The sequence below is a fragment of the Hippichthys cyanospilos genome, chromosome 10 (assembly GCF_059441005.1).
Source record: "Hippichthys cyanospilos isolate Australia breed blue-spotted pipefish chromosome 10, RoL_Hcya_1.0, whole genome shotgun sequence".
Classification (NCBI taxonomy): Eukaryota; Metazoa; Chordata; class Actinopteri; order Syngnathiformes; family Syngnathidae; genus Hippichthys; species Hippichthys cyanospilos.
The window spans coordinates 9,766,792-9,838,497 of record NC_142378.1 but is presented as its reverse complement, the minus strand read 5'-3'; the positions used below and the strand labels follow the sequence as shown (position 1 = coordinate 9,838,497).

Genomic DNA, 71,706 nt, shown 5'->3' with positions numbered 1-71,706 from the left:
CCCTTTTCCAAAGCCATTACTCAAACACTGTGCTTATTATTAGGCATTCTTCTAAGTGCTGTGGGAGAAAATCATTCCTGAAAGTTATTAATATCCACCCAGGCAAGGCTCCATACATCCTTGTTAGAAAAGTCACAAGACCTTTCAGTGCGCCGTGTGCTGCATGCACGTGACATTTCTGAATGACATAGTTAAATGCTGAAAAGGCCAACATGTCCTTTGGGCCCACAGACACATATATGCACACGCATGCTTGCACATATTGTTTACAGTCTACGTGATTGCAAGGCCTGTTTCGTCACACTGCAAGTGTGAATGGAATGATGGCTGCACGTGTAGTAATATTCAGCAAGGACAGATACAAATTTAATCCGTTCCAGAGTGCATTTTGTATCCTGAATCATTCTTATAATGAATCACATTTTACATGTAATTTGCCGAATTTGCTCCAAGCTCGGAATAAACGCCATATTAAATTTTATAGAATTGTACCTTAGCTTTCGATAAATGTCAGGCAAATTACAGAAAAAAATGTCTGTAAGCAATAATTTTAACTCCACTTAAACTTTATTTGATAAAAATGAGACAGAAAATATCGAAACTATTTTTTCTTTGAAAAAATTACTGTAAACAGTAGCATTAATTCCACTTGAAGTTTAATCAAACAAATTGACAATATGGTTTTCCCTGTTAGTCCAACCTAAGTGGTTTGTCACGCAAGCTTTCATCTCCTAAAAAAGCTTGGAAATGGACAAACCATGAATATGAATTTGGAAAATCACTTTTTTTTGTTTGTTTGTGTATCTGCTTTAGTTGGACAATGTGTTGATTGCCACTTCCTCTACGTGCCGAAAAACGACCACACTTGTTGGAAATATAATTAGTATTAGTAATTATCTCATTTAAACCAGTTTAAATGGGGTGTGAGCAGTCCAGGCCTTGTTTGTTTTCAACTACTCTTTATAGCTAATATAACTGTGAGGGGGAGACCTTAGGGTGCACACTTGAGAACAACAACAACAGAGAGAGGAAACATCTGTGGAGTTGCTCACTGCACACATTGGAATGTAAGCATATGAAACATGACTCACTGATGTTTATTTTGTAGATTTAGTGACTCTCATACTAAGAGCTGTCTAATGTTTTGACACTCTCATGTGGGTAAATAATTTATCCCACGCAGCACTGCAATAAACAAACTCAATAGTAAACAAGAGCAGTGGTTGTCAACCTTTCATCCATGATTTACCCCCCAGTAAAATATTTTTTTCAGTAAGTCAAAAATGAATTTTGTGGCCCTTATGTCTTTTTATTTGTCTGTATGTGGCCATCAGAGGAAAAAGTTTGGGCATCATGCTGTAGATCATGATAAAAAAAATAAATAAAAAAAATCATCATTTTCCCCTTTAGTATTTGCAATACATTTGCAAGAATATAAAAAGTTCCAATTCAGACATAACCCTATTGAGGACAAGTTTCTAGAAATTGGATGGGTGAGAAAGAAGAAGAACATGTAATGGGCAATGTTCACTGCTGTTCCCATCACAGCATCTTAACCTAATTTTCTAGACAGCATTATAGGTAAGAATGTCCCCTCCAAAAGTCAGAACAACAAATTTTCATGTCAGCGCCTCAGCTTTATCGTTTTTACCACTACATTTATTTTATGAGTCAGCTGCCCATCACACTAGCGAGTTTACACTAGGTGAATGCTAACATCACCACAGGACCGTGAGGACAACGAGTGACCGTACCGCCGCCTCACGTGTCCTGGTCAGACACACCTGAGCCTCACTGGTGCACGTGCCTCAAGATGGCTCATTTCAGTCATATTTTTCCATCATCTAGATGAATGTCACATTATAATGTAGGTCAACACAAGCATACACAAACGCTCACACACCTAATGCCTTTCAAAAGAGCCTGTTTTCTGAGTTGCAAATAATAGGCTGGAAATTTCTCAGGGGAAAGGACATCTCATATAACCCTGCTGCAATTAACTTATTTTACACAATTTGAGAGACTCCTCTATCAAATAACACTCTTAACATCTTTTTTCACCTCCTCACAATAATCACTGTTGTAGACTGTTGACCCTAAGGGCCCTATTTTGGTAGACATACTGTGCTTGTGGCCATCTCTTAGATCAGGGGTGCCCATTGCGTCAATCACAGTTCAATGGTGGTTCACCTAGCTATTTTTAGTTGCCAGCATAACATTGCATTACATTGGGAAAAAAAAAAAAAAAAAAAATCAGCGAAAAAAACAAACATGAAGTTTGTCAATAGTTAAACGCTCTATATTGATTTAAAAAAAAAGTACTATATAATGCAAAGTTCCTAGTCTTTGCGCTTTTTCAGTAATCAAACATGACTAAGCTTTAGAAACATCTCTGTATTCGCTTAATAGGTGGTTTGTTATGCTAATGCTAGCTTTAAATTGTCAGCACACTTGTTTGTAAACAAAAAAACATGAAAATATAAAGAGTGAAATGTGGTTTAACATTCTCTTGATTAAAAAAAAAAAAAAATATATATATATATATATATATATATATATATATATATATACACACACACACACACAAATTGCACAGTTTTTAGTCTTTGCACATTTTCAGTAATAAAACATGTATAAGCACTAGAAACATCTCTGTATTCACCTTACCTGGCTGGTTTACAATACAAATCCTAGCTTAACAATAACAGCGTTCTTGTTTGTGGAAAATTAACGGACACTGTGATGGTAAATAATTGTCTCAGTAACATCTCTATGTGCTCTACGGGGTCTTTTACATTAAACCGCTGATGAAGAAATTGGATCATGTAACAAAGCAGAACATTATAAACAATGTCTCATTTTTGTTTTGCAAAAGTGGCCATGAAAAAAAAATGCACTTCATCCCAAACATCCACTCACTGACTGCTAAAATTTCTACATCAACTTAATGCTAGCCCACTTTTGCAATCCTTCATCCTTACTTGTTATGGCCTAAATAACCACCACCAACCGGCTGCTGAGAATCACACGTGAGCTGCGAGTCACACTGTCCTGTCTCTTTTATTTTTTTTCCAAATGTCACTGCGAAGGAAGAAAACCTCTTTGGAAAGGGTGAAAAGTATTTCAGCCTTCACAAATGACTTTGCATTGTCGTCAATGCTGTGTCAGTCAAGTAACTGGTGAATGGCAAATCTCTTTAAGAAGGCTGGTGGAGAAACAATCAAAAATATGTAATGATTTGTCACATTGAATGTTTGTTGTGATAAAGGACTCTGATATCTTCTTTTGCAGAATATTTAATACATGCAAATCCCTGTAAATCACACAAAACATGTCCACGTCCATAAAATATGAGCGCAATTTTACGCCCATCAATTGAGATCTTCATAATTCAAGCCTAAAGTCTTAAGAAGTTACCAATACCACCACAATAGATTTCTTGATTTGATGCTCAGCTCTCTTTTTTATGGAATGAGGGTCATGAGAGGGTGTTTTTAAAAACTACAATTTTAGAACAATATCACTTTATGACTCTCAAGGTCTCTGTGACCCTTGAGCATGAAATAGACACCCAAGTCCTATCAGGCACGACCAGACCACCTGACTGTGATAACCACAGAAAGAATTTCAGATTAAAAGAAATCAAGCTGAAGGGGTTTTTACATTGGTCAGCTTCAATTTGCATGACTTAAATGATGAAAGTGGCCCAGGATGAAGTAAAAATGGGAGACGTTTTTTTTTTTTCGCTCACACAGCACAAAAGTCATGTAGAGGGAGCACAAATTACCTTTCATTTGAACTTAATATGATTAACTTTTCAATCGCAAAGTATTTTTTACATTTTTTTGTTATGAGTTCAGACATATGGCATATTAATTTTTGAATGCTGTGCATCATTTATTATTCCCTTATTTGCATTCACCTTAATTACAATTTGAACGTTTTGACTGCTGGAAAATTAAAGTTGAAACCTTGAGGAGTACGCCTGGTTTTATTGAATACACATCACACATGTATATAGATATAGCTATACATACATGCAGTTGTTGTTTTTTGTGTTTGTTTATGTGTTTGGAGGATTTAAAAATAGCTGATGAATTAAGTAATACATGACTTGAGGACTAAAGTAATACATTACTTGAGGTACTAAAAGTAATAAATTAATTGATTACCCTAGGTACTGAAGTAATCAAGTAATTTGGGTAATTAACCACTAAATCAAGTAATGCAATTATTTAAGTAGTATTGTTTTTAATTATTTAGGTATGAAAGTACTTTAATAAATTAGTCAAATATATAGGCCTACAGTTTTTGATTACTTTGGTACTTTTCTAAAGTAACCAATGATGTACTTATTAAACTTACTAAAGTACATAAAGTAACGGGTTCATTTAATATCTAATGTGATACTTTGTATACTTATTTTAGAATGAATTTTTACAGACACAAATTGGTTCCCCCATTTCATTCTCTGTGTTGAGTAACAAATAGTGAACATATCACAAGAATGATTTCTCGGTAATTGCTCTAAAAATTTCAATCTTATGACATACTGGTCATGTTTTGCTTCTGAATATAAAGATGAGATATGCCTGATGTTCAGTGCAGGTGCAAATTTTTTCTAGGATCTCTGGTGGAAGGAATTCAGATCTCTGAGAAAGGGCACACAAGCACTGGGAAATTATGTAAACTCTGCCCAGGAAGTTGAGATTTTAACCCCAAAACTCAAAATTGTAATGCAGATATACTGCGCCACAAGCACCGGCTCAAATACTTTACAGTTTTCATACAAGCGCAATTCTATCACTGCTAGTCTCTTTGTTTTCAAACAGATAGCTCCAGGCCCTTGGAAATGCCCTGCTTATAACAAGTGTCATTGACACTTTGATTATTGTTTCAAAATGGATCTCTAGGGACCTTTCATTCTTTTCTCATTGGGTAATATTTGAAAAGCATGTGAGAAAAAGACAGTTGACGTGGAAAACACATAGTATTCTGCTCTGACCCCACCAATGAGGTGACATCCTCTGAGAGCGGTTTTATTGGCTCCTCACAGTGAGTCGTGCTAAATGGCGAGCGCATTAGACATTTCACAGTTCTCCCCTTGTACAAAACACCTTCAATTGTGCCCTAAACATCCATTCATTTGTACACATCGGAGTACCGATAAATAGATCTGTTTGGTGATGTAACTTTGAGAACAAGGTGTACAAAACTGGCTCATCTTGCATGTCCTATTCACAGACAAGCATGTACCAAATCTACTTTTTACCTTTCTCTACTTTGCTGAAGCCAGTATTATTGAATTGATGAGAGTTGTCCATTTGTATGCACTTAGCTGCGCTCACCTTTATATGGAAAAAAAGCGGTGTATTTACTCTAAGTTGCCGTCTTGTAGAAAACAAGTTTGTTATATCACAACCGTGTTGAATTTGAGTTTATGTAACCTCAATCCTGCACTTGTAGTCCATGTCCAAATGCTCCTTTCATTGCAAATGAGCCGATTAGAAATGCTGCTTATGTGATTTTGTCTGCTGAAAGGCTCATGTATTTGCATCCTCAAAAGGCCGGCTTTGTTATTGTGGTAAAAACTAGCTAGTGGCTTACACCTGTGGAGATCAATGGCCATTTAGACACAATGCAATAAAATGCAATAAAATAGTCATTTCCCTTTTTTTTTTTTTCCAGAATTTTTTTTTCAGTTTTATACTGAGGTGTAACCCGTATAAATGCTGTAAAAAGTAATATACAGTTGTTGAAATATACGTATTTTCTTTTGTTAATTTCAAAAAGGTTATATTTTTAGGTATACAGTTTTTATAGATAATAATCTTATTTATAGTTAGCGCGCCGAGTTGGGGGCGCAAAAAGGTATCTCTTTCCTAGAGGGGCTTGGCAAAATATAACTGAAAAGCAGTGGTGTAAGCCAACCAATAAAGACTAGAAAAAAAAAGCAGACAAAGTGTGTATCACCTCTTCAAATAAATAATCTTCAAATCTCAACAAAACGTCAAACCAATACCATATTGGTCTCTATTTTTGTGAGTGGCCTAAATATTTTGCAGCAAGCAAAGTAACCCTGGGCAGGTTAGACCCAGTGATTCTTCAGAGAACTGCAGGCCGGACGATCTGTAAAAGACCCACCAATGTGGGAGTGGTCACAACTGACTTCAACCAAGCCCATCAAAGCAGCTCATTTTGTTCCCTCTAAATGTATTGCAAATCACACACTGTATTGTGAAGTGGGTACCTGCAGACTGCCCCGCACCTTAATTGCTCACCCACTTCCCCAAAGCTGTATCACCCAGAAGGGTTTGGTGCATGGAAATCAGTTACTGAACATCGCCCTGTTCTGAGGAAACATTCATTTACAGGATGCGCAACAAAGCCTGCTGTTCACATATTTATTAATGAAATATGTTGTGTTAGTCTAGTTGCTAACCCTGTGCTGGTGTTTCTGCCACCAAATTGTCACTCTGCCAGGCATATCTCCAAGTGCATTGCCCTTTATTATGAATTGCCTATTCAAAATGAGTTCCCAGTGAATGTTTATGCATTTGTAAAGCAATTCTCTGACCTCTTGTCCTCCCCTAGTGCATTCTTCCCCACTTCAAATATGATTGCCTTTCTGTGTACTGCATCTCTCCCATTACACCATTGCTTTTGTAAAATTTTTGCCCCCTCCTGGGATTGAGGAAGAAAAAGTATTTTCTGCAGAGAAAATATGAAATACTGTATGTTCAATACAAGTTTCGTTTGACATAACAGAAATCCCTCTGTGGCCTTGGTTGTGGGGATTGCAGTTTGCTGTAAGTCTGGTTTTTGATGCCAAGACTTCTCTTTCAGTAAATATAAGGCTGGGCAATCCCATCAGCAGTAGTTGCCTCGCTGTCCAAAACTGTTTGCATCATTGGCTGCTCAAGTCGAGTCGAGACTAATTATACAGTCTGGGCTGAGCTGATCAGACCTATACAGGGATTCAAACCAACAAAGGTGAAAGTACTTCTATTGTCACAAAAGCAATGTGATTGGAGGAGGGCCCATGTCGCTCTGCGTATAAAGATGACTCAAGAGAAATAAAAATCTAACATAATACAGCAGTTTTAAGCGTTTTGTGAAACTGCTGACCGATGAATACTAATGTGTAGCATTCAATCCAAAATCAAATACTTCGAACTTTTTACATAAACATAGGCAGTCATACAAAAATGTTTGCAGTCTGGGTTTTATTTTTCCACTGCAACAGCTTCTTTATGAGCTACGCCATCATTGAGCATTTGCCACTTAAAACATACATACAAACAAGTGTATGTATGTTTACATTTCTGCAAGTCATACGCTTTCAAAGTAAAATTGTTTGTGGATCTACACTGAAAGCATGTAAGTATTCAGTAGAGTCCATTAGAAAAGATAATAAATATCTCTATTCCTGTGTGTGTTGTTCTTTATCTCAACTTGGCTGTACTCCAAGACCTTGAGAAGCAATTCCCCAGCAGACAGGGCTCATAAGGAGGAAAAAAATACAATCATTTTTCTTTGTCAAGACATACCCAGAATGCCCTTCCTGGCATTAAATCGTCTTGTGCTTGTTTGTTTTTTTTTCCCCACTCTCATTGTTTTATGTGCGCCAGGTTATTTTTAAGCGCCCAGGCTAAATTTATCCCCCTAATCTTATTTTTCTAAACCAGGCGAGAGAGTGACAAAGCCATTAGTTCCATAGATCTCCGCCTTGGAGCACCACACCGTTCCAGTAGTTATTCCACGCTTTAAGCACTACCTCTGGCGATTTGGAAGGGTGAAATAGAACAATACTGGGACAATAAAGTTTGTTTTGCTATTTTTGTTGTGTTTGTTGTAGTTAAAATGGTGTAGTATTCTTCCTTGATTATTTTGACAATATCTGCTTCAAATTATAGATCTACTCCAGTCTGCTTTGCAAGACAGAATTTACAAATGGATATATTGGTCTTTTGATTTTGTTTTTTTACATTTATTAGGTTTTCACAAAAAAGTGTGTTGTGGTCCCAACTGCAACTCTATACTTTATTTTGGTTCACTGATGTATCAGCCGCAAGAATGGAAGATGGAAGCCTAGTTCTTTGAGTGGGTATAGTAAACATAGGGACCAGCAGGACTAGCAAAATTTACTGTAATTAAGTAAAATATAAAATGAATTTCACCCCATCACTTTTTTATATGTCAACTTTTATAGATCGAAAGAAAGTCCACCTTATTTGTATATTTGCAGTTAAAGATTTAATACATAGGACATTTTTTCCTGTACGATTTGGAAATGTCTGATTGCATTTGATTGCACAATGGAATTAGCGTTACCACCAGAGACTTGCGCTCTAAAGTACAATGACAGCGTAATTGACTTGCTGTTTCTTAGCACCTTAATCAGCAAGTGAATTTGATTTATAATGGCGGTGTTTTGATTTTGGTAGACGTGATTGCAATTGAAAACAGAGTTGCAAGGAGGAGTACAGCTAGCTGCTAGCAACCAACACTATGAACGCCAATTTTGAAATAGAAGCTATTAGGGCCCATGCAATTACATTAATGCATTATTTGGTGTGTTTCTTTTAAAGGTGGCAAAGTTACACAAAAGACAGCGAGAGTGGACATGTTTTAGGTTTTTTTTTTTTTTTAATCAAGTCAATAATCAAATTGGTAATTAATGATGTCCCAGCCATCCCTCTCCCACGCAACGTCTATCTCTGCCAGGGAGTTCCTAAGGTGTTCCCAGGCCAGCCAGGAGACTAGTTTTGTAACGCTTGGGGCTTCCTGCTTTTTGTGGGGCCTTTATGCCTGGAAAACTTCACTAGGGACACGACCAGGTGGCATTCTAACAAAATACCTGAGCCACTTCACCTGGCTTCTCAAGATAGAGGAGCAGTAACTCCAGTTTATCTGGGATAACCAAGCTTCTCTAAAGGAGACTCCAGACACCCAAGGGAGGACACTCATTTCAACCAATTTTATTGGGGATCGTATTGTTTCTGTTACGATTAACAGCTTGTGAACATAGATGTGGCACAGGAATGTAGATCGAAGGGCCAAACTGAGAGCTTCGCATTTTGGCTCAGCTCCTTCATCGTGGACAAAAAGCAGCCTAGGAGGAGTGCAATCCAACTAATTGCCGCCAAGTCAGACCATCTCTGTCACCAGTTGTATGAAAGCTGAACAGCTTGCATTACAAACTTTAGGGCATTTGGTACCATATATTCCCTAAGCATCCCTCAAAAGATCTCCAGGTGTGTGAGGGACATAAACCAAATAGTATAAGCCTTTCTCAAGGAGGAGCTCCTAATATTTATGTTTCAATTATTGTATTTTGTTTGTAGCCACACTAAAGGACCACATTTCTAATTCTGGGCTGATTATTCTGGGCAAACTCGAAAAAAAATACCCTTTTTGAACTTCCAGCAGCATCTTATCAGTAAATAAACACGCAGCGCAGGCATTAAAAAGGTCTTATAACATTTGGACGGAATTAGAAAAAGTTATGCAACTACTCTCAAATGAGGCTTTGTTAGGGACTTTGTAGAGCATGACCAATGTCTTTATGTGTGTGAGGTTAAGCTCTATTTAGAAACACTGCTACATGTGCAGTATAAATACAAACAAGCCTTGTCAGGGCAAAATAAAATGTATGGAAACTTCTAAACAAGATAAGTAGAAGAGATGAGGCTGAAAGGAAGCTACAGGCCAGACAGCAAGGCTAAAAGCATTCCCCATCGTTCCCTCACCGTCATATTACGAAGAAGCGGCAGTTTCATGAAATAGCAGGTCAGGGTGCCGCTAGCCCTTCACAATGAGGTCAAGCTGCACTCACAAAAATAGGATGAAGACTCATAAGACGTAGATGTCGGCTTTTTCAATATTTCTGCCTCAACCAATATTGATCCTAACAGTCTCAACTCAAAATGGTTCTCCCTTCGCATTTTATCCATGCTGGGGGGGGGGGGGGGGTTCACAGCTTCATCATTCCCCAGCATTATTGAGAGCAATCTCAATATCAAAGATGATGGTGAACCCGCTGGTTTGACCCACTGCCGATCCCCAACGGGTGTCCTCTATATACAGTATCAGGAAATGGAACCTGTGAGAACTTCATCAAAACTGCAGAAAGAGATACAACATCTGGTCCAAGCAAAACTCACCAAATTTGGATGTGATAAATGAGACAATTATACTCTGAGCTTGAAAAAAAAAGCTGTAATAGCAAAAGCACAACAAGAAATTCAAAATTACAAAGATGAGACATTCAAAATTCTTGGTCAAATTCCAACTTGAGTGCTATACTACGATGCAGCCCGAGGAACACTGTGTACCTATCACGTCTTTGTGGTTGTGATCTCATTAAGCTGTCACTGGCAAACTGTTAACATGCAATGTTGCCAGGTCACATGACTGTCTGAGAGTAGGCTGTTCCTCTTACACCCCATTGTGGTGAGGATCTATTATGACAATAGTACATAATAATACATTTCAAAAATAATAATTAGACATTCAAGGAAGAGTGCCTCCATGAGTTAACAAGATTTCAACTTTTTTAGTAATAAAACTGACTGTAGCCTCCAAGGCGATAATAAGAGGTCAGTCAGGGAGGAAAAGAATCATAACACATCGCAAAACATTCTTTGCGAGTTTTAAACACGTGACTTCAAAGGTCAGTTTTAAAATCACCCTCTCCTGAGACATGACGCAAAAAAGAAAAACTGAAGCAGAGTTTGAAAAAAAGATATATCTTTTGACACAAAAGCTCCCATCTCCTTCCTTTGACCGGACTTTTCAATACAATCTTGCAGCTCACGTGCTGGGAAGCATTTGCCGGCGAAATCGAAATTGCTTGAAAATATACTGACCCATTTTCAAGCCTCTTATTTCCTGACCTTGAAGAGAGGAAACATTGAACAATCAGTTATGACGAGGCGGACATCTAAAGTTGAATCTCTTATCTGTCAATAACGGCCCGTAATATTTGTCTTTGGAAACCACATGAAAACAATGAGACTACCGATTCCGGACTTCAGGAGCAGATAAAGTTGATTTTGTCTGGACTGGCTTTTCAGGCGACCCCATAGTCGCATCCTGAGCCTGTGTTCCTCTGGGATATTTCTTTCTCCCTTGCTTCAGTCTCCTTGACACGTGCCACTTCATCGTTCATCGTCTGACCACATTACTGAAGAAAAATGTTGCAGAATTATATTTAAAGCCTCTCATTCAAAGAACACTAAATATATATTTTTTTTGCTGCATGGGAACAAAATAACCTTAGAATGCAAGTCAAAGTAATAAAGTCCAGCTAAAGATAACAGAATGTAAATTGAATTGATATTTCCAGCCTAACGGTGATATTCAATCTCATCACAAATCCCACACAATGACAAAATTCATGAAAAGCTTTCATTTGAAGAAAATTATCAAATATAAGTGGAGCCGTGACCCCATTCGAATTTAAAAGTATGACTGACATGACAACCATTCATCTAAATCTAAGGTTGTTTAAAAAGTGGTGTTGGTACTTGTTATCTTTATTGGTGACTGCTCAACAGGTGAGTACTCATTGTGGTATTTGAGAAAACAAAAACAAAAAAAGTGGTAGCAAACATACCGTATATGTATAAACATTGTAGCCTAGGTGTTATTTCCTTTAAGCTCGGGTTTTCTACCAGAGACTTGGGAGCTTGAGGGTTCTGCGTAGCAGCTTAGCTGTTCCCAGTATTACATTCTTCTGCACGGAGATGTCAGATGTTGTTCCTGGTATCTGCTGGAGCCAACGCCCCCACTGCCCCAATCACTACCGGTACCACTGTTGTCTTTACCCTCCTCAATTTTCTTAGCTCTTCCTTCAACATTTGGTATTTCACAGCTTTTTGCCTTCTTTTTATGGAGGTTGCTATCACTCAGGATTGCTATATTTATCAATTTTTTTTTCATATATGTGTGGCATTTAAAAAGTAAATGATAATCGAGCTGCCATTTTCCTATCGCAGATGTATGGAGTGACCAGAAATTTCATTCAATCAGGAAGAGTACAGCGGTAAATCACAAACGCATCTTTGTTTATTTATAGCATTTTTATTTAGTATTTCTACTGACTCACACACCTGTGGCATTTATGTTAAACCTATCAAAAATCTAGTTGCTGATAGTCCCTGGGAACAGAGCACAAAACTAAAATTGGGCTATGTTTTATCCATCTCTCCACACATTCTTTTATGTTTATTGTTTTATAGAAACATGAAGATATGGCCTATAGCAGGAGCGTCCAACTCATTTTTATCAGGGGCCACATTAGTCATAGTTTTTGTCACAGGGCCAGTATGGCAGTGAAGTAAAATTGTAAACGTGTTCGTCACACACCTAGGTTTGAAATCAGAGGTCGGCAAAAACCGTTCAAAAGAGGGATTGGAAATTAAAAAAAAAATTAATTTCGGCCCAAATTTTTAAACGAAGACTTACAAGTTTGTTATTTTAGCCACAAAGTCAAATCAGCACTCCACGGGCCACATTAAATGATGTGGCGGGCCGGATCTGGCCCCCGGGCCTTGAGTTTGACTCCTGCGGCCTATATGATGGCGATGTGACATCAAACTCGACCTTTGAATCTTTTCGTCATAGTATAATTCATTGAAAGGTCTTTGGAACAAGCTAACATTTAAGTAGCAGGTGGAACCTGACTCAAGCTATCAGTGCAATGCCACGTGCATGTCAGACTAAATTAATGATAGAAACAATCACACACATTCTCAGGAGGCTTTTCAGGGGGCACGCGCGGACCTCCAGTGTCCACCTTTAAATGTGAGCAACTTGTGTTCCAAATAGCGCACGTGTGCGAGCAAAGCCACACAAAAGGCTCCCACTGGGTACTGCGGCCCAACCTTTCAGGGGCGCCAGCTCATTTCAGTTGAAGATGGAAGATGGCGGGGACAAATGGTTTTTCACTCCATCACCACTCTTGTTTTCCTTTTTAAAAATATATATTTCGACAAACTTTTGAGTATCTGTGATGCCCTTCACAAAGGATTCCCATCCTGTGTGAGATGAGATATGAATGCATGGTTTCATTCAAGATGCCTGTGTATTATAAGAGAAAAAGTTGGGTCAAATAAAAAAATTCCTTGCGATACTCATCTGTTTATTTCTTCTTGGTGTAATACACAAAATCGTGTCGTGCCCGATTTTGACCGGAAAAGGCATAAAAGGCGAACTACAATGTTTGTGTCCTCTTTAACATGGCACACATATTTGAACTATAGAGGTTTAAAAGATTTCATTTAAAAAAATGGAGATTGTCAAGAGATTTTACAAAAATGAGAGGATTAAGAACTGCAATTCATTGATCTAATTTATCTCTTTTACCTCTCACCCCCCAAAAATCTGAGAAAAACCTCAGGCAGCATTTTTTTTGTATTTTACGGATATTGTGTTTTTGGGGTAGATCAAAAGATATACAAGAAAAAATGTGGCTTCAGTCACTTATTTTCATTCATAGATGCAGTTACATTTACCTTCTGCCTTCATATTTGAGACTCATCCCGAGTGCTGGATGCAGCCTTTGGTTTTGACCAATGGGAGGAATGTTGCAGTTAACTTTAATCAATTGCCAAATAATTTGAAATTGACATTAAAATAAAACATCAGTCATCTCGTCCATCACTGATTCGGTCCAACTCAGGTATTCTCGAGTTTAGTTTGACAAAGAGTTTTGGTTTGCTGCGTTTGTGTCTGTTGCGTTCATGATCCATAGCTACAGTTGACCCTGGGTGCTTTACATTTATGTGCTACGCTAAACTTGAGCTGTTTGTGGTAATCAAACTCCATCTTAAAAAGAATGTATATCACTTATACCTTTATCAATGGTGCTGTTGGGGGCTTTTTTAGGTTATGCCAAACACAATAACCACCAATCAGTGCCCAGTTAATGGTGTGATTCACGGAAAATCAAAAATGTAATCAGCATACCGACAGCAGGGTTAAAATAAACATTTGAGTTATAAAAAAAAATAAATCACCCTCACCCACCACGACTCTAATGGATTGCAATTAATATTCACTTACTGTCACGGGGGCAGGATGGACGACCCAAGAGCACGCGCAGACAGGTATATTCAATGACTGAAAGTTTATTGACCGGAGGATACTTACTGGCGGGGAAGCTGCTGGGATGGGGACTTGGACGGGCTTGCGAGGACGATGGCAGGGTAGCAGGTAGCTGGATGCGGGCTAAGTCGAAGCACCAGTCGTTAAGGGAATCGGCAGGCAATCGGGGGCAGGCAGAGTCAATACATTGGCAAACAGACGGGATGAAATGCTGGAAAGCACAGCATGGCGCATGGAGACAATATGGCAAGGGCGGCGAGGAAAAGACCGGGTTATATACTGAGGTGATTAGCAGCAGCTGTTGGTGTACAGGGCTGATTGGCAAAAGGGTTGAGCAGGTGTGGTGAGGCCATAAATGAGGTGGCAGGACTGGAGGACTGTGACAATTACAGTATAGGCTTTCTAGAATTGTGTTTCTCCTTCAATAACAGATGGAGAATCTACAAATTGCATGTTGGTGTACTCAATTAACCAAAAAAAAAATACACCTTATGTCACACACACAAACACACACACACTTAAAAAAGTAATTTGATTGGGTAGAATTTTTTGCAGTCCTGAAAACAAAAAAAAAACACGTGTCATTAAAAGAAGCACTTACATACAAGTGGATTGCTCATGTTTGAGCAACCTCCCCGCCACACCCATCCCTTCTCTTGCCATGTACACATCAAATTAAGCACACGGGCATCAGGCAAAGCTCAACAAGTGCCCTCCTTAATTAAAAAGTCTGCACTCGTCAGTATAATTATTTTGAGGACAGCATGTGCGCTTCAGTTGTAACTGTGACTTGTGGGCCTCAAGTCAAGTGCCAAGAATTCATTAGCGCTATTGTAGAGTAGACTCAGTGAGGAAATCAGCCATCTGGGCCAAGGAATGAGGACACACACAACTGTGCGCCCATGCACACAAAGGGAGGTATTTATCCATGAAGCTGAAAATAGAAACAGCCCATGTGAAGGCATTAGGTTGGATGTCCAAACCGTGTCTTTATTTGTGAAATAAAAAAAGGCACTCTAGCAATGTTAAAATATTTATCATTCATCTCTTTCTTGATCACTTCATAACTGAAAACCTCAGGTTACTTTTGAAAGAGTCAGGGAATAAAATCACTTCTAATTAAAAAAAATCTAACTTCTAAATTGATATTTCACTTAGCTCGGTTGACAGTCATGTCTTCAATTTTTTTTTCCAGATTCTGACTTTCGCGATCAATACATCTTGTCTCAATAAACGTTTTCTGAACGCCAATGATGGCTCTATCCCTCAACGACGACACAGACTAATAGCTACAATGACTACAACAACATTTGTAAATTATTTAGGAGAAAGGAGAAAACATTGGTTCTGTTACATCCCAGAGAATAAGTGGAAGTTGTCAGCGAAGTTGTCAACAACCTCAACACTATTTCACTTTCAGTGAGAACGTAGCACTGTGTAAGACAGGGAAGGTTCAATCAGAAATTGATAATTCAACAAACCTCAAACAAGTAAACAAAATATCAGTTCAGAGGAAATTAGAACATATACTGTTTACAAAGATACAGTACATGATAGTCAAGTTGATCATTTAGGAATATCGTTACGATTGCAGTTAAACTGTAGTTTGACATGTAGAACTACATACTGCATGTTGTTTGCAATATTTATGTTGAAGAATAGATTTTGTTCCTACGTTTGATTGCAATTTTCTTCCACAAAAGGTTTTGGGATAGAATGAACCCCATTCTCCTGACGTATTTCTTTTATATTGATTTTCAATGGCCCAAATACTGTAGTATTGTCCTGCAAAGTGCAATGGATGTGATGAAATTAGGTCACCTTGTAATCATGCAAGGTGAAGTCGGCCTAGGGTTGACTGATCGTCTGCATTTGCATTTCACAAATACTTCTTTTCCATTCCAACTCAAACTCTCAGAAAGACCTTAAATTGGTCTGATCTGGTGAATCTCCGCAGAAGACCATCTCTAATTGTGACGTCAACACATCCTGTTCTAATGCTTTTAACCCTTCCTAATGGATGCATTGACACAGCCTGGATGGTTCTTAATCACGGCTGGAGATACTGTGTAGCTGCCCTGTTGCATGCACTCTAGCACACTGACCTACTTCTGCTGCTGATGCTATTTGACCTCACACAACTGCAAACATAATGAGTAGATATGATTGGACAGACATGTCAAGAAGGCTCTTTCCTCTATTCCAAATGCCTTGCTCAATAAAGAAGCAATGAACGTCATGAGTGAGAATGCGTGTTTATATAAATACTAGGTTAATATAAGGATCTACACCAGTGGCCTTTTTTCAGTGATGAGCCCCTGTGAAATGTTTTCAGCCAAGTACTCCTTTAACTAGTGCAAAGCGTTTTTGGGTCCAAAAAAACAAACCAAAAAAAACTTAAAACATGCCATCAGTGTGATTTATTAAAAATTACACCCATTCAAATTTCATTTGTATTGGTCCACAAGAAAAAAAAAAAAACATCCTTGGATCACAGACGAAATCTGATATCTAAAAGAAATATCTAATAAATATTTTTCCACAAAACAAAAACAAAATCAATATAAGGTGTCTGACCTGTTCTCAAAAATAATTATATTTGTCCACAGAAAAATATGAAACATAAAGCATCCTCTTTTGGGGTTAGGGAGGAAATCTGTTCACAAAAATATTAACTTAATGATATATATTTGTTCAACAAAGTGTCAAATCTGTTCTAAAACTCAAATATATATGAATAAGTATTTGTCCACAGAGAAATATTAAACATAAAGAGTCCTGTTTTAGGATTACAGTAAAGATATCTTCACAAAAATGAATCATGAACTTAATCAATATTTGACCTATTTTCAAAAATAATTTTAAATATTTGATCATAGAAAAATATCCAGCTAAAACTCTCCTCTTGTGGTATCATAGTAGAGATCTGTTCACAAAAAAATTAACTTGACAGGTAACGAGAGGTGGAACATGACAAGTTGGGTCCAATCATTCTAGCATGGGGGAGAATTTGGGTTTTCACAACAATGAAATTTAATAACCTACCGAACATAAATTTTGTTTGATGAACTTTTTTTTTTTCCTGAAACAATTTAGTGCTTTCACCCTTTCAGTCCTGATTTTTTTTCCTCCAAAAACAAAAAAACAAAAACAAACTAAACCTATGAGATATACCAGCGAAAGAAATTGAGACGGGGAGAAAACACGGACGCTTTTTTGATAGGGAGGCTGAAAGTCCTGCCCGTGGCCCAAAAAACAAAGTAAAAATCGTAGCGGGAGGTTGAAATTCCCACCCGTGGCCCAAAAGACAAAATAAAAGGATAGGGGACGTTGAAATTCCCGCCTGTGTAAGTAAAAATTCGAACGGGAGGTTGCGATTCCTTCCCATGGCCCAAAAAAACAAAAAAGACAGGGAGGTTAAAAATACTGCTCATGGCCCAAAAAAACTTGGTCAGTTTGGTCAGTTTCGCCGGCACTGAGTCAGATTCGATTCTGGATTTAGACTGCCCAGGCCTGCTTTTGTCGACGTTTCTATTCATAACTTTAGTCACTGAAGAAGTAGGCAATTGGGTGAGACCATGCAACTCTTTCAAAATCAAAAACAACTTGGTCAGTCCTCAGCTGGCGTAGTTGTGTAACATTTCAGAGTCAAATGTGTGAAATAAAACAATAACTGGCGTAAAATCATAATTAGCTAAAGATTACCTAGTAGAGAGAAAACCCATCAATGATGCTAGAATATAGCCATGAACCACAGTAAACCTATAACTCGAGCGTAAATGTAAATGATCCCTGTGGCTTTAAAAGTAGGGCAACTTAAGATATTGAATTCCATTTTGATGGGAGTCTTATCTTATGTGGGTCAGTGTCCCTGGCCAGTGCTCACGCTTTGAATTTTCCAAGAAGGCATTTTGAGTCTACTTTTTGTCAATACAAGGCTGTAATGTCTAGAATGAGCACTCCTGACAACTCGTGTATCCTTTTCTTATTTGTGTTGAGAAACAAGCTTTGTGATGGGTTTGAGCTTGCCTATCAAGGTCATCTGTTACACACTGTATGGTGCACCGTACTGTGTGTCATCTGTGTATTTTGAAGCAAAACCCCAACATGTTTGACATTCAAGTTTAAATATTACAACATATTAGAACACAGCTTCTGAAATACAAATTGGAGATTTTTTTTTTTTGAAAGCCCTGTAAGCTGTCATGAGACAATTTTCACACAATGGCTAAACTGTGCTTCTTCTGCAGTAAACAATCTGATGAACTCAGGGATATTCACAATTTCCTGTCATTGTCGCCAAGAAACTAAAGTTTATATTTCATTGTAAATCTAAGCACACAGAAGATCCAAGATCCTGCTGACTTTTCTAAGTGAATGAGGCTTTTTTATTCATATACATACACACACACACTATATACTGTATATATACATATATACACATATATACCCCACACACACACACACACACACACACACACAAGAAAGGTTTCCACAGCTTGAGGTTTCATGTCCCTAATTGATAGCCTTTTTTTCAGCATCATCAGGTATGTTGGAATTACAGTTAAAATGGTCGATGTAGATGGGGCCATCACATTTCTGATACAAGTCAAAAATAGCATCCCCCGCAATTTCCTTCCAAACTTTACACAGTTGTCGGTTCCAACCACAGTCCAGGGGGTAAAACAGTTCTGGGTACTCCATGCCTATCATTGTGAGGAAGTCCTGGCCCCCGAGGTGGGCCTTTGTGATTTTGTACTTATGAAACAGCTTATTCACTCTTCTTAACTCCAACAGCTGGTTGTAGAGAAAGGAGGCCCTCATAGCAGCGAGGTCCAGTAAAATCAAACCAGCGTTAAAACCGGGGAGACCCTTGGGCAGAGGGTCACCCACTCTGGTTCGGGGGTTTTCCTTCCGGTACTGCTCATATTGGAATCTGTGTGTGAAGAGGAGAGGTCAGCTGCAGTGCAGATGTTACGTTTTATTTCATTTAGGACTCTTCTATCGAAAGTAGGAATGGGAGAACTACTACATACCACAATCTACCTGTGAAGGGCCATTTAAAAACTCAGCACAAATACAACATCATATGCGATAATAAATAAGTCCGCTTTTGCGGTAAACACGATACGAATGAAAATGCGCATCTGGGCTGTGTCAGTCGCGTCAGTATTATTTTTCTAACTTACAGTGATAAACACTCGTTACCTCCAATCTTGGTCCACGGTTGCTGGGTTACATTCTTAGCTTCATATAAGTGTGCATCTTGACAATTGGAGAGTTCTGCTTGACAATATATTTCCACTGATTTTGAAAGTGCCCAAAAATGTGTCAAGTGCTTCCATTAAATCTTTTTTTTTTTTCCTTTGACTTCTTGTTCCTTGCTTCCCCTTGTGAAGAATGTTGCAAGTTTTTTTTTTCAACGAGGAAACACAGAAAATTTAAAATTATGCAGTACAGTAACTTGCTTATTGCCTACACTGTAAAAAAAAAAAAAAAGGTAAAGCAAAAAAGTTTAGCATATTTTACGGGTTTTTTCTCTTTCTAAAATATCATTTAGGTAATTTACAAGAAACTACTTTTAGATTTAATATGAGAAAAAAAGAAAATCGCTAACTGTAAAAATGGACAGATTATTACGATAGAAATACATTAATTTATTGTTCCAATACATTTACATGTGTAATGTTTTTTTCACAAATCTTTGTCTAAGGGTAAGAACTGTAAAATACATTTCAAAACAATACATTTTTTTAAGTTACCCAGAAATTACAGCAGGCTGCACTGTATATGCAAACAACATATTAGTCAGTAGGTTAATTGCTCCTATCAGTATATCAACATACAAACAAGTAAATGGCTACTGAAAGCCATTGCTGGCTATTTTTAGGAACAGTATGTTCCTTTAACAAAGCGTCATCTCTCAAAGCTGGCGTGTTGTGCGCCCTGTTGTGATACCTGTACACTGGTTGCATATCCCTGGCTATGCCCATTACCGCTCCTGGTGGAAAGTTGTCAAATTCCTGGAAGAGGTTCTTGAGGTTTGTTCTGAACTTCACATCAGTGTCAATTTGCAAAATGCGTGACAAATCTGAAAAAAAAAGAAGGTAATCATAACATGAATAATTTCTGAGCAGCTATGCAAACACAATCATCGCGGAATGTAAGTCCCAAAGTGAGTGTTAATGCGTGTGCATAAAGGGCCATCAAACTGAATTGATGACCCTATAAAGGAAATTCCACAAAATGGCACTAATACATAAAAGCTCTGAAAAGCATAGAAAAAATAGGTTTTGAAGGATATTTACATTTCTTTTGGTTAATTTTTCAACTTCCGTTGTGTTTTTTGGAGTTGAGTGGGAATTAGCAATGATGCCATGGAATGATAAACTGTACTTTACTTGATACAAAAACTAATTAGGGCTTAAAGTTTGAGTGCAATAAATATTCACTGTCTAGTGTGTGTAAAATGGAAAAAAAGTATCTACAACTGATCAGATAATGTGCCTGTAGCTTCATGGCTTATATAAACACAAGTAAGAAATGAATTTTACTTCCCAGACAAGATGCATACAATGGGGAGCACTTTATTAAATAAAGGCTGTGTAGTTAAAACAACTGAACACTTTTCCTTTAAGAGAGCCACTGTAAGTGCAATGCTAACATGTAAAGTAAACCCTTGGGGACAGGCTAACTATTAGTGTTATAATGCTAACAGATATTTGAACACAAATGCTAGAGCAACAATAGACAAACAATAAGACTCACTTCCGTTTTCAGTTTTTTATCCTCTGAGAAAAAAAAAAGTGTGATGACTGTTATTAATTTGAGTCGTACTGCAGAATTTGGATTATTTTTGTGGGAGATATTTGTTGGTGGAGTAAATTAACTTCTCACCTAGCTTCGTGTTCCTCCAAACAAGGAAGCCAGCTGCACATTACAATGCCATTGTTTTAACAATGGGGGCTCTAGAGATTAGAGATTAGCTATGTTGGTTTGCACTAACAGTGTAATTACAGTGGGCCCACGTGTTACGATATTAATCCACTCCGCGGTTGGGTTCATAAGTCAAATTGGTCGTATGACGGGCAATCCAAACCTATGTTAAATAGCTAATGCGTTTAGAACCCCAGGTAAAAACATTAGAATTGTACATACATATTAAAACTTGGTACCAAAATAGTATAGTAAGTGCTACGTGTATATTATATACATGTATACAATCAGAAAACATCATAAATAAAACGTATGAAAAGAATTTATTTACTTTTGAGTGCTGCTTGTTATGCCCATATTCCCTAATAAGGGTTATCTCCAGCATCGTTTCCATATAAATCATCATCTTCTCTCTTTTAACATCAGTAGCAATCTTGGGAACCATGGCTAACCCTTTCAACTTTGAATCGAGCAGTAAAAATGCACTATAAATACGGTTTTGTAACCACTCACAATCGAACAAAGCTTTACCGTTCCGCCATTTTGAAACGAGTGAAGCAGACCAATAGCAGACAACCATCTCCATGAGGAGACGCTGAACCATCGCAGAATTGTAGTGACGCGTTGCGGGGACGGCAACTGAAAAAAGTGTAATTACCTAAAACGCCTGCAGATGGAGACGTAACACAAATACAGCCAAGCCCCTAGAGTCATGGCAGTTGTTTTGATCGCATAACCGGGAAAACGCCATGAAGAGGGGATGAAAAAACTCAGTATTCCACATCGCAACAAGAAAATAACGTAAATCAGGGATGTTGTAACCTAGGGGTCCACTGTAGTACAAATGAGAGAGGGAGCAGGTATAGAATTGTTACAAGACAGTGATGAGGTAGCTTTGATGGTGGATGTTGGACTTAGTATGCCAGTTGGGGTGAAAGTAGGGCAAAAATGCTACACCCACCACCACACACACACATGCGCACACAGGATTTGTCGTATAACTCTTACGGTGCGCAATTACAGTAAAAATGTACCGTCCACATTCATGCGAATCTGCAAATAACTACTTGTTGACCCTGAATCCACCCAGGTGCTTTATCTGCGGGTCTTATCCATTCCTGCTATCAGGCATAACACAGCTTTTACAGTTGGAAACAAGTCATAAATCCAAGTTCTAAATTCTACTGCATCTTTAACTTTTTTAAGTTACACTTACAACACAGACTAAACAGCTACCCAATCCAATCCATTTTATTTATATAGCACAATTTTAACTAACACAAGGTTTCCAAAGTGATGTATATGAAAACTAAAACATGATAAATAGATAACACAATAAAAGCATACTAAAACTGTGAAATAAAAATAAATAAAATAAGATCAGATAAAATCGGCCAACACTCAGATACACAGCTTAACAAATATCAGTCTCCGTTTCCCTTTGTCTATCTGATAACGGTATTTGAGAATACTATGGCACAAAATAGAAAAAAGACAAATGACTAAAGATTGTTTTTCTTGTGTTGTTCTGATTGCTGTTAGAACGTTGATGGACAAAAAAATTGCATTAGGGAAGTGTAGAAAGGGGTAAACGCTCTGCCGAGTGGCGATAGCACTATGCAGCAACAACTAAATTGGCCACAAAACAAAAGGCACATTGTTACCTAAGCACAATGTTTTTTTTTTTTCAGAAAGAATGTGGGTCAATCTCATTAGGCCCTAATATCTCCTCTGATGTGAGCACTTAAAACCTATTTACTGAGGCTCATTGTATGCTGTTGCTACCAATACTGAATAGACACAATTTCCCACAACCACAACATTTTCATACTTATATACTTATTTTTTTCACATTTTATGGTGAATTAATGATACATTCGTTTAAATACAAACATTCGCTTTATCAACTAGTCATCCTAAAACAATCAAATTTTCTTGTTTCCATGAGCTTCAACGACGACATATTGGTGGAGGACCAACTCGACAGGACTTGCATCTCACTTGGTTCATAACATTGATTGGTTCACACTTTTAACTCACTCCCAAAAACGTTTTTTTCTTTTTTCCCCTCCTCTCAGTCGTCCAAAAATTGGATACCAGGTATGTATTTGTATATACCGTGGCTTCTATACATAAAAGTCATTTTATGGGTAAAAATTAAGCCAGATTTTTGCCTCTTCTTATGAGAAAGAAATATGAGCGATAAATCACGTGATCCAAGGGAAAACTTGCATTTCCCACATGCCTTACTGCACCAGTATCCTGCTCTCCCATTGGTCAGAATCCCTCACCTTCTTTGTTCTGCTCTCCTATTGGCTGTGCTGTACATTACGAGTGCACAACATTATTCGCGATTTTGTGAGTGCACAATTCGAAGACAACGCAGTCAAAGTAATATTGCAGCAAGTAGGGCTACCTATAGATTTCAAGGCTTCACCTCGGCACTTCGATAAATTTAAAAGGAGGGCTTGCATTTTTTCCGTGGTAGCATATGGGGAAGCTGCCACTGCTAATGTGTGCGCTGCTCAACATTTCACATAAAGCGCTAAGAGCTTTCCGGCAATGTGGATGCGAACGCCTGGGTAACGAGGCCCTTTTTTTTGGCGCAGGTTAACCACCCTTTGCAGTTGCATTAGTCAAATCTGATGAACCTAAGAATTTTTTAATTAAATTTCAAGTGGAATTAAACATACTGTTTACAGCCATTTTTTCAGTGTTTTCCATTTTCTCCAAGTGGAATTAAAATGTTAACTTCATAGGAATTTTTTCTGACATCCGACAACATCCACTTACTCTCTGGCATGATCCTGTGCATGACAGCACATAGGAAGAAGACAGGTCGATTGAAGGGCTTTCGGCCGAAGCGCTTCTGCAGGAAGTGCACCATTGGTATTAGCCTACGAGAAAGAGCTTCCATAGAATGGAACACCACCTGCGTTGACAGTAACAGTGCAATGGCTTTAAAAATCAAAACTAGAAACAGATGTTATGTGTTTTACTGATGAGATTCGAGAAAATAAACTGAGGGCAGATGACAGTCAAAGATGTCAAAACTATTACTCCATTCATATCTTCCTTGCCAGTATCCATCCTATGAAGTGCATGTCACCAAACAAACAGGAAAAAACACGTATGCTCTTTTAAGGAGGCTGCGATTTTTAGGCTTTGTATCTGTTGCAAGAGTGCCAATTCACACATGGTGACGTTTGCCAATTTGAGTAGAGTTGTTCATGAGTGAAACAAGACTCAAGCGTTTGATAGCTTGGTCAAGCATCTGCGGCGATGTCGACTAAGGCTGTCGTAGTAAAAGATGGAATATTGGAGAAAAACAAAATAAACGCAAAGATAAACAAATGCAAGTGAATAAGTGGGCGTCTGCATAGCTGCGGGTTTCATTTCATGTTTGATTTTATTGCATGTTGTAAATGTTGATTTTGGACATGAAACTCAGTAATTATCAAAGGGACGGTGTGTAAGATTTAGAAAGTTTTTCATTAAAAAGGAATAAATGATTGCAAATTCCCAAAACTTGCAAATGAATGTGTAGTTTATGACCAACAATATGTTGTAAATATAATCATAGGTCCAATTATCATTTAATTACATTACATTACATTGGGGGTGGCAACTTTTCAAGTGGCGGCCTTATTTGTTATAGCTACAGACAATGGTAAATGCAGCACCTCCTGCTGTCCGTCATGAAAAATGATCGAAATCTTACTGTCCCTATAAGTACCGCTATAGAGAACCCAGGAACCAGTTGTGCTAAACACACCACACTGATGTGTGGTCATAAAGGGGATAGGCAGTAACAAGTCATCTACCGTGTGAAAATTGGGTTTTGCTTGGACTAACAATTGGCAAAAAAAATAAAATAAAACACGAACATTTCACAACCAAAATAATTGTGTTGTGGATATTAAGCAACATGCAGGCAGAGAAGAAGAAAAAAACGCCTTTAGTTGCATATGGTATCGGTTTGGAACTCTGTTCCAGCAGGTGAATGGCGTTATCTAGCCAACAACGCTCCCTAGTGCACACCACGGAGAAAAGACTGCCACCAAAGACAAAATATTTTAAATACTATAACGTTGTGACAAAATACAACTGCAAAAATCTAAATATACCACTTTTTTTTTTTTACTTACCGTGACAGCCAACTCTGATAATGTCATGCTTACCTCGTACTTGAATGTTGCATTCATGAGAGAATCCTGAATTATCTTCTGTACCGTTTTTTTACTGCCTGCATCCCTCACAATTTGAAACACTACTATCTCTTCTTCCAAAAACTCTGCATACTTGACCAGAGACAACATGAATACCCTCAAATCTATCTGACTACTTTGTTTACCCTGAAAGTAAAGCATGAGGACATTGTATCGTTGGTTTTGACTCTTTGTCTCCTCTTTGGATCCGTGAATCTGGGACAAGGGGGAAGTGTGATTCTCTGGGAAAAAGTAGAAAAATGCTGCCAAACCTAGAACGGAAACTAGGATGAGCAAAAACGTTCGGGGTCTGTAAATAACGGCTCTGGTCATGATTAGGTACGCAGGTCTGCAGAGGAGCAGGTGTTTAATCTCAAGTTTAAAAAAAAAATGGGAGGCGAAATTGTATCACGACTTGGTCCCTCCAGTTCAAGAGAATTTTAGCAGTTCTGGAAAAACAATCAAGAACACTTAAGTTCAAGTGTCAAGACAGCACTGATGACAAAAAAAGAAAGAAAGAATGAAATTCACTCACTGTAATACAAATTGGGCATTTCATACGACACACTCCTCTGAGAAAATGATCTACTACTACTACTACTACTACTACTACTACTACTAAATGAACTACTTATTTCTCACTACTGTGGCAAAGCAAAGAAACACAACTTGCAGTTCAAGTTCACGTCTTCATTGGCATGTTAAAAGTCATCAAATGCAACGTGTCAACATGAAAGTCATTGTGTCAACATTAAAGTCATTGTGTCACAAAAGGTTCACTCAAACCTAATACTAATGTTTCGAATGACAGCGTAAACAATAACGCTGGATTTGTTTCATGGGAAGTGAAAGTACACAAATGACTTAATTACGATTTTATTCACTGTACCCAAACGCACCATAAAGCGCTGTTTGAATCCATGCTCTCTGCGCATCGTCATTGTCTCTCTCGGTCGTGACATAACGGCATATTCTACCGCTTCTAGTCGAATTATGTTACTGGTCATCTCGGTTTATTGCTTTTCTAATCCGTAAACGCTACCTCGCTTTATTGTTCCTTAAATTTAGCCCGACAGGCTAGCTAGCTCGATCGAGACCGCGGAGATGAATTCCAGTACGCACGTCGTCCAGGTGACAAATGTCTCCCCGAGCACAACCTCGGAACAAATGAGGACGCTCTTCGGCTTTCTGGGAAACATAGAGGAGCTCAAACTTTTTCCACCTGAGTGAGTATCGCTGGAGAAGCTTTTCTTTCGCTCCGGGTTTCTTCTGAGGAAGAGCTAGCAGGCCTCGAATGTTGCAAGCTATCATGCTAAACATACAAAACGCACGCACAGCTGCTCATCGGTTCATTGATTGGAAACTGTGTGTTTGCAGGATGGAACGATCTATTTTTTAAGTCCAATTTAAGTTTATTTGCATCTCCTTTTTTTTTTATTCTGTGGATAATGTATTTCATATTGCATGCTTTGTGTAATCGGTAGTAATAATACCGTCAATTTTTCTAATTCGTTTACCCGTCGAGGATGTCTATACGCGAGACGATGAACGTGCACTTGTGTCAAAAATAATGTTTTAAAAACAGCAAATGCTCATTACAGTTGCTATTGTCGTAAATATTGTGATATAGTCGTATTAAAATGTTATAATTCGTCAGTGTAATCCATCTTGTTTGTTTTTGAGTCATTGTTATGTTGTAAAATTACACTTAGTTCATTCTCTTCTCACTAGTTCTTCTTTTCCTTGCTTCTCTTCATTTCCCATTGGAAGACATTGTTTCTCGGATCACCTTTAGTTCTTGGAGGTGCATGCCTTCACTTAGTGATAGTCCATTTTTTTGCCATAAGAAGTTACTATTTTGTCTTTATTTTTCTAAGTCATTTACATTCTACCTTTAACATTTTGACATATGATGTCATTTTCAATCGACATCTAACGACAAAATGTGTTTTGACTGTGTAAAATGGCTAAATAAATGGACTATGCCTTTAAGAGGTCCTTATCGGGTTGTCCCAGTTTGTATTCTTTGCACAACATATGTGTGTTTTCTTCCAGTGACTCTCCCTTGCCTGTGACTTCACGTGTGTGTTTTGTAAAGTTCCTTGAGCCTGAATCGGTGGGAGTCTCCCAGCACTTGACCAACACCGTCTTCGTGGACCGGGCCTTAATCGTGGTGCCATTTGCAGAAGGTTGGTGTGCACTTCCTGTCTACGAGCCCTGAATGTGCATCATACAATATGTACTGGACGATTTTCAAACACAGTGGCAGTGAGCATTGTGTTTTGTTTCCTCTGTGACAAATCAATCTCACTTTTGAGCAGTCTGGGGTGTTACCGTGGAGTTATTTGGCAAAGGTGAATTTGTGTTTATTTGTGTCTTGTAATTTAGCTGTAAATTTCTCTCTCTGTTATTTGTGTTGTGGTTTTCATAGTGGACAAGTTGATTGCAGAGCCCCTTCCTTGCTGACTGAAAGCGGTCCTCTGCTGCCATCAGGAGAATAGAAAAAATGGCACCAGGCTTGCAAGCCCCTTTTGTGTCTCTAACTTTTTTTTTTTGGTTCCTCTATTCGAGGAATATTCTCTGATATTCATGCAAATTGATCAACTATTTAGAAGTTGCATTTGACTTAGCAAGATACCTATAACCACCTAAGCGATTCTGTCAGGGCATCCCGACCACTATATCTTCACGTGCATGTGCAGAATTTCAGTAAGTGTAATATTCACCTGAAAAATACAGCACTTTTAATCCGAAACCTGCACCGATCATCTCACAGATGAAGTAATCTCTATACCTGAGCGTCACCACACGTAACTGAAAGGGTTGAGTGCCTCTCCCGTTTTAACAGTGGTGTTTCTTTTGTTATTGTGTTTTACAGTTCTTTTTCCTGGTTCAGCCAGCCCTATATACCAGGCCCTGCTGCAAATGCCACCAACCGTTTTGTCCTCCGCAGCCTTATCCTGTTTCTCAAGTGTCTGTTTTGTTGTTGCTGTGCACGTATGTGTGTGTGTGTGTGTGTGTGTGTGAGAGAGATGCGTATATGCGGCTCTCCCTTTAAAAGTCTTAAAATGTCAAATGGAAAAAACAAAACATGTATTGTTTTCAGATTGCACAACCATGGATGATATTCTCCATGAGCCTCCCATTTTGAATGGACTTTTTTTCCCAGCTATGGGCACTTGCTAATGTTTTTTTTTTTCTTAAATAGTGGATTTTTCTGGTAATACCCTTATAGGAATTTTTGGTGTATTTTTTGGTGTATGTATATTATTTGAAGTTGACACAACCGATATGTGTTGCATCTTGTTGCCAAGTAGGTTACTGTTACATTTCTATAGTACCCCGTTTCCTCAAATAGTGTCCATCACCTCAATATATTGGATATGTGTCATCCAATTTAATATTACGTTCTGATGTTTTAGAGTTCTATTCAGCTGAGGTTTCATAATACAAGGTAGCTCAAAAGATACACAATTATCGTTGGCATCATGCATAAACCTTGTTGAAACCTTCAAAATAGTCTCATCAGGAGACCCCAAAAATGGCACTGCTAGTCTATAGTTGACCAGAATTCAACTATTAATAGTGCATCATCAGTGAGCAAGTCATTGTGGACAATTTAGGTTGGTCATTGATTTGTAAAAATGACACCCGCACGTAAGTGTACTTTTTACTAAGAAATTTAACACATTTTAACTTGGCAAGATGCATTCTTTATCACTAAGCTATAAAAAAAATAAAAATAAATTTGATATTGTTCTGAACATTGACAACCTATATGACTGTTATGCACATACACTGTGTACACGAGTTGAGGAAATGGGGTATTAGTGTACTTTTTTTTTTTTTTAATGCAAGTAACCAGCTGCAAAAGCCCAGAAAAGGTAATGTGATTGACCCTGTCCTGTAAGCGCTGTTGAAATGTTCCCCTGTTTCCGCCCAAATCACAAACTTTGTTTTCTGTATCTCAATGTTTCTGTGTGCTTTATAGCGAAGCAGCCGGCGCGAGTCGCTTGTTCATAAAACATCTAATGAAAGTTGAGAGCACATCCCACGGGACAACCGGCTGTGCTTGCTTACGTTTGGTTCATGACTTAGAAAACAAGTACAGGTGATAAAATCTTGGCAGTGTTGAACACAGTGTGTAATTGTGACTATTCAGCTACAGTCATACTGACAAAAGAGCAACAAGTCAGGGATTAAGATTTACAGACAAGGCAACATGAGCATTTGTATTGGTTTTAGCTACAGAGCACTTAAACTGTGGTGGCTTGTCTGCAAGTCTTGTCTTGTGGAATTTGTGCACCCTTTAACGTATTGCTAGTGCTGAAATGGCATCCTCCTTCTCCAGGAGTCATTCCCGATGAATCGAAAGCTATGTCGCTGCTGGCTCCGGCCAACGCCGTGGCGGGAATGATGCCCGGGGCCGGCCTTCTTCCGACACCCAACCCCCTGGCCCCGGTGAGTTCCCGCAATTGCAACCAGACAGCGGACTCTAAACGTTTGAAATGATGAAATGCCTTTCGCCTTTCAGATGGGAGGAACGCCATTTGGTGGTCTAGGAGCTCCCAACTTGGAGCAGATGGCTGCAATGGGAATGGGAGGACCAAACATGAACCCACAGGTCAACTAACAGCTGCCGTTCAAGCGCGAGCAAACAAATAGGTCGTCTTATCAAGTTTTTGTCCATTTCAGGCCCTTTCGGCAGATCTCCTGAAGCTCATGCAGTCCATGGATCCAAAGTAAGAACTTGCACCTTTCGGCGGGGCGTGTTTTTTTTAATTTTTCTATTTAATCTGATTTTGGGCATTGCAGGTTGAATCCACTTGCTGCCGGCCTCAGCCTTAATCCTGGTTTGAAGAACGATGGCTCCAACAAGGAAATTGAAGAGGCCATGAAGCGAGTTCGAGAGGCCCAATCCCTCATTTCTGCTGCCATTGAACCAGGAAGTGAGTTGCTTAATAGTGTGACTTTTCTAACTATTGATTAAAAGTCATTTGTTGTCTCTGACTATTCTGTTCCTAATGAATTGGATCTTTATTAACTGGACATTATTAATTTTTCTTTTTTGTCAGGTAAGAAAGATGACAAACGCAAACGTTCTCGCTCTCGCTCGCGGTCACGGCGCAGACGCTCCAGGTCTCGCTCTAGACACAGGTAAAAACACTTTGTCATTGTTGTACCCTTGAGTTTCTGCAAACGTGTGAACAATTGTAAAGATATTCTTTTTTGGCAGGCGCTCACAGAGCAGGTCTCGGAGGAGATCCCACTCAAGAAACAGGAGGAGGTCGAAGAGCCCACGCCGGAGGAGGTCCCACTCCCGAGACAGAGGACGCCGCCGCAGCAGATCCAGGTTGAGGTCAAAACAAGGGCCTGGCTGATTTTAACTTTTTTAAAATAGCTTTTTTTAATGTTTTGTTTTTTAGCAAATTGACCTTCTTACATAGAACATGATTTTTTTTTTTAGTTGATTGTATGTATTAGTCAATCACTTTAAGGTTTGTTTTTTTTTTTTTTTTAATTGTCATCACACTATTCTCCCCAAAAAACATACAATGACCAACAAAAGGAGACAAGACTACGGTACTCTCTAAGAAGTGTCTCAAGATCTTATGAGAGAAGTAAAAACATGAGGGATAGGAAGGAGTTAAAAAAAAAAAAAAAAGCAGGACTTAAGCCATGTCCCCAACAGGGGCCATAGTAGAAGCCTGGCCAAAAAATACTTGCCAAATGCCAAATAGATATCCCCACAAATCTCATAATGCCAAAACTACATCTAGCTAGCAGAATTCCTCCTTCATAGGAAAAGTCCAAATAACTTATGGAGACATTTTTCTATCTAATAGCAGAATTGTCTTAAAAGAAAAAAAAAAAATCCATGTTGGGCCCGACTCACAATTTAAGCGAGAGCTGAGATTGATTAGTAGCCCAAACCTTAGAACATTGATTCACACATGCTAACTACTGGGCACCCTGCCGCCCATGGCTACTACCTTTCCACGATTTGTGTTTAGGTTTATGGCCTAGTGTACTTTACATGATCATAATGTTGACTTTTGTGCATACAGGGACAGGAAGGAGGAAAAATCAAAGAAAAGGTCAAAGACGCCACCCAAGAGTTACAGCAGTGCGAGGAGGTCTCGCAGTGTTAATCGGTAAGAACTGCTATGCATCGTGGGATGACAATACCCTGTTAAGCTTACAGGACAGGAAACAACAGAGGGGATGGTTATCAGTTGAAAAAAAAATGTAATCTATTGATCTTGTTTTCGGTCAGTTTTTCACACTGCCTGATCTCGCGTTTCAGGAGGCACAGGCGAAGCCGCAGTGCATCGAGGTCCCCCAAAAAACACTTGACCAGGTCTCCATCGCCCAGGCGGTGAGCATGCATGTTATTTATTTTATTGTTTGTAATGTTTTTGCCTGCAACGGCTAAATGAAAACACCGCGGGTGGGCACGTGAAGGCACAAGAAAGAGAAGAAGAAGGACAAGGATCGCGAGAAGGAGCGAGATAGAGAAAGGAGGGAGCACAGGGACCAAAGCAGAGAGCAGCGAGAACGCTCGTCCAGTAAGAAGAAGAGCAAAGACAAAGAGCGAGACCGCGACCGCAAGTCCGACAGCGACAAAGGCGACGTGAAGGTTTGTCTGGTCCGTTTCGTTTGAAATAGTGCGCCCGGCAGAACCGTGTGACTCTGAACGCTTCGCTTTCAGGTGACGCGCGATTATGATGAAGAGGAGCAAGGCTACAGCAGTGAAAAGATAATGGAAGAAGAGGAGGAGGACGACGACGAGAGGAAGAGCGACTCAGACTCCGCCTCGTCGCCCATACGGCACGAGGAAATGGAGAGAGGCCAGGGGCACGCCTCCAAAAAGTCCAAAGTCAATGGAGATGATCACCATCAAGAAGACATGGAAATGAGCGACTGAGGTCCCCATGTATAGGATGTTTTTAATGTGGGCAACATATTACTGTATCTGTGCCTGATGGTTTGAAGTACAACGTGAGGCTAACTGTCTAAACAAAAGAGGCGTAGAATTAAGGACTCTTAATATGTATAATTGCCATTTAAAATATCCTCATGTACTTTTTGTGCTTGTCAGTTTTCAGCGATATTCTCGTGTCAGCATTTGTCATGACATCTGTATCTCCTTTTTCCTCACCATTAAGCAATTCCCACCACACATCTAGTTCCATTTAAATTTTCAGTCCTTTAAATGTACATTGAAGTGTAATGTTTTCCAAAGAATAAAAAAAACTGGTATAAACTGTCAGCATCTTGTGTGTGTTTAGCTGGGCGTCCTTTTAGAAAGAACAAAGCTGAGAAATATGAGACACGTTTTCTTTAAAAACAGAACTATATACAAAAATAGCAACTTCCACCATATTACAATCCAATATATTGTTGGACCAAGTCATGTGACAACATGGAAAACCGCGGCAGAACTCCTGTGGAGTTGAACACGAGAGCACGTACCGAACTGACGTTTTAAATTCAGATTGTGCAGAACAAAGGCTTGTCTTAGTGTAAAGTTAAAAAAAAAAAAAACATTCGTTACAACAGCTACACATACAATCCCAGTTTGAGCATACAAGCGAACATAAGACAGACAAACTATATGGTACCATTAAAAAAAAGAAAAATAGCACTGCCTCAGTTAGAAAATATTTAGTAAATTCTATGCAAACAGAATGAATTTAAAAACCAAACCAAATTTTATGTACAGGGTGTTTCCCAGAAAAATGTCACATTGTTTCCTTTTTGAATATGAGTGACAATCACACAGGCAAGCAAAATGACATGGCTGTAATCATCGACCAGTCATAATTCCAACATGTAATGACAAAACGAAGCTTTGCAAATGTTCAAACAGTAACTTTTGACACAAAATGCCTTTTGGCGACTGCATTTTTCACCCTAGCACTAAACAGAAACTCAAACTTTAATCATAAACTTGGATATGTTTTTTCGCATCTCATAAAAAAATATATATATAGAGTGGGAATTGACTGTCAACTATCATCACATTTTTAAGACACACCCTGTACAGTAACTTATTTTGAATGCATGTAAGTGCCTCAGGAGAACGGCTTAAATGTTAACACGTAAAAAAGGAGGACAACTTCTGACAAAGCTAAGAGGTGTATCCACTTATATACAACTCCGCTTCATATAATTTCTGTGCGCGAGCAGGCTTGACCCACACACACGCTTCCAAACATTAACAAAACCACGCACGCAATAGTACACCTGTTTCCACCAAGCAGTACTGTTTGCCTTGCGTTTTTGTTGTGTACTACAAAGAGTGACTGACGTTTGTTTGGCAAAGTGTGCCACAGTGGTACGGTACCCAAAAGGAGGAGCTTGAATGCAATGTGCTTTGTTAAAGAACACAAATTGTGCTTTTTTTTCCCCCTCAAACAATGCTTCTGATCTGTTTGCCAAAAAGAAGATACAGTACAGCTGTGAATAGTTACTTTGTGTCATAATGCAATAGTACCTAACTATCATCAACCCCTCCAGCCACTTGGTGGAAACAGGGCTTCAAATACTGTACTCACCACCATCCCAGCTACGTTTTTTTGTTCAGCGGGCTATAGAGATGTCCATTTATTGTCGGTAAGGGACCTAGATAGAGATTGTAAGGTTGTCAGGGAAAAGTTGATGTTTTTGTAGTCTATTGTTGCCCACCAGGGTGGGTTAAAGGTCCGGGAAGCGGCCGGGATCTTCTTTGTACTCGACAGGGATGGTAAAAAGGGTTTCGTCAAAGCTGTCGTAGCGAAACTCCTGAAAGGTCACAGTGGCTGTGATGGTAGGAAAGACTGGGATGTCTGCGAGACGAGAACATTTTGACAGTTTTGTTGAGATAATATTATCAAACATATGATGTCCAATGACTCTTTAATTGCATTTACATTTAACAGGGGTTAATTGCATTAAAATCCTTAGGAGCAACAGCCATATGTTTTAGTGGGCTAGTCCAGTGCTCTCAATCTTTTTTCAGTGATGTACCCCCCTGTGAAATATGTTTTCCAGTACCTCTTAACTGGTGCAAAGCATTTTTAGGTATATAAAAAAAAAGATGTAATAAGTGTCTGATTTATTCAAACTTCATTTGTGTTGGTCCACAAAAAAATCATCTACATAAAGCGTCCTCTTTTGGATCATATAAGAGATCTAGTATTAAAAAGAAATGACTTAATTATTATTATAAATTTGTCCATAAAAAATAATCAACACAAAGTGACAGACCTGTTCTCCTAAGGAAATAATTATAAATATTTGTCCAGAGAAAAATATTAATCATAAAGTGTCCTCTTGGGATCATAGTAGAGATGTGTTCACAAAAATATTTCTCGACAGGTAACGAGAGGTGGCATATGACAAGTTGGGACGAACCACTCTAGTATAGGGGAGAATCTGGCTCTCAACAATAATGACCTTGAATAACCTACTTTGTTTTATGAATTTATTTTCCTGAAATAATTCATCCAACAATTATTTTGAAAGAATTTTTGCATGTTTGTTTATTTCAAATCTCAAGTACCCCCTAAAGTTCTTTCAGATACCCCCAGGGGTGCCCGTACTCTCATTTGAGAACCACCGCTCTAAATTGACCTTAGTGATGTAATGGTGTAACCCAATGTGCCCTAAATATAAATATTTCCCAAAATAGATCTGTTCATTGAGACTGCGCCTTTTACTTTAGTGTGCCTTAGGGTCCTAAAAAATACGGTATATATGTAGTCAGCTGAGTTTGCGAGGCGGTTTTCTTACCGAGTTTAACAGGAAAGCCGGGAGGGAGCTTCATCTGCACAAACTCCCTGAGTTTATTAAAGTGCTTGAAGGGTGCGATCACCTCCAGGACATTCAACAACCTGACGGCGAAACCAACACTCAAAACTGTGCATACATATATACTTTATCGGTCATATTTACAACATGTATTTCATTAAAATCGAGTTCATGAGTTCGATTTGCCAAAAATGTATTTGTTTACTTTTCATTCTGATTGACAGCAGAGTGGAAAAGACGCAACAGCAATAAAAATGGGACTCGGCCATATCGGGGGTCTCATCTCAGGGGTGGGGGGACTTACGAGTCAATGCTCAGGGGGAAGTCTTGACTCATGGCGATGGTGGCCTTGAAGTTCTTCTTGCTCTCTTTGCAGAGCAACTCTCTGCCCAGATGAGGAGCTCTGAGCCGAGAAGAACCCGCAAGTTAGCGCAACGTCTCGTGTTGATGACGTAAAACATTTCGTAAAATCACGACAAATGATTTCTTCGCTGTTTTCATTCATACCTCCACACAATCAAAGGAACTTTTCAAACGACCCTCACCAAGTTTCCCTGGACGTTCAAAGGTGTCAAAGGTGAAAGCACCAGGATTTTAATCAATCCACCAGTTTTTCATACCATGTATAGAATGTATAGATAAACTGGAGCCTATCCCAACTGACTGTGGCCCAATAAGCCATAAAGTGGTCCCCCGTGTCCGCAGAGGCACCTACTTTCCATTGTCAGCAGTGATGTACTCTTCCCAGGATGTGGTGTTGGCTGAAGGGGGGGTAAGAGATTGTCTCCTCGCAGGCTGATGAGTGTACATACGGAGAAAGACGACAAAAGCCACATTGAAGTCAGACAACTGCTCTCTATTACGGTGATGTGATTTCACCTGATGTATTGAGGAAACATGAATTTGCTTTTACGCGATAATCATGTCATAACTTGTTTACAAATCATTTTATTAGTTTTCTTCTGACTGTCACACAACAGTAAGGCCAGTTCTCGAGTTTTGTCTGCCCATGACATGGTCAGTTCGAAAGGCTGAAGATCAAGCGCCACTTGATTGGCGGTGGTAGGACTTCGACAGTGTCTTGAACACAATTTATTTCTGTTTTGCAAGCTAAGCAGAACTGCATTGAGTTTGGTTCAGTGAACCTGCTAGCGCAGTGGTGCTGGACGCTTTTTCGGTTTGGCGACGTGCCAATGTGCTATATGAATTCGCGCCTCCACAAGAATAAAGGTTTTCATTCTTTTACAAGCCATCACTTTTCGTTCTTGCACTCCGGGCTCTTATGCCACAAGTGGAAGCCACTGTAGCAGGGATCAGGCCCTGACTTTGGTTGCAGGTGCAGGATGAGCTTCTCTTTTAGTTAAATGGCCTTTTACCACTAGATGGTAGCGTAGAGTATGGAAGGCCTCGCAGGAGGAAAAAAGCCAATATTGACTTAGTATAGCAGGAGCACCACTGCGGGTACTTCGTTTGAGACTCAGACTTAACGAGCACAGATGCTCAAACTCAAAGGTCACTTCATGCCTGGGCCGATTAAGACCATAGTAATAAGGTATATTACATGTTTACGCTTAGCTTTACGGACACGTATTCCTTCTGTAACACGTCTGTTTCTACTTTTATTTGAAACTTTTAAATTGTGCATTCAAGCAAGTTGTGTCACGACACTATTCCATGTTTTGCTAATAATGATGAGCCCCCCCTTTCCTCCGCCCGAGTGAATAAAGATGACTCACCTCAAAGTTCTGATCAATGAGGTTGCCTCCTTTGCTCAGACTCTCCATGATGGCTTTGTTCCTCAAGATGTCCTCCTCACTCAGATGCTCCCGCCGTTTCCTGGACTCCAGCACTAGGCCGTTCACAGAGTAGAAGTCGGCCAGAAAGGTTCCAACACGTTCCTAGAGAGAGACAGATGAACCCATCAATAGCAAGGCAGTAATAGTTTTTTTTTTTTCCTCCCACAATTTGATGAGATTGCCTTTGTGGCAGTTTGAAATATTCCAAATCTAATGGCCACATCGCCAGCAATAATATTGACTGCTGTTACCGTCTTATCTTCTCTGAAAAGCCAGCCGGTTTGTGCTCTGGAAAAGGTGATGGACTTGGTGGAGAGCGTGGCCGAGTACACGTCGCTGCTCATCAAAATGTCCACTTCTTCCTCAGTCTCTGTCTCGGAGTCCTGTGGATGTGAATCACAAATGTCAACACAATTATGAATTCTAGTTCTCAATATAAAGTCCAATTGTGCATGTGTATTTACTAAAATTCGAAAGGTTTTCAGGACGGAGTTATTTTAAGTTAATTTCACTGCCGCACAATACCTCATGGTGTATCCGCTGGTAGACTTTCTGCTCGTTGTCAAGCACCACAAAGGACTCCGAAGGGATGGCGTTGCCATTGAAGATGAAACTAAGGTCACCACGTTGACACTTCATATCCGTAAAGTCTATCAAAGTGGTGTCCAACCTACAGAAGTGTATAGAACCAAAGTGAGTGCCCTGTGGTTCTAAATAAACTTTTTTTTTTAAACGAGATCCAGATTAAAAGCTAACTGATGTTATTTGGACACATTCAATGACAACAAAGACTTCCATTTCTCTCATAAAAGGCGTTGTCAAATAAAAAAATATGTCTTTCAATCCTATGTGCCTCAACTTGTCTAAACATGAAATTTGGATTAATATTGTGTTTTTTAAATAAAAATTAAGCACCAAAATCTAACAGTTTTAATACATATCAGGGGCTAACCAGTTTTTATTTATTTCTGTGTTTGGTGCAGTGACATGCAATGGTATTTACAGTCCCAGTGACAAAATGGCCACCTTCTAAGATGAATGAAAATAGGTGGATTTTGATGCTTAATTCTTATTTTACAACTACAACAATAATCTGAATACCATGTTTAAATTATATCACTAAAAAATAAAACCTTTAGACTAGAATTCACCATTAAATTGATTTTTAACTGTATGATGACATGACTGACCTGATGTTGAGTCCCTGTTTGTAGATCTTACATGAATCTGAAGGTAGAATTCTAGAGAGTAGAGGCACTGCAACATTGAAAAATGAAAGGAGTGTAAAACAATAAATTGGGAGGGTGGATACATTTAATATTGGAGGCAAACCCAACAATGAGAACAATTGCCCTCTTTAATGTTTCAGTCACAAACACACCAACAATTGCATGTAGCTGAAAAGCTAAATATTTTATGACCAATGTCATTTGCAATAAACGCAACTGAAATTGGTTATTTTATTGAATGTATGATTCCCTCAGACAGCCAAAATGTGTTTTAAATGTTATTAACCTCCTTAAAAAAACTGCATTCATTTACAAATACTCTGTGCTGGTAACTGACTTTCAGTGTCCTGGATAAGAGGAAATACAGTTGGAATAATCGAGCAGTAATGAACAACACTGAAAAAAATACCCCATTATCCTCTAATAATGCATTTTATTATTTGGGGAGTTTTGTATTCTTGCATTGTTGGTTCTATCCACGTTCTAGAATATTTATTCTGTGCAATAAAAAGACTAACAACGGAGACAAATCCCAATTAAATTTGACTCACCCCAACTTTGGAAATCCCAGTGAAGCTCAAGGTAAAAGTCTCCAAGCTGCAAAAAAAACAAAACAAAATTAAAAAAGCAAATAAACAAACAAATAACTAACAAAACTAACAAATCCAATCTCATATCAAACTATATTCTTTGAAAACAAGGTGAAATATATAATGATTTGCAGTTAGAATAATGAGCAATAGTAATGGAGAATACAAAACCTGAGTGCAACTGTAACTGTCTTATATGTGTCCTATATATAGAGATGGGAGTGTGGAATTTCTGCAGATGCAAATTATGGGGCGGTAGGGGAACAAAATTTAAAAAAGCAAAAATGATGATGTGCAAGGTGGTTCAGATGACTATCACTTTACATAAACTCATATCTTAGGAACTGGCAAGAAAGATGAAACACATGTTCATTTGAGCAAAAAACAAAAAACAAAAAAAAAACAAAAAAAACAAGGGGCCTGAAAGTTCACAATGGACCCTCAAGGAGACCTGTTTATGGGAGATTGATTAGGCTCAGTCCTGGGTTTCTTGGTTCTCCTCATTTAAAAAATATTATATAGAATTACAGACAGGTCGGGTGCCAGGTGAAGCAACGTTCACAGGAATTTGACATTGGCAAGTAAGCCTGAGGATATTCAAGGTTGAGTCCATGCTTCAGTTAAGCACATGGGATTGAGGTCTCATATTTGGCCATCTGCGCCATGTCCCGCTAAGGGGGTGCAGTATTACATATCTGACCTGGAAACTGAAATTACGGCATGATTACACTTATCATATATCCACCATAACGTCATGCTACAAAGGTACAAAGTGTAACGAGGTCTTTCCTTAAGCAGATTATTTGGCCTGCGTGTATTATGAATAAATCACAATTGGTGCTTACAACGACAACAAACTGATTTTGGTAATTCTGTCAGACTGCATCAAAAACAAGTGGAGAAGCAAAGTATTACAAACCTCTTTCAGTGCATTTAACAATTTTGGCCTCTTTTCCTCAACACTCTCCCTGGACTGTTGCTTCAGCTTTCTCAGCAGTGCCGTTACTGAACAACAGAGCAACAAAGAAGACCAAATTAATTCATGCATACATAAACCACATACTATACATTACAACCCTTGCAAAAACAAATGCAAACATTTTCCTGTGTCAGGAGTGCTTCAAATACGTGAATCCTACAGTTACAAAGCAGCAAGTAGTTAATTCATCACATTCACCAGTGAGAAAAGGGAAAATAAAATGCTGGAGGTGCATACAGAATAAACCAGATTTCGTGGAGTAAAAAACAAAAAAATAATCAATACATTTATTTCCAACATTGGAACGAGCAACAAATACTTTTCGTTTTGGGATGGACAATTTGAAAATTAGCTATACAATATAGTGAAATGGAAGTTTAGGTACAAGAGGCAGAATGCTGGATGGGTAGTTTATGAGGCAAGTAGTTATTAATAATTACTAATCTGTGGCATTTAAGTACAGTATATAAGTTATATAAATTAATACAAGCCACAGACAGCCTTTTTTAAAAAAGCTATTAGCGTAACTTTTACATGAAAACAATTAACATGAGTATAAATAAATACCGTCTTGAACATTTTGCACAGAATTTATGTCGTAATCTATAAAATCTTTCAATACAAGGCTGTAGTGTTTATTGTTTCGATTAAAATGTACTCAAACTGTAATCATCCAGCATGCCATGAAAAAAATGAAATATTTCATTTTTTGCAACATACTTCCAGGTCCGAATACAGAAGCATATTGATTTCTCTTGGAAGAAAAAAAAATCTAAAGGAAAAAATATCAGAGAAAAAAAACTAAATTAAAAAAAAGAAAAAAATTAAACAACATATTTAAAAAGATTTTTTTTAAGTGAATAAGCTTACTTATACTAGAATCATGGATTGTTAAGTGTGCATGCTTGGTTGACCCGATTCCTGTGCTTCTCCATCAGACAACACAAAATGGGAGCAGGCTTCAGTGTGAGCATGCTGGCAAGTAACTCGCATTAACACAGAGAGCAACAAGATGGAGGTGCCTTTACGGCCCATATGCCTAATGAGCATGGACAAGTCCAGTTGGGCTCCCTCTTATGTTCTCACTCCCACTCAGTGGAGCAAGTTGACAGGCATCTTTTCACGGGCCACCCAGGTGCCACACACAACCGAGGCAATAGTAAACCGCATCAACATTCAGCTAGATTCACTCTTTTGACACTAATTCACTGTTATATCAATTGGGACACTTTCTTGGCATTAATTAGGAGACATTTCGCCTACAAGGGCTTATGAAAAGGGCATTTAGACCGCTGTGGGTGAGCTTTTCGCCACTTGTTTAGGCCTCCTTGGCAGCAATCCCAGAACCTGAGAACAGTCAATATTGACACAGGTATCAGGTGTACTCGCTCATCTGGGAGACTGGATGCAACTGACAAATGAAAAAACTTGAATGTTTCAAACACTAAAAGATGCAATTGTCCCTCCAGGGCAATATAATGCAGCAATGTTAATCTTGAATTGAGAGCTTTTACGGAAAACTCATGTTTCCTTTTAAGGAATTATCTGATTAAAAGTGTCCGTTTGTGTAGAAAATATGCCCCCACCCTAAACTGGCCCAAAATTATGTTGTCTCGAGTACCGTTTCACATAAAACCAAAATGTGTCTTCAAAGTGTCCCCTGTCTCTCTTCTCTCTATCCCTCTGAAGCATTTTTGGAAGGCTTTTCGCCTTGACTAAAGAAATTCAATCTATCAAACTAGCATGGAAGTTATAAAACATATTTTTTTTTATTTTTATCAAGCTGCAGGGCCTCCTCTGAATTCTCCTGGCAGGGAAAAAAACGAAAGTACAGCAGGTGGCCTGAGGCAGAATCAATGAAGTGTCAAGTACCGCCACTAATTAGTGTCTGTCACCGACAAGCACAAGCATCTTCTCTAATAAGTAAACGGCAACCTGTCTGTCTGACTTTAAAGAGCCCGAACTGACAGCAGAATAGTGTGACGAGAAGGCAAATCAGGGCACAAACTGACAAACTTTGAAAACTAAAACCCATGACATTTATTTGTGAGATGATGCTTTTTTTTCCATTTTCTGGAGGAATGCAAACAAGAAAAAGTCAGATGACACACGGGTGAGAAAAAGTAGGTCACAAACATTGGTTAAAAATACTTTCAGACAATAAGAGCTTTTATAAACGTCTTATGCTAAGAATAGCTTGAGATTACAGTTCGAAAGCAGCCTTCTATTAACAGTTAGGTGTAACATGGCGTTTACAAAGTGTGGCAAGCCTAGACAAATATTTTTATTCCTGTTCCAGCTTGCCAAGCAGAATGCGGTCTCAATAAAGCTATGGGGGGAAAGCCATTTTTCCGTGCATTTTCCCTATTTGATGTCAATAGTGGCAGAGGAGTGGAGTGCATAGCCGTGAACCAAGTGTGGCCTGAGCCATGGCGATTGTTCCACGGATTAAGTCTAACGAAACCTGGCATTCTTGAACACAAATGAACTGTTGTTGGGACCGTTGGCAGGTGCTTGACTTTCAGTTTAGCGATTCCATGTTTAGATGAGGCTCAGTCCAAAATTTCAAGAGTTCAGTGTGATGCGAAACCATGAATTTCAAACCTTGCATTGCTGAACAATTTCAGTTTCAATGTGTTAAACCTTTTTATTTAAATGACTCACTACTAATATTGACACCATTCAAGAATCTCACTGAGTGGTGGGTGAGGTATAGGGGTGGAATGGGGGACAGGATTAATCAGCCAATGAGGAGAGAGGAAAAACAACTAACGACTTTCTTTTCATCCACACACCAAAGGCTGGAGGGCCTTGAGGAATGTCATGCTCAAAGCGTCATGGCCCTATTGGCAGGCAGAAGCAAAATGTGTAGGAGTACTTTTTTTTTTTTTTTTTTTTTTTGATTTGCGTTTGTTGAGCTCAACTTTTTGAGCGCCGAAAAACTCAACTTGAATGAGTGATTACAATCTTCAGAAAATATTCTCACCTTACAGAACAGTGTGAAGAGATAATTTGATACTTACTCATCTGTCTATCTCCGTAACTAATAGCCTCTGCAAGGGGACTCCATCCCTGAGCATTCTTCACTTTCACTGGTGCATTGTGGGCTAGCAACAGATGGGCACATTCTGAAGGAGGAAAAATAATCAGTACATGAATACATCATTATGAGTGCAACATACTCCACAGCATAACACTCATTAATGTGCAGGCTGAATAAGAACGCATAATTATTTTTTTTATAGGTTGAGTTAGGGTTGTCATTGGCCACACGGGACCGATACAATTTCTTGTTTTGTTTACAGCAATCCTCCGCTCTCCAAAAGAGAAAGAGACTGGGCCAAATGTTTATAACTGCCTGAATCAAGTTTCAATTGTAATTAAACAACACATTCTGATTCACAAATTATCTGAATATCATACCAAACCCATTTCACAAAAGGGTGCTCAGATTTTAATGTATAAAATAATTTACCTGAAGTGTAAATGTGACAGAAGACTCTCCTTACTTCAAAACACAACCCAATCTAATCTTAATTCCTTGTAAAAAAAAAAGTTTCTCAGTCGAGACGCATCACTTTAACATACTTCCTTGAGATTAATTTCTGTTTGGGGCCTCATGTGTGACATTATGAGACATCTTACAAAATGCACAAAAACTGCAATTGAGTTTTTTAGCATAATTAAATCAGGAAGGAAATGTAAAGAAACCAATACCATATCTCTTTGAATATACCGGTACATGGTTTTGTTTTTCTTTTCTTAGCTATTGTGTTATTTGATACAGATTTTGTTTGACTTCATCTATCTGGATTTAGATGTTGGATTGGTTTCCTGTGATAAATGCATTTCCTTTGTAATGGCCAACAAAATAGGGGGAATGTCACATAGAACCCATGTCCATGAATGACTGTACAAACCAAAAACATTACAAAGAGAAAAGCAGAATTATATCCCCTTGTACAAAGAAAATAACAACACCCATTCAAATAGCAGTCCTGTTTTTCCGGCTCAGCTGACAGTTGTCATGATGACGCCGCTCATTAAAAGGTTGGTGGCGTCTAGACAGCTCATTGGCGCAACGCTAAGCAACAAAAGTGCAGTCATCTGCTAAACGCATAATAGTGTTCACTTGATGAGGCAGAACTGGCAGAATCTTAAAAGCTATTCTACCACCTTTTTAAATGAGCAATGAAGCAGCTACACTGAGACAGATTAAATACAGCGACTCACTACAAGAGGTTGCACTTAGAGTGCCTCTACATTAGTATTAGTACAACTGCTGTTAAAAGCCATTGTCCAAAATCGGATTTGTCAATCCCAACAATGACACCCAAACAGAGTACCACATGATAAGAGCCCCATCAACTGTCTGGTTTATAGATGAGTGTAAGGGTCATGGGGCTCATATATTCTTTATGGCGGAATGGGTTACATTTTGAAGTCTTTGATTTGAAATATAACGAAACTAGTACATGTAAGACAGCAACCATACATCCATTTTCTATGGCCACTTATCATCACTAGGGTCGCTGGTTTGCTGGTGCTTTTCCCTGCCGTCAGTAGGCGGGGCACACCATGGACTGGTTGCTAGCCAATCGCAACAAGCACGGGGAGAACACAGGGAACGGGGCGGATACAGGTCGCATAGCGGCAAAAAAATCTGAAAATAGGGAACTTCAGGTTGCAGTCTGAAGCTAGTCCATGAGTCTTACTCTGCCCATTGATCCATAAGGTGGTCTCCAGTTAATGCAATTTGGAAGCACTGCAGTATCTCCAGTAGATCAGACTGCAGCTGCCGTGTGGGGCTTTATATCAGAAGAAAATCATGAAACATCTGTGCTCCAAGCTGCGGTACACAACTGTATTTTAGCTGAGGGATGACGCAGCTGATAACAGTGGTTACAGCTCTGAGAACACACGTGCACTCTGATGTAATTCTCATGTTCCCTGAAGCTTTTCATTTACATATGCTGTCCAATGATTGTGTAATGACACTTAGCAGATACATATTGCGTAATACCTGGAAGCCATTTCTCATTGCCCTAAACAGCAAAACTGATAGTTTACATTGATGCAGTATTGACATGCAGGATTCGCATTGAATCTGTATTAATACCTAATATCTGGGCAAGCAAAAACATAACAGCATTTCAGCATGCTTCTTTGCTCCCAATTTAATAGTGCAACTGAAATCACTTCACCCTCACTTGATGGAATTGTGCTGCTGGTACAGCATCAGCAGCACACATCTGTATTCAGTTTGGAATGCTAGTGCTAATTGGCAACAAAGCATGAAGGCACTCTAACCTAAAATGCCCCGCATGATTTCCTCAGAGCCAAGGCCACAGATGTATTACAAGTTCCATCTGTAGAAAATAAATGCTTGGAAATGAAATTAGCTACATTATGAGAGCCCCTGGAGCTGCAGTTTGTTCTCATTTAGCCATCCACAAAACAGCGATCTCACATTTTGCAAACTGCACAATTTCCATAAATATTGTTTTCCAGGCTCAAAAACACCTTTGTTTCCTGTTTGACATATTTGTGCAAAGTTATATCTGACCCTTAAATCTACATATTGCATAGATAGAAAGTAAGGATGTTCAAACCACTTTTTTTTTCCCAGACTGATGCAAATACAGTATTAGCATTTACTCTTTGCTAATACCAGTTCAGGGTGTCCCCCGCCTACTGCCTGAAGCCAGCTGGCATAGCCACCAGCAAGCCTGCGACCCTTGTGAGGATAAGCGGCTCAAGAAAATGGATGGATGGATATTTAATGTGTGTTCGTAGATGTCAACTATGTGTGGCTTCTGGAAAAGAATAAATAGAATTTGTCTGTTATAATAATTTCCTTTTGTTTTTTTCAGTCATTGTTAATATATACGCCACAGATTTTTTATTTTTATTTTACAAACATTGCTCAATACATTGCAATACGTATCGCAATACTGTACACCTTTGCTGTATCGCAATATATCGCAATGCACTTCTAAGACACAATACCCAGCTCTAGAAATCTCTATTCACACAGCTTTTGTGACGTCACGGCCCAGAAATACCGGAAGATGCTGGGGTGCTTGATTCAAACCGCAGTGGTTCAGAATTGCATTTGCTGATTAAACTGCTGTATACCTACTATTGAATTACTTTGAGATGACAGTGATGCCAAGCAAAAGGGTTCTGGAGGTCTCACCAAAGTTTCCAATCTTCACCGCCTGAACTTTTGGCATCAGTGGCTTGTATTGGTCACTCATGCGAGAGTCCAATCCCTTTAAAAAAAAGGCTGGTTAGCCCAATACCTAAATCTGATGTTGGTACAGGTACTGGTCCATCCCCAGTATAAAGTATATCATTTCTTGCGCATAAGTAGTGCCTATGATTATATTTTCTTCCTTTTAACTATTAAGGTCATAGAATGTTGCCATACAGCGGATGATTTCAAATGGGACATCCTTAAACCTTTGTGGACGTGTGCACTTACTGAGTGCTCTTGTTCATTCATTTTTAATATACCTTTACATCTCAGGGGTTTTGAGTGGCATCGCTAATAAAGATAGACAGAGGCCTGCACAGACAACGTCTCTCCATCACCAACAAGGCAGCCACACCCCGATTACTGTATGATGTCATGCTGTAGCCCTCCATCTGTCTAATCTGAGCATCCCTAGAGGACATGGAAGCAGCTCAGGCAAGAGAATGACAACCTCATTAGCACAATCAATTCCACTGAGTCCAATTCAATTCTGCTCTTTGAATTCTGTTCAGGCAGTGGTGGAAAAAGCGGAATCAATTGCAAGCTATGCTCCACTGGAGGAACAAGTGTGAAGTCCAAACATGGAACCATGCTTAATATGACTCCCTGCTGTAAAAGGGAGGATGCATTTTTCAACAGTGCATTCCACGGCCTACTTGCACAATCAAAGGGGCAGTGAATTAATATTTTAGGCTCAGGCCTTCAGTCCGGCTTCTGCCTTGTCAACTGAATACAAAAATCATTTGATACTGGTTGACTGGTGCTTGACACACCATAAAATATAATATATTTATCGTGAACATTAATCTAAATGTTATTCTAGTGGGCGGGAGTGACATAAATTTACAATTGATTTGTAGATGTGTTTCATAGCTTGAGAAAATTAATATACAGAAACGTTACACTGATGAACATCTGACAAAAAATAAAAAATAAAAATAGACTCCTTGACATGAGTGTAAATAAAACCGACTCACCTTTGTGCCCCATCATGACAGCCAGATGTAATGGTGTATTTCCTGGAGAAGACAGAATTCATTGCATTTCATAAAAACAGATTATAATAATGTTACGTTACTTGATTGAAGTAGAAAAATCAATGTGTCGTCCATTCCGATACTTAGTGGAAGTACAGCTGTGAAAGTACTGCATAGTGCATCTACCATAAAGGAAATGGGAGTATTAAGAGGGATTAGTATCTAAACACTGAAGTGCAAGGGGTTCATGCTAGAAATGTATTCTTGGAAAAAAAAAAGCATTGGCGCATCCCTCAAGGGAAAACCAAGCAGCACTCTCAGAGCTTTTCTTTTAGGATTAGCAAGAAAACACATTCCAGTGTAAGTAGGTTCCCTTTTGAAGAAAACCTTAGCGGGGGTGACAATCCAAGCAGAACTTTTACCAATATGATGGCGAAAGTCCAAAAGTAATTTACTAAACTATTTTTGGTTGTGAGATTCTGTTCCAACTCATCCCAAAGATGTTCATTTAGGAGTTCTTCACACGAAATTCTTTATGGACTGTGTTATTAGAATGAAGACAGTCAGAAAAAAAAATGGCCTTCCCGATAGAAATCCCACAAAGCAGGAAGCAATTATCGTTACAATTATCCAAAATGTCTTAGTAAGACAAAAAAATAACATAAAAAAGAAACTAATGGGAGGGAATTCATCATCTCCTTCAAAAAAATATAGTGATTGCTCTGAGAAGATGTTTAGTAAATGTAAAGGCCCTGTACATGTGACATGAGGTTTCATCCGGACTGCAGTGGAATCTGAGCCACGGACTGACTCAAACAGAGGCTAGACAAGTGAAGAAAACAAGTCGGCTCTCCAACGCAACAGAGATTCACATGGCTGACCCCTGCTTGTGCTGTAGTCTGAGCAATGATATGAGGACGGGCCGCATTCCAGCACAGACAAGAGTAACAAGGGTGTGTTTGGTCGGAAATCCTGTTTTTATCTCAGCAGACTTTGCCCTGCCAAATGGGTGCTGTCATGTGGAATTTCCACAACTCGGCAAGGCCATCACAAATTTAAGACTCAAGCACGAAACAAATGAGGAGATATATATATATATATATATATATATATATATATATATATATATAACAATAAATCTAAACAATACAATACTGTCTGATTCTTATCTTGAACAATCCAGGTTCAACCTGTTGTTTTTGAATAACCTGTTACCAAGGCGAAAACTAGGTTCTAAAAGGTTACTGGCCACATTAATACGTATGGCTTGATCGGTAGCAATTAGCTTAGCAGAAAGTATGCCTCTTGTGTAGATTTTTGACTATTTTGGCCAATCTTTTTGATCGGATGGGGGCATCTGTGTTGGCCACTAATCACATCTGAAGGATTTGGTCATGTTGCTGCCAAATGATGCAACATAATTCTTTAAGCACCAACGGCTTTAATAGCAACGTGACAAGTTGAAGCCATTTTTGTAGATTTTTTTTTTTAACATGGAACGGGAGCTTCCAGTGCTTACATAACACCCAATACTGTAATTAATTTGACCCCAAAAAAGACTGTTTTCATACATGACCAGCTCTGATTGATAATCCTAGTTGTGCTTTTTTGGGGAAGTGTCAGCATTTTAATCACTGTGGATATTGAACTGAAATTCATCATCCAAGTAAGAGTTTTTGAACCAGATTTTCAGGATGCTATTTGATGTAAAAACGTTACCCAAAAATGCTCTTATTGCTTCAGAAAAAGCTCAATCCCTCAGAATACATCACTTGATTTACAAAATGCCTTTGTGTGTGTTGTACTCAGGTTGCAGTGACCTTCCCAAACACACTTTGCATTTTGATAGATACTTTTAGAAATGTACTGTCATGTTGCTATTAAGAAGCAGTTGCATTGGCCATGATTGAGTCAACACCTACACCAGCGCAACTGTGATATCATTCAGTCAACAGTAAGTAGCAAAGTGGCAAAATTGTTTTTTTTTTTTTTTTTAAAAAAGAGAGGATTTTCTTGCTTAATTCACATTTTAAAAAAAGCAATTTTGACCAAAATAAAGTGCTTAGACTCATGGGGCTTAGGGTTAGGGTATTCTGAATAAAAATTTGAAGTGAGTTTTCCATTAAGTAACAGGCTAAGTTGTCTTGTCATCTGTAGTAATGGTAAAACATTTAAATATGTAAACATTTTATACTAGGACAAATGAAAGGGGAATAACAGCCCATCTGCAAGCTTTACAACTCTGTACATATTTAAGATCCATAACTTCCCATGAACATATTTGTTTCCAAACGACACCGTTCAGGGTTTCAAATTTGGGTGGGTCAATGTATATTGACATGCATTCATCTATTTTCTTTTGTGCTTGTCTTCAGTAGAGTCTCAGGTGATCTGGATTCTATCCCACGTGACTTTGGGCAACATGTAGGGCAGGGTTCACCCATGACTGGACATACACTGTAGCCAAATCACCATTCATAATTTTAAAACGACCAATTTCAGTGTTCCCTTAAAAGGATATTTTACTAGTTATTTTCAGCAGTAAAAAAGTTAATATGTTGTTTTAACTAATTTCATAATGATTCCTTTATGTACACGTCATACTTTTAAAACACATTGTATCGCTTGTTGACTGAAAATGACATCACATGTACTTAGGGGTCAGGTAACACCCAATCACAGCCCAGATTGCGAATGTCACATGATCAAATCCAGAAACCAGGTAAGACTGATCACTGCCTGAGCACACGATGCCTTGCTAAAAGATGTGTCTTCAAATGTATTCACTGCACGCAAAAAGTAGTTTAGTTGTCAATGTAATAATTCACAAAATATTAACTTTTTACAGACGAAAAATACATAGTCTAGTCAAGTATCGTTTTAGGATAAAGCATGAATTGGAAACGTGGGATCCTGAAAGGACAAAATCCATGCAAGCATAAAATGGAGAGTTAACTCCGTCCGTTTTTTATTTATATATTTTTTTTTATGGGAATGTTGATTGGGTCTTAATGGGCTTCAATTAATGGCCAATGAAAGGCATACTGAAAGCAAACCATTACATCCGAAAGGAAGCGAATGCGACTTTGAGTTGGTGTGAATTCCGCCTATGCAAATGATAGCCATTTTTTATCGGAGGGACTACTCTGGGGAGTTTTTGTATTATTTCGACTTTGTGTGTTTATGAATTTCCATCGTATAACAAAAGCAAGCTTGCGCAGATTTGAAGAGCTGAACATGATGTTTGAGGGGATGCTCCCATCACCTTGGTTTTACTACACAGCTATACTTACCGTGAATGTCCTTCTGGGATATGTTTTGAGTCCGTATAAGCGACGAAAGGCGTCGCACGTCTCCCTGGAACACACATTCGTGAACCGGATAATCTTGTCCACTTCGGATAATGGGGTTTTTGTTGTTGTCGTCAACGACATCGGTTGAAGGCAGCGTGTTGGCGTTGACGTGCTGATTCTGTTTCTGCTGTTGCTGCTGCGTGGACGCGGACTTGACCAACTTGTGGTTGCTGAAGATTCGACTCGCCCTACTCTTGTTATTCGTCTTGGGAGCGGTAAACGTCCCGGTGGCTGCTTCTTCGTCGGGTTCCAACAAGTCGTAGTCCTGACTGGTTGTCTGATCCTTCCGCAGGGATCGGATCTTCTCTCCGGTCATTTTCCTAAAGAGCTGACGTGAAGGGAGCAGAGGGTGACGAGGACCCTCCGGGCCAACTGATGCGATTCGCCAGCTGGAAGTCTTCAAGGGACCGATATGAAGAAAAGAACATGAACAACACTTTAAAATGGTAGCTTCCTTACGAGAACAAAACGCGACAAACTCCTTTGTAGTGGTTAGTGTGTAAAATTAAACAAACTAAACAAACGCTCGTTATCCTCCCATCGCTACTGTCAGCACAACACGAGCGCCGCTCGTTGACTTCGCCTGGTGTCTTCCGCCTAAAGTTATCGCGAGATTTGACCGTAAAGGTTACTAACGGTTACAGGTCACAAAAAATAGCAAACTGCATTTAATATTTAAAATGAATAATGATTCCAAAAAGTATTTTCTCTTTTTAAGACACAAATTTATCTAGATGTAAAAAAAATTACCAAAGTTTGAAATCATTAACGCGCACCAATGCTATTGACGTTCAGAAGCAAAACGCAGAAAATGCCGCTAATAAAAATACGGAGACAAAATGAATTGACATTTAGTCACATTAACAGAAAACGGTGAAAATATTTAAAAGCAAAGAAATACGTCAAAATGCACTAAAAGGCCACCCTTTGAAATCGATTTAAAAATGTATTTTTTAAAAAGCCAAGGGGCAAAACAGTTTTAACCTGGATTTTAAATCATTTACACACCGACTTTAACTTCATTTGGCATTTTATTCCATTTGTTTTAACCAGAACAGCTCACTGCTGCTTCACCGTGTTAGCTTTTGGGATGTATTAAAATATACTTTGTGTAATGCTACTCGAACGAAATATTAAATTCAGAGACAAAGCCAACAACTGCGAAGAAAAATGTTAAATAGCACAAGTACAAAAATGATTACTCCCATGTGACATTGTTTTCATTTAATGTTACTTTTGATGAAAAGTGCGAAACGGTTCCTCCCTCTTCGGTACACAGAAGGAATCGCAGCCACGTTCATTGAAAAACTGCAAGCCGCCCACGTTTTGGATGGTTTTTAGTACACATTACAAGAGCCGTTCAAGCGCAATAGTTTTGAGTTTCGTCGCGGCTTGCTTGAAGCAATCCGCGTTTTCGTTTTATGTTTAGCTTTACTGCAGTTGTTTAAAAAAATCCTATTTCTTTTTTGCCTCTTCAAATGAATAGGAATGCATTTCATGTTAATATATCACGCCACCTAGCGTAATTTAATGATAAATTCAAAGAAAAATAGTGGTGTCTAAAGACATGAAACGTTACATCAGCACTATGCCCTCCCGCTGCGACAACGTGCAAGTCACGTGGTCAAGACGCCCTATCCCTCCACCAATAGACCCTGCGTGTTCCATGCTGCCGGATGTTGATTGGCTGAAATAGACAGGCACAACCGGTGTACATAAATGAAGGCTTCTTCTTGTGTTCAGACACGATTGTGCTGTCATTTCCAGTTCAGCGGTTTCTGTGCGCGTTAAGTTCACCGCATAGCTATGGAGAACCACAACGAGGGCGACCGGAGCGGCGGGTTTGCCACGGCTTTCAAGTCGTTCGCCACCGACGCCATCCACGTCGGCCAGGAGCCGGAGCAGTGGAACTCCAGGGCCGTTGTTCCACCAATATCGCTGTCAACCACGTTCAAACAGAGCGAACCCGGAAAGCACTCAGTAAGTACAGCCATACCTATACTGTTGTCAATTCCGTGAATGAGTAAAAACAATGACCCTTCTAATACGGTATTTTGTCCAATTCGTTGATCTTTACATCAGTCATTCAAATCAAACGGAAAGCAGTGAAAGAAGACACTAGATCTGATTTCACCTCGTTGGTGACAATGTATCAAATTTCTGACAGTTATGATGAATTGTTATTTGCCTTTCTTTGATGCTCGCGGCTATACTTGCGAGGACATCCATTGACACAATGCATTACCTAGCCCCTAACCCAGGAGTAGGCATCTCCGGTCTAGAGTGCTGCTAGCTATCATTCGATGTCTCCCTTCTATAACACACTTGATTCAAATGATCAGGATCGTTATCCGGTGATTGCTGATTATTTGAATCAGGTGTGATGTAGGAGTGAGATGGAAAACATGCATTAATGAGGCTCTCTATGAAAGGGTTTGCCTACCCCTACCTTAACCTTAAACATCAGAATTATCCCCTACCCTTACATTAACTTCAACCTTAACCCAATTTCAACCTATGGCCTTAAAGCAAGTCTTCAGAGAGTGTTCAAAGAGGTCTGAACAAGTGAAGACTGGCCTAAATGTCCTCAATATGTCAGGTGAAAACTCAAACCAGTTCTCACAGGTACAACCCTACAGGAGAACACACACACATTTATTTATTTATTCATTCGTGCATATGGAAATACAGCAGCGCACACATAAACACACAGAACTTCAAGTTCCAAATTCTCAAATGCACTTTTGCTAGCTTAGTATGACCTCTGACATTGTTTTGTCAACTCTGGTATGCTTGACCCCACAAGCGTGCCCCTATTTTACATGGGGCACACATTCTGTAGACGTAGTCAGAAAGCCTATTATAAGGCTTGTGGGATGAAGGCTGAAGTCAGTGGACAGTTGAGTGTATTTGAAATACTGAACTCGTTTATCTGCTTTGCTTCTGCACACATGGCAATGTTCACAAGGATAGTAAGCATTGCTGTAACATAATCGAGCTTTTTTTTTTTTTTGCCAACAGTGATCCATATGTTGTGAATCCACATTTGTAATATGAATAGTAGGTCTTTGGTTCATGCTAACTTCAGTTTGCGATGAAGTGAGGGTGCGCTGTGATTCACACATTTTCAAACTTGGTTCTTTAGAAACCTTAGGTGTCCTTGAGCCATAACCTGGGGGTCTGCAAAAAGACAGTAATTGCAGACAGTAAAATAAACCAAATACTCTCACCTTCCTTAGCTTTGGACCACTTATATGATTTACGTATTTAATGTAGCTACTGCATTTGTAACATTTTTGACTTGTGATTAAAAATATTGAATTAAAACCATTAAATTCCCTTCTATTAAGAATGTCAAGAATATTTAATTCAAAACATAAAAAAGCCCCTAGGCGTTTAGGGGTACATGTAGTAGTTATGTTTTCTCGAATTAAGTTCGGAGGTACTTAGGAACATTTGTAAATTTGGGACCTCTGTTTTAATCTAATACCAAACTATGGTACTGCTCCTGTAAAGTCACAATTAAGACACATGTTTACATTTGAAAAACATTTAAAAGACATCAAAAAATCAAACAAAAAATCAAAGACAAAAAATTTGTAGAGTGGATCATGTGAGTGGCTTCTTCTGATACGTTTGAACCATTAGCACTCGAGGACCTACTTGCACTTGAATGATTTTTTTTTTTTTAAACACAGTTGCATAACTTCCTTTGTAATCATTACATTTTGTCTGAACAGAAGCAATACAAATGGCATTGCATACTCCAGTTACTTATTAAAGAAATGGACAAAACAAACAAAAAAGTACGCAAAAAATGTTGCATAAATTATTGTTTTTGATTGAGAGCAAGATTAAACTTTGTCACTTAAAGGAAAGTCTTAGACCACTGAATGAAAGAATAAATTGCAACATTATTTTGTAAAAGTAATACAGAAAGTCATGTTAAAAGTTACATTGAAAGGATAAATTTCTTTAAGGGTTCTCCAGCAGACTTTTCAAGCAAAACCGTCTTTACCCACTGATAAGGATTTCAACTTTGCGGCCTGTTGAATGTTGTTTTAATGCATGGTTGTCGTTGTTTTATACAGGGCTATGAATACAGCCGGAGTGGAAACCCTACAAGAGAATGTCTTGAGAAGGCCGTGGCAGCACTGGATGGTGCAAAACACTGTGAGCAGACACATGTAAATTTAGGATCTTAGTATTCTATTAAACTAACATGCATGTTTTCTGGGTTGAGAGGAAGCAGAAGTACCCGGTGAAAAGCCATGCGAGCATAGGGAGAATATGCAAACTCATTGTAAGAAGACCAGAGTATTGAAGTGAACTTTAAAGCTCAAAACTGTGAGGTTGACCTGCTAAACACTAGGTCATGATATTGCAGTCAGAATTTCTAATTAATAGAGGAGGCTATGGTTATTGATAAGGACTGGTAGCGCTCTGTCAGAAATAAGGACTGAGGATTTTTCCACTTGCCACACAGCACGCAAACGATGGGAGGGGAGGGCTTAAGGAAGGAGGCGAGGGATTGGCAGCGTCCATGGTGAAAGGGTTACAAAATTAACAACTGCGCACTGTTAGCAGCAATCTTTTTGTCTTTCCTCATGGCCAGTCCTCACTTGATTCTGGATCACAGCATATTTATATTGAGGTACGTGCCCCAGTTAAAGGGGTCTCGGGGATCATGCTTTCATTCATTTAAAAAAAGTCTGCTTTATGTTATTTTAAACCATGTAACATTAGGCACAGGATTAAACTACCACAATGCTGCGCTTAACAAAAAAGATGTACTGAAGTACAGATTCAATTAAAATGTGCTGCACACAAATTGGCTAAAACGTGTGCTTTAGATTACATGCAAATGTGTTTTAAATGTTAAATATCGGTGTATATGTAGAATATATGTATTTGGAAAAAAAACATATTTGATTGATAATGTGCATTTAATTTGAGAATGCTATTTTTATTTACAGCAAACCCAACTGACCAATTTCATACATGAATACCAAATAATAAATAACTAAAAGAAAAACAAAATACATTCATGACCAGTTTTAGTAAAACAGCTCATGTATATATGATATAGTTAAACTGTAAAATGTAGCACCAAAGTGTATTTTCACTTTGAAGTTGCATTTTTTTTTTTTGTTTAAATATTTAAGACTACACTCAAGACTAGATTCACATTTTTTTTATGTTTGGTGCAGGCCTTGCTGTGGCTTCAGGTCTTGCTGCCACTGTCACCATCACTCACATGCTGAAGGCAGGAGATGGAATCATCTGCATGGATGACGTATATGGAGGTGAATTCTCATTACCACTCATAAAGATTGTATTTTGTAATGTGTTGACATTTTATACTTTGGAAAATTACAAGGCACCAACCGCTACTTCCAAAGAGTGGCTGCCGAATTTGGGCTGCAGATCACATTAGTTGATTGTACCAAACCAGAGCTACTCAAGGCTGCGCTGAAGCCCAACACAAAAGTAAGTCGAGAATACTGTTTTAGGTTTGATCACCTTCTAATAGACTTAACTGTTTTCCGATAACAATTGTTTACACATCTATTAAATCATCCGTTTTTTTTTTCTTTTGCAGGTATGTACAAGCGTGTTTCACAACTGCATTTGTTTTCCTTTGTTTTTCTCATCTATTATCCTCGATTGGCAGTTTGATAAGCATTGTATTTTGCAGAATAGCCCTGCCTCATCTGCATTGCCATGTCATGTTGTTGCTTGTGTAGATGGTGTGGATCGAGACGCCAACCAATCCCACTATGAAAGTTGTCGACATCAGGGCTTGTTCAGACTTGGTGCATGATCACAACAAAGACATCGTGGTCGTTGTAGACAACACCTTTATGTCAGCCTACTTCCAGGTGTGACGATAAGATGTGCAGTTCACTCAGTTCAAATTTAGAGTCGGTTTGCAAAAATATTGGATAATTTATTCACCTTTACCCTTTTCTCAGCGCCCTTTGGCTTTGGGAGCAGATATTTGCATGTACTCAGCCACCAAATATATGAACGGTAGGTAAGGTTTATCAACTTTACATTCTACCCTTGGAAGGGTAGACAGCTGCTGCTGTCCTCCTAAGTCAGGAGACCTTCCATGCTGCGTTCACTGCATTTGTCCCCTCTGTTTTTGTAAACAAATAAACAATGGTCAGTTATAAGTATTATTGATTATACATTAATGTCAGAAAATATTGGCACAACAGATACAAAACACTAGAGATTACAATTACATGTAATGTTTTTCCTGTATCCTCTCATGACTGGCTGAAAAAAGACATATATTTAGGGGTAGCTGTTTATTACTTTTTCTTATTTACACACATCTGGTATAGATTATAATTTTTCTTTGTTTCAACACCCTGGACTTCGTTCAGGGGCAGCGTATTTCAAAATGATCTCCGTAGTAATGGACATACCATAAAGGTCACTTCCCTCATCTGTATATACAATGTCAAATATTTGCTGTCTCACTTGGATGTCCTTTGGAGTGATCCACATTCTCTCTTTCCTATAATCTGCAGGTCACAGTGATGTGGTTATGGGCCTGGTGTCAGTCAGCCGAGATGAGCTGTATGAGCGACTGAAATTTCTACAGAATGGTGAGTGAAAAGAACACGTTGCAAAAAGAACACTGCACATTGAAGCCACCATGACTTGAGTGACCAAGAACACTACAGTCCCCTTGAATGAGGCACTGGAACCCCAATATCTCTGAGTGGTTAAATTTTGTGTACACACATGAACTAAATAATTGGTGCACAGTGGACACAGTAAAGACTTGAAGCTGACAAAGGTAATAATTGATAAATTTACGATTTATAAAGGTTAACAAAGAAAAATTAGACATGGCTTTTGAATTGTAGTTTCTCTAGAATTACAGTATACTTAAAAGAAACAAATTCATGAAAGAGACCAAGAAAAACTCGTGGTCGAAAAGACTGAAAATCATAACCAAGATATCCTCTAACATCACAGGTGTCTTCAAACTTGTAATCAATCAGTTGCCCCATTTAAAGGTAGTCAATGTGCTGTTTGGTGACACGTCCAGCACTAAAAGGACCAGAGCAAGCAAATGCTTATAGACAAGCACATTAATGATCAAAGCTATAAGGCTATGACAAACTGGCTTTTTACTTTTTAAAAGACTATATTTGGGCCCAGACTAAACTGTGAATTTAAAAAATAAAAGTTATGCCCAAAATAGAGTAAAATATTCAGATTAAATCCCAAGTGTAAATTGTGCTCTGTTTGGACCAAATATACTTTATCTCTTTTTCATTGGTTTGTTTATAACTCATTCAATCCCAAGGACATACATATTTATAGGTCTTTACAGAGTCCACTTATTTAAACCCAGGCACTAATCTAATTATTCTTCCAAATATTAGGGTAAAGGAGGGTCTCAAATTAGATTTCTTTCTTAAAAAGTACCTGAATGAATGTTAGACTTTTGAAAATTATGCAAAAATGCATTTGGAGGATTTAAAACGTAAACTTATTGTCAGATTTAAGTTATTTCTGTGAGCACTTTGGGTTTTTCTGTCATTGATGCAAGGCGACAAAAAATGGTTCATATCGTAATAAAAAATCTCTCTTCTAAATATAAAATTCAATGAAGCCAACAAACGTCACCTTGCTTCACATTTCGTAGAGAAACATTTGTGAAAAGATTTTGAAAAGCTTTCCTGTTGTTTGCCTCAACAATAGTCAAAGTCCAAACGTTTTGTCATCATAGTGTCAATAAAATCTATATCTGTTAGTCATTTACTCTAGTATTCGATATACTGCAGTGGTTTTGAATGTGGCTGTGCGGTGGGAAGGCAACAGGAAATATCTGTCAGCCATCTGAACACAAATTGCTCTAAGTGTGACCACAAATATGTTTGAATACTGGAGTCAATTTGTTAAACTATTTCCGTTTATTTTCATTGTTTCATTTTAGCTCTAGGGGGCGTGCCATCCCCGTTTGACTGCTACCTGGTCAACCGTGGACTGAAGACGTTGCATCTACGCATGGAGTGTCATTTTAAAAACGCCATGGCTGCAGCCAAGTTTCTAGAGGCTGATTCGAGAGTGGAGCGTGTCATCTACCCAGGTTGAGTCCGGTTATCATACAGATGACTCTGTATATTACATGATGTCATAAGGTTGCTATGCCTCAATTGGTCGTTCAGTGAACGAAGGGTAGCAGGTTTGCTGGCTTTTACTCTCCTTAGGCAAGATACTAAATAGTTTGCACATTGTCATAAACAAACACAGCACCACATCCAATATGTTCACAATGCAAAACATTAACCTTCTACCAATAATTTGACGTGGAAGTTTGTTTATTTATTTATTTATTTATTTATTTATTTATTTATTTATTGCCGCTTCTGTTTTCACAGGTCTTCCCTCTCACCCACAGTATGAAGTGGTGAAAAGACAATGCACAGGTTGCCCTGGAATGATCACCTTCTACATTAAAGGGAAACTCCAGCAGGCCAACACCTTCCTCAAGAGTCTGAAAGTAATAAGCTGCAACATTTTTTTTGCCATTCAATAATGTCAAATTGTAGTAATACATACATGGGATGACGGGTGCCATGTTTGCCTGTTTCTTTTTCAATCTTTTATTATTGACCAATTCTTTTTCTGACATTGAATACCTTGCTAACATTCAATTATCATAACCACACCTCATTGTTGCTGAAGTATATTTTAGCTCACTGTTCTTGTTCTTCGACATGAGTTAGCTGCCATTTTTTTTCTAGCTTGGAATGGTTTCAGCACCACTGTCCCCCTAAATGGAAATGGGTGAAAGCAGCTGTTAAATATTAATCTTAATGTGCTACTGAGAAGCTAACTGATTGAATACCCATGACCAAAATGTTATTCTTTGCTTTCAAAATTGCTGTACAAAATGGTTAAATCTTCTTTGCAGGTCCGGGAGATCAGAACCCTTAAATTTTGACCCTAGAATTGCCCCTGGTAGCTCATTTCAAAATGGTCATGTACTACTGGGATGTCACTAATCGTAATCCCTTCTTTTATATTTAGATGTTTGCAGTGGCCGAGAGTCTAGGCGGTTATGAAAGTTTAGCAGAGCATCCGTAAGTATATTTTATTTATTACTGTTTAATATTTGTGAAGGGCTATCTACTCTATATAAGTGGTTCACAACCTTTTTTCAGTGATGTACCCCTGCAAGTGTAAATCAAATTGCGGCCACTGCATCTTGCCTCCCAATGAGGACAAGTGCTTAAGGGGAAAAAAAAAATCATATGTGTCACTTTAAAGGTGAAATGGCCAAGCTGTAATGTCAGGCAAAATGACACAAGAGGGAAGCAAAGATATAAAAAAAAAAAAAAAAAAAGGTTTAGGAGGTTGACAAAGGTACCAAACTGGTCCTCAAGATCCGCTATCCTGCATGTTTGATCGTATGGTCTTTTTGCATGGGTGCATGCACCCTGGTGTTGTCAAGTGTGACTGTTGTGTTTGACACACACACACACACACACACACACACACACACACATGGCATGTGTTGAAGCAAGTGACTCACACCAAACTGTCATCGTTTTACTCCCAACACAGTGCAATTATGACTCATGCGTCCGTGCCCGAGCAGGAAAGGAGCATCTTGGGCATTAGTGACACACTGATCCGACTCTCTGTGGGATTGGAGGATGAGGCAGACATCATTGATGATCTGGATCAAGCACTTGCTGCTGCTGCCGCCACTGTAAGTTATAAAAGGACAAGAGCAGGTAGCTCCTCACTACTTTCCAAAAAGCTCTGTCTTATGAGTCATATCCAAAACTGAATGATGTGGAAAAGTATTTTGTCGTGATGATTATTACTATTATTTTTTTTTTTTTTTGTATTTAATGAATCCCTCTGATTCTACACACCAATTTGTTATTTGTTGTAGCGCTGTTTTTTCCAGAGGATAAAATGCCCTTATGAATGTTCATTTTGGGTCATACTTGTGAGTTAAATCAATTTGTAAATAGCCCATCGTAGAGGGCTGTAATGGAGTGTTGTGACACACTGCACTCACTTAAGTGGTATTTTATGTAGCCCGCACATCTGGAAAATACAGATACAGTACTACTTTCCTCCCATAACGTCTGATTTACACTATAGTTTTACTGCCAAATTTTCTTCTGACAAAGTAGTGTGCAGCACTATAGATCAAAAGAATTGCATAATCTTCTTTTCATTTGTCACTTTTGCATGCAAAAAAAATACATGTGCCTGCCAGAGGCTTTTACTGCATCAATCAGAGAAAGACATGAAGTGTGTTTTTACATTTTATATATATAATATATATATATACACACACACATTATATGAGTTATGTTGCTGTAGCTTTAGTATCAGCATTTTAACTCCTGGATCTTGGTGGGGCATAGCTGCACTAAATGCAATAATGGGTGATCAGTGTAAATGAATTCGTATATTTTTAATCATGCTTGACATTGTAACTAATCTCAAAGTATGCGCTTGCACTTTTTAATAACTTCAGAAGTGTCGATTAGGCACAAGACTCAACTGTGGAAATGTCTGATTTAGCATTTTGCATTTATTCACTTGACTTACTCAATTACTCACTACTTTTGTCAGAATGAAGACAAATAAAGGCTAGAGGAAAAACGTGATTGTGTTACTTTGTCGGACGCTGTCATGATGTGCATACAAATCACAGTTTTCAGAAAACAAGCTTTATCTTTGTATTCACAGAATCCATTTGTAGAATCTTTGTCCATTTTTAGTACTCTATATTTTAGCTTTAGTGTTGTATTTTTGCTGCAGTAAGACATCAAAGTCTTTGCAAGGCCAGCAGATGGCTCCTCGACAAGCATCTTCCCAAAATCCTCTTCTCAGTTTCTGAGCTCACTTTGACCCCCCCAACCGTTATGTACCATTGATTTTTCATCACATCTCTCCCTTTTGTTTATCATTACTGTATACCCTCTAAAGTACTGCACAATCAGTTTCAGAACACTGATTGCCCTACCCTGGTAACAATGTAGTTAAAAATAAACATTTGTTTCAGGGTTGAACTTTCATCACTATTAATGATAAATCCTCAACTTGTACAGTGTTTTGTAAATAATTGTTCAAAATACGTCAACCAGTTTAATATATTCCCTGTCAAGTGGGAAAAAAAATGGGCATCATATTTTGGAAACTCAAGACATTTTCTCCAGTCTTAAAACCGTGGTTGTGTTCGTTAAGTGTGCTGAAAACATGCACTGTTTCAACGCTCAGATAAATATTTGTACATCTAGCAAATACCAACAGATTTGAACATTTTCGAGTTGTGAAAATGTATCTGCTTTAAGGGATAGTGTAAGATTTAGGCGTTTTTTTTTCATTATGAACAGCAGGGGGTGCTGCAGCTGCTGCATTTAACATTGTAATATAATTTCATGATAACTAGACCGATGAGGATTTTTAAAACATACCGTTGGTCTTTAAGAACATATTCCTTTGCAAATTTTTTTAAATTTACAATCAAATAATGTATTCCTTTTTAATGAAAATGTAGCTGGGATACAACAACTTGATGATCTGATCAAGTTGTGTTAAGGTTTTTCTTGGGAGTGTTTTTTTGAGTCACAGGCATAGCTAGCCAGCTAACTGCACGCTGTAGCAATTGCACCGGATAACAATTTGTGGAACAGAGGTGTTCAGTCATAACATTGGGGAGGCCCAACTAATGCCAGAAAGCCCAAATCACATAGCACTCTTTAAGCCATGCCTAAAACATCAGGGAAAATGAACTGGTAACCAACGGTGTTAAATGGTTCCAACTAGGGGTGTTCCAGGGTGCAAACAGTTCAGAAAAGCTTAAATCACCTAAATAATGTGTCAAAGGTCTCTAATCTAACAAAAGTAATAACAAATATTGTTGATCATGTCATACATGCAACTCACTCATTTTATGCCTCATTCATAATTTACGCAAGCTAAAAATCAACCCCACCACTGTGTTGTTCAGTCTTTTGGAATTTTCAGAAATTACCTTAAACATGTTGTGTATATACATGTGAAAGTAAATGTGAGCACATTTAAATTATGTTAACTGTTAATCATGTGAGCTGATTTTGATTGATGGAACAAGTCCAGCATCCTCTTTTTACTTTTGAGTCTCAGACTCTGATGCCGGTTTATGACTTGGAGCCTCTCAATTTGGGGCGAGTGCCATTCATAATATAACTGTGAGCGACTTCCACTAGTGGTGGCCCAGCTGCTCATCTGCATTTAACTGGCAAAACACCATGGATATCATGGATCATACTCATTTTTTGTGTGTTTGGAAAACTCATTAACATGTCTGACTTTTGCTTTTCCTATGTGCTTTATTAATGAATGCTGATTTCCATTTGTCTTTTTATTTTTTTGTTCGTTTGTTTCAATAGAATCCAAAGAAGAATTAAAGTGTCTGCAGTGTTCTTCGGAATGAAAGGGCTTAAACGAAGGTAGCTGTCGCATCAGTATGCAGTTATCTCAGTTAAGTGCACACAGATAATGTCAGTTAATGGTCTTACAAACGTACATTTTTTTTTTTTTTTTTGATTTCTCATTGCATTTGATGAAGCTTCTCCTGGAACAAAAGCAACATTATTTATCAGAGTTGATTTTGGTTTTTGTGTATGTTTTTGAAATTCTTCAAATGAGCTAAATGATACAAAAATCTTACGCCATCAAGATTGAAGTGTTGAACATGACATTATATTCAGGGTATCTACACACGGCAGGAGTCAAAGGTTTGGAAACACTGTTTACTGAGCAAAAATTGCCAACTATGAAGAATCTTAAGTAATAGATTCTATTTTGATGAAGAAAAAAAAATTGTTTACCAAATAATTTGTTTCTTCATGTCAATAATGTATCTATTAATCTGCTAGTCAAGATTTTTTCAAATAGTGAAAAAACAGACTTTAAAGGTGTTTCTTAACTTGTATCATTAGATTCCATTTCACTGCATATATTTTCTTCATCCACCACTCCTGAATGTATCACTAACCGCACTCGTGCTTTGATGCCAATTCCTGTACGAGTAGCACGAATCTCCGTCTTTCCTGTCCTAGCACTTGATTTCGAAAGCTTACTTTTTATAAAACGTTCATACCAAAAACAACTTTCTGTATATTCCTTTTGAAATATGAGTGTGCAAGAATGACATGGTATGCTTCATTTGACTGGGTTTTTCATGAATGTTAAATGGGATTTTCTGCCATTGAATAAATGATTTGCTTATTACATGACAAATGTTATTTTTTTTGTTCTCACCAAATCACATTAGTGACGTTAGCAACAGCACAACCACACAGGTGGTGTCCTGGCTGGTCCCCAGCAGCTCTTTCCTCTATGACAAACAATTTTACCATCCGCATGATGATAAATCTCTTATCTTAATATACACTTGGATACTTTGCTTCAAATGAGTATTTTGACAAGCACTGTCTGAATATACAAATATAAATCTCTGCATCAGGAGTCTGAAATTTCCCCCTTACTCATAAGACACACAATTCCCAGCAAGAGTAATTGATAAGGCATAAAAATCTATTTAAATCTGTTTTCCATACCTAACAGTCTGTTTATGACTCACTTTTTATCAGCCATCTTCCGGGACAAACACCAGGAAGGCGAAAATGAGTTCAATGCAAAGAAAGTTACTGTACATGCAGTTTATGAATTGCAATCCAAAGTCAATCTCCTTTAGCGATCAAATTTAACTGAAGCTCACCCTACATTATTCTCTTGCTCATTTAGTAACATGTAGGCAGCTGCTCTCCCTGTGTGCATATGGGTTTTCTCAGCGCACTGTGCCTGCCTCCCACTTTTCCAAATAAATTCAGGTTTGATGAGTAAATGATGGTTGCATCCTGATTGCAACAGTGCCCAATAAGGTTTCAAATAATCTGATTTAAAATAAACAGGCTGTCAGGTAGCGTCAGGTTTTTCCATTAAACCCCTGGGGGAAATTTTGAACCAACTTGGGATTTTTTTTTATCTTTTTGATGTATAATATCAACAGGAATGCATTTAAAAAAAAACACACTAGGAGGCTAAAATATTACATAGATTGTTAAAAAATGATGACTTTCAATATGCAAGCTGCCGTCCCTTCTAAATGCTTGCAAACAGGAGGTGGAGATGTTCGCCCTAGAGTCAAATTTAGCCCATGTCAGGCTCATTTACTGCCGTTCAAATGTGGAACTATTGTCAATTTTGGACACATTGAAAACCCGGTGTTTAATCATGCAGCCCCCCCGATTTTGCATTAATGCCTTCAATGGCAATTCGCAAATGGGGCGTAATAGAATTCATGACACTTCTGACATTTGCAAGCCTTTCAATGACATCAATGATTGGCTTAGCTTGAACTCCCATAAAAAAACTTCAAAAGTCATAATACTCTTATTATGACATTATAAATATTCCTATTTCAATTTCATAAATATACAGCAGAGTTACTTTTGCATTTATTGCATTTTTACAATTTTTGTTCATAAGAAGAAATATATATAATATGGAATACATAAAATATGTATGGATAGGGCTGATGTCACTGAACATTTTGAGGGGTTGAGATTAAATATATACTTAACAATGTTATAACCCTTTCAAAGTCAGCTCAAGTTGGGTGACAATAAGGAACAACCCCTGGACACCCAGGGGTTAAAGAAACAAATATGTAAAGTGTATTCACAATTTGTACACACAGATGACTGACGACATTGAGAAAATAAACCTGAATATGCTACAGTTTTACATGTTGACATGCATACTTTTTATGTAATAAAGTAATTTAAGGTTTTTCCTCACTGATTATGGAGGCTTCTCTAACAGCCTCACATGCTTTTTCTATTCATTCAAAGTGAAACTGCAACACTTATTTGATGTCTGTTAGAAAACTTAATTTGCTCGTATCGCTGGGCCAAAAGCAGCAAGATTTAGAATACAGTACTAGATAAAAGTGAATAGTCATGTTTTGGCCATGCGGGATTTTTTTTTTTCTTTTGTAAATGTTTAAAAGTGTGTGATTCACCACATGCATTATCACTGATTAACTCCACATTTTGCTGTTTTAAAGTACTCACTATAAACAAGCAGTGGATATTGTGAGCACCAGCTGTTTCCTCACTGAAGGATAAAGCAGCTTCATGTGCTCTCCATCACGGGTAAGGTCAGAGATGACACTTGTATCATCCACTCTGATCGGAATAAGAGATTTGTGGAGCTTTTCAGACAAGCTCGTGAGCCAACATGCTGAACGGTTGCTCTTAAAAGGGCTGTATTATCATAATGCTAAATTCTGTAATTCATAATAAGTGAGATATAATGACGGGAGCATTATATTTTAGATAAATCTGTCCCGATATAAAGTTTTGTCGATGTTTTTTAATTTTTTTTTTTTTTTTAGTGTGAAGCTGTCAGCATCAAAGTCTGTATTGTTACGTCTATCACACCAGCCTTTGGAATGCAATCGAGCACAGCTATCTAGCGGATAATTTATCCTAGACACAACTATAACCGAGCCCGAGCCACCAGTAAACAATGGTAACAGATGCCATATGTCACTGTCATGGTAATTAAGTAGTTTGTTAGTGCCCTGAATTGTGAATGTTCTAAGGTTTGTATTTAGAGTCGGGAGCAACAGATGCCATAGAAAGACGTAGACACTACAAGTTATGTCGCCACACGTTGCCAAGGACAACTAAAAAAAAAGTGTAAAGGCACTTGTGTCCATATATTATTGGGTAAATTAATTTATATTTTAAAGTTGGCTTCCTCCCCCCGTTTTCGGTAAGTTTTTCTATCATGCTTTACATATTAGCTTGACACTTTTTTCTGGTGTGGACAAAAATATGTGTATGCAGGGCACAAAACAAAGATCTTTTTCAGAGGTACTTGTGTTTACGTGAAGATTCTTGTGCGACTCAATTCAACCATTTTAGGCAATCAGTAAGTTGGTCTCCAGCTGTAAACCTCCTCACCTCTACTGGTTGTCTTGGTGAACGGGACTCCTGAACCCGTTAACTGTTCTTTAAATGACACTATTTGTCTTCAAGAGACAAATCGAGAAGCAACAGTAAAATGTGTATGCCTGTGGATTTTATTACCCATTTATAATTACAGCAGGTACACAAAACGTTCATAAAAGACCGCTTTGTCGTTGTTTGAGGGGCCCATCTGAATCCAAGGCCACTTAAGACTTATATTACCACATAACAGCATGTCATAATTTCAGTAGAGGTCTGTTTGCTCAAACTGACACAAATATCCAATATTGAACAAGATAAACATAATGTGCTGTACATGATCTTTAATGGACATGTCGTGTACTCTACTTGTCCCCGCAAATACTCTTTTTGGCCATTACCATACTACATAACTCACAATATAATATTATTGCCATATTTTATCACAATAATATATAGATGCAGCATTCATATGATAATCTAAATCGGAATGTGAAAATTGTTTCATTAGCATTCATGATATTGCTGACTAGTTTTCTATCATATTTTGATGAAATGTACCATGCGGTATCTTGCAATATATGTATTTTGTTCCACCCTAATCTCACGATGTCTTTTGGTCAACATACACAGAAAAATATGGAAAAATAGGTTATTTTTGTCATCGTCACACCATCTTCAAAACAACTAAGGCATTGAAACAAATGCTCACATTGCAGATTGCAGTCAGATTATGAAAAATATTGAGGGCTTGAATAATTTCTCCTGGGAATGCACTTTCTTGAAAAAAATACCTATTTGTCTATCTGACCAGGCAGACTCTAATGCTCTTGACAAGTATAGATGTAGCAAAAACAATAATTATAGATGTGAAAGCTTTCCAACACGGCTCTGTGTTTCCTGGAAAAGAAAAAGTACATAATTAAAGCTTGTACTGAGTGTGAATAGCATACATTTTTCAACGATGGTTCAGAGTGCTTAGGTCGTTGAGGAAAGTCTAAAAAAAAATGAGGAAAGTCTAGAAAAAATGCCTTTTTAATACATTGTTTTGATTTAAATGAATATTAACCTGGCTAGATCAGTATAACCAGCGGCGCAAAGGTAATGAGACCCATAACAATTTAAGTACAGCTTCAAACTGTGTTGAATTGCCTTTACACATATTACATCTCCAGTTACATATTTATTTTGCAAAGTGTACAATTATAGAGGGTAAATATTAAACGACATGCGTTGTCTATGGTTGGAAAAACAAGTGATTGTGAAGCTGAAAGGAGATGAAAACTATCGGCGTCATTGCACAAACATTGGCCCTCGCCAATAAAATTTGGAATGCAATGTCTTTCTCCGAGTGAAATTTCATTTGAAACGCCCTGAAGAATAAAACCATTGGTGTTCTAAACAACGGATGATGTATGAGTACCTTGAGGACAACAGCAGCTGATGACAGAAACATGATGAGAGCTGTAAAGAAAGACCTTAAAAACAACTATCAGGCCATCCTAAGAACATTCCCTGTGAAAGAATTCTCGATTGTGAGGAAGAAAATCGCCTTAATCAAAACAATAGAAATCTTCAAGAAAGAAAAATGTGCTTGTGATTCCAAACATACGAGCTCTTCTAGAAAATTCCATGGAAGTAAAATGTAGTGACAGGGTAATTATTTGTCATTGGGCATGACAGTGACACAAAACTAAATACTAAAACAGCGAATGAGTGTATCGTGAGAGATACACAAAGGAAATGAAGCAGCCTAAACCATTTTTAAGACTTGATCATTTAGTACATGCATTGTAATTCATATAAAAAAGCAATGATTGGAGTAACCCAAAAACAATTGCCAAAGGTGAAAGCTTGGAAAAGCATCACAAGAGTAAGAGTTAAGTATGTTCTACTTAATTCTGTCTTTTCCAATCAGTGGCTATCCTACCTTCAATGCTATCTTCTACAAGCACACCTGTTGGTGGTCATGAATAATTGGAATTTAGGAATCGAACAAAAAAATAAAAAATAAAATGCTGATCCTGCATACCACAGATAACAAAAAGCCCTTATAGAAAGCGGCATATAAGTCTGGTGTATTGAGCAAGATTGTGTACAGTATATTTCAGTTGTATTTTCTAAAATAATACATTTCAGTTCATAAAACCATGACTCTGAAACACTGTAGAAACCTTAAATTCCCAGGATTTCTGTCAATTTACAATTAAGAGAAAGTGTTGCTTACTGTAATACATTAAGGACATTTGCTCACTTAATAGTAACTGCTGCATGCTGTACCTTTGCTCAACCAGAAATTCCTGGATACATGTATGTATGCTTGGCTGCCTATTTACACTGTGTTTACACTTCCATGCTTATGTATATACAGCGATCCAATTCACATATGGACTCAAAACATTTACAACTAAAAGAGGTAAGAGATGGAAAACTGTCATTTATTTGTTGACTGTCAATGTAAGTGCACTGCTTTGCAAATTTATCAAGCGCTGGTCAATACTTGGTCATGTTCGATGTGACATGGGGTTAAAATCTGTGGAGTTGCACAGCATGACAACCTTTCAACTGCAAACAAGCATGGGAGTGAGCCAAGCAGAAAATTGCATTTTGTTTCTCATTATTACAACCACCATCCCCCATATTATTTTTTTTTTCTCAAGACATCAAAACGCCACATGCTCACTCTGCCTTCCAGGAAGAAAATTCAGCAAGAGGTATCTGTCAGATTAGAGAAGAAAATAAAGTGACTCCGGTATGAGGTCGAATCAACATGGAGGAGATGGATGCTTGAGCAAGTTAAGCTGGAGGGGACGTTTTCACGGCTCCAAACCCATGTAGAGGTGCGCTCCTGCTTTAATTATTCACACACTGAGCTGGCGCCTTTTTTTTTATATACATATCTGTACAACTGTCAAGGCCTGCTATTTCTTAAACCTTGTAATCAGAGGCTCATAATTAAAACACAGTAGGACAAAATACCCCATCACGGTCACGATTGCTCAGCATGTTGGTGATGGTTGTGGGAAAGGTAGATCCAAAATGCAGGAAAGACAGGAGAAGATATGCTCATTGAAAATGATTGAATAATACTTACAAGCAAAGTCCAACAAGGCAAAATAGGTTAAAGAAACAAAATTCCGGACAGAAACTAAACTTGCGGGGAAAACAGCCACATGAAGACGTGGAATCCTCAGGACTGGAGAAGCGACGACGTTTAACAATGACCCGACAACTAACTGTAACTAAACTGGGACTTAGATAAACAGGTCAATAATTATGCAAACACAAAACAGCTGGACGGAATGCGAGGCGGGGGAAGTTTATTGGATGAGACACAGAGGCTGGAACACACGGGCAACATGTGGTACAAATCACGCTAAAAAAAACACACACCACACAAAGAAAACAACATGAACCCAAACCCAAAATGAACTAAAATTCCACAATATGAGCCCAAAACAGGAAAGACCTGGACAGAACGTGACAATCACAGTCACAGCCTCTTCAGCAAATAGATGGGGTGAAAGGAGTCATTCACTCTGGGCAGGTCTCCAATCAATCACCATGAGTGTGAATGATGCTCTTGAGTGGCAGTTGATTTCACGTCAGATGGATGCAAGTCAGGAAGGTGGAGATTATCCAGGCTGATTTAGGACAAAAGGCAGACCGTCCTGGTTCTCGACTGCTTGCCAGTCGATCAAAGGGTACATACACGCGTGAAAAAAGAAAATGTTGGGGCTCTTTTTTTTAAAGAAACCCCGGCACATATTGAAAGAACCATTCTAACTCACATTCTCAGCTTTGGACAATTTAGTCCCCAGTTACTAATCCATGACTTCTTGACAGCAGATGTGCTAACAACTACCATTGTGTTCCCTGGAAACTAAATTGAATTTTCATTCAATGGTTCTTAGCACAGTGCAAGACCTTTCTGTTTAAATAAGTCTGAACTGAAACATAGGATCTTTTGTTTCTACCTTTTGGCACATTATTAAATAAGGGATTAGACAGAAACTGCCTCTGGCCAACAGTTCAATCCCTTAAAGAATTATCCACCCAAAATATACTTCTACATGATGAAACTTTTCTTTTTTAATGACAGTGGATTTTCCTTGAAGCTCAAAGGGCTTTAAGAAAATCCCTGTGAGTTCAGACTGATTCAGTGGAGTGATATTTTTCCATGGCTCAGCCAAAGGACGTTTTGTTACACTAAATTGATGAGAATCTCAGACCTAAAAATGGTATTATAGACATCCCAATCAATGTTTTTGGTTTCCACACGTTTCAATCACCTGATTTTGAAGGAGTCCAAGTTCCAATCCAATACAGATTCTAGTGGCATTTAGCAAATTTTTTATATGAAACCAGCTAGTGCTGGGCCCAGTGTCAACAAGTCAGTTTTCATTGTATTGTATTTCTTGTGAATTAACATTCTATCTAGTACTGCAGCAATATTTTGATAATACTGTATGTGTGTTATTATACATTAAACTTATTACTATGTATTGTGGGTATTTGGTGATTTTTTTTTTTTTTACTTCTCTGAAACGTTTATATTATGATTATATTATTATTATTATTATTATTATTATAAAATACCGATGGGACCAAAAAAATCACCTGGGCCTGTAATCTTATCAATGGAAGTATTACTATTTTATTTTTTTTTTACCAGGTTTCCAAGTACAGTATACAACTAATATATGCTGTTAGTTTTATTTGAAATAAATAAACACATAATAAATAAACAAATAAATAAAGAATCAGAAGTGAAAGGGTTAAAGAATTGGCATAAAGCCTAGTCATGATCGGCCCTGGTGTAATGACCAAATGTGTACAGCTACCATATATCAGACTATAACATTGTTTTATTGTTCAGATTGTAGCAAATTCACATAAAGCTGTCATAGATATGTTGCAGCAGTTGCAGTAACTCAGCTTCAGACAACATATCTTGTAAACCCTGCCATCATTAGTTGACATCACTGTGAATGTAGACCTTGAGGAAACGTTTCATCCGTCCAAACATGTCTTCACTCTTTGAGTGATCTCCTTTGATCCTGGATGGAGTCTTTGGTGAGAGGAGCTGAGGCTCCAAGAGCTTACAGATCCGACAAGGAGATTTGCCCGAGTCTGAGAGCTGTGAGCGAGACAGTAAAAATGATGGGCTGAACAGACTCAAAAAGGTGAAACGAAACTTCTCAGCAATGGGTGCAAGACACGACTACATCTTTTTTTTATTGCTGTTGTTTTAGAAGGAGAACATGTATATTTATGAGTGTGGGCAGACAGTAGATATTGTAAGTTCAATGCAACGTCTGTGTCAGCAGATACAAAACATGATCAATAGCGAGAGAGAAATTTGTTGCCATGCAAATTTACACCAGCGAGTATGTCAAATTGTAGATTTGCATGCATACTGACGTACCCTTTGATGATATATTTAAAATGTTTGTGTCATTTCAGAC

At 38.4% G+C, this 71,706-nt stretch overlaps 4 protein-coding genes across 12 annotated transcripts; 2 read left to right on the top strand and 2 right to left on the bottom strand.

Annotated features, from left to right (window-relative positions):
- Positions 1-18,220: 18,220 nt before the first annotated feature.
- xxylt1 (xyloside xylosyltransferase 1) lies at positions 18,221-26,543 on the bottom strand. 2 transcript variants are annotated; one of them, XM_088424799.1, is made up of 5 exons: positions 25,792-26,543; positions 25,230-25,726; positions 23,842-23,980; positions 20,071-20,203; positions 18,221-19,048 (listed from the first exon to the last, which is right to left on the bottom strand). In XM_088424799.1, the coding sequence occupies exons 2-5, from the start codon at positions 25,587-25,589 to the stop codon at positions 18,628-18,630; spliced, it is 1,053 nt and encodes a 350-aa protein (XP_088280925.1). In that variant the 5' UTR covers positions 25,590-25,726; positions 25,792-26,543; the 3' UTR covers positions 18,221-18,627. The 2 variants fall into 2 exon arrangements, with proteins under 2 accessions (XP_088280925.1, XP_088280924.1); XM_088424798.1 differs by having other exon boundaries at positions 25,230-25,705; positions 25,792-26,540.
- On the top strand, positions 26,147-32,529 carry srsf11 (serine and arginine rich splicing factor 11). 8 transcript variants are annotated; one of them, XM_088424796.1, is made up of 13 exons: positions 26,148-26,482; positions 27,355-27,445; positions 29,248-29,367; positions 29,608-29,717; positions 29,791-29,880; positions 29,952-29,998; positions 30,072-30,205; positions 30,332-30,413; positions 30,493-30,615; positions 31,325-31,411; positions 31,564-31,635; positions 31,722-31,896; positions 31,969-32,529. In XM_088424796.1, exons 4-13 carry the CDS (start codon positions 29,634-29,636, stop codon positions 32,182-32,184), a joined length of 1,110 nt encoding a protein of 369 aa, XP_088280922.1. In that variant the 5' UTR covers positions 26,148-26,482; positions 27,355-27,445; positions 29,248-29,367; positions 29,608-29,633; the 3' UTR covers positions 32,185-32,529. The 8 variants fall into 8 exon arrangements, with proteins under 8 accessions (XP_088280915.1, XP_088280922.1, XP_088280920.1 ...); XM_088424794.1 differs by having other exon boundaries at positions 28,135-29,367; XM_088424792.1 differs by having other exon boundaries at positions 27,688-29,367.
- A 54-nt stretch (positions 32,530-32,583) lies between these two features.
- ankrd13c (ankyrin repeat domain 13C) lies at positions 32,584-50,812 on the bottom strand. Its single transcript, XM_088424788.1, has 13 exons — positions 50,175-50,812; positions 46,882-46,923; positions 42,669-42,773; positions 39,586-39,671; positions 38,628-38,673; positions 38,038-38,104; positions 37,373-37,517; positions 37,099-37,230; positions 36,788-36,949; positions 35,767-35,846; positions 35,356-35,454; positions 35,034-35,134; positions 32,584-34,087 (listed from the first exon to the last, which is right to left on the bottom strand). Exons 1-13 carry the CDS (start codon positions 50,548-50,550, stop codon positions 33,957-33,959), a joined length of 1,572 nt encoding a protein of 523 aa, XP_088280914.1. The 5' UTR covers positions 50,551-50,812; the 3' UTR covers positions 32,584-33,956.
- Positions 50,813-51,923: 1,111 nt separating this feature from the next.
- cth (cystathionase (cystathionine gamma-lyase)) lies at positions 51,924-63,509 on the top strand. The gene is made up of 12 exons (XM_088426452.1): positions 51,924-52,214; positions 54,326-54,407; positions 55,445-55,540; positions 55,615-55,724; positions 55,982-56,116; positions 56,210-56,267; positions 56,777-56,854; positions 58,198-58,350; positions 58,643-58,764; positions 59,295-59,347; positions 59,832-59,979; positions 62,666-63,509. Exons 1-12 carry the CDS (start codon positions 52,041-52,043, stop codon positions 62,681-62,683), a joined length of 1,227 nt encoding a protein of 408 aa, XP_088282578.1. The 5' UTR covers positions 51,924-52,040; the 3' UTR covers positions 62,684-63,509.
- The last annotated feature ends 8,197 nt before the right edge of the window (positions 63,510-71,706 follow it).

Excerpts from the sequence above, each read along its gene's own strand:
- xxylt1 (XM_088424799.1), bottom strand. The coding sequence starts at position 25,589 with ATGACCAGAGCCGTTATTTACAGACCCCGAACGTTTTTGCTCATCCTA. Across the intron at positions 20,204-23,841 it reads GCACAGGATCATGCCAGAGA|ATTTGTCACGCATTTTGCAA; the intron begins GTAAGTGGATGT and ends TTTTTTTTTCAG. Across the intron at positions 19,049-20,070 it reads GATATGCAACCAGTGTACAG|ATTCCAATATGAGCAGTACC; the intron begins GTATCACAACAG and ends CTTCACACACAG.
- srsf11 (XM_088424789.1), top strand. The coding sequence starts at position 26,361 with ATGAATTCCAGTACGCACGTCGTCCAGGTGACAAATGTCTCCCCGAGC. Across the intron at positions 30,414-30,492 it reads AGGTCTCGCTCTAGACACAG|GCGCTCACAGAGCAGGTCTC; the intron begins GTAAAAACACTT and ends CTTTTTTGGCAG. Across the intron at positions 31,636-31,721 it reads AGGTCTCCATCGCCCAGGCG|GCACAAGAAAGAGAAGAAGA; the intron begins GTGAGCATGCAT and ends GGGCACGTGAAG.
- ankrd13c (XM_088424788.1), bottom strand. The coding sequence starts at position 50,550 with ATGACCGGAGAGAAGATCCGATCCCTGCGGAAGGATCAGACAACCAGT. Across the intron at positions 42,774-46,881 it reads TGTCATGATGGGGCACAAAG|AATGTGCCCATCTGTTGCTA; the intron begins GTGAGTCGGTTT and ends TTCCTCCTTCAG. Across the intron at positions 35,135-35,355 it reads TTCCCCCTGAGCATTGACTC|GTTGTTGAATGTCCTGGAGG; the intron begins GTAAGTCCCCCC and ends TTTCGCCGTCAG.
- cth (XM_088426452.1), top strand. The coding sequence starts at position 52,041 with ATGGAGAACCACAACGAGGGCGACCGGAGCGGCGGGTTTGCCACGGCT. Across the intron at positions 54,408-55,444 it reads ACTGGATGGTGCAAAACACT|GCCTTGCTGTGGCTTCAGGT; the intron begins GTGAGCAGACAC and ends TGTTTGGTGCAG. Across the intron at positions 59,348-59,831 it reads GAAAGTTTAGCAGAGCATCC|TGCAATTATGACTCATGCGT; the intron begins GTAAGTATATTT and ends CTCCCAACACAG.